Source organism: Artemia sp. Qi Xiang Cuo, unplaced genomic scaffold (assembly GCF_049724085.1).
Source record: "Artemia sp. Qi Xiang Cuo unplaced genomic scaffold, ASM4972408v1 HiC_scaffold_22, whole genome shotgun sequence".
Classification (NCBI taxonomy): Eukaryota; Metazoa; Arthropoda; class Branchiopoda; order Anostraca; family Artemiidae; genus Artemia; species Artemia sp. Qi Xiang Cuo.
Genome location: NW_028297431.1, coordinates 8074973 through 8147061, shown reverse-complemented (window position 1 = coordinate 8147061; position 72089 = coordinate 8074973). Strand labels below are relative to the sequence as shown.

The 72089-nt window shown below is 36.5% G+C and overlaps 2 protein-coding genes across 2 annotated transcripts; both read right to left on the bottom strand.

Annotated features, from left to right (window-relative positions):
• Positions 1–11621: 11621 nt before the first annotated feature.
• LOC148939114 (interferon-induced very large GTPase 1-like) lies at positions 11622–17390 on the bottom strand. The gene is made up of 2 exons (XM_089107284.1): positions 14882–17390; positions 11622–11781 (listed from the first exon to the last, which is right to left on the bottom strand). The coding sequence occupies exon 1, from the start codon at positions 17388–17390 to the stop codon at positions 16671–16673; it is 720 nt and encodes a 239-aa protein (XP_088963410.1). The 3' UTR covers positions 11622–11781; positions 14882–16670.
• A 429-nt stretch (positions 17391–17819) lies between these two features.
• Positions 17820–50805, bottom strand: LOC148939113 (uncharacterized). Its single transcript, XM_089107283.1, has 2 exons — positions 50692–50805; positions 17820–19558 (listed from the first exon to the last, which is right to left on the bottom strand). Exons 1-2 carry the CDS (start codon positions 50785–50787, stop codon positions 17822–17824), a joined length of 1833 nt encoding a protein of 610 aa, XP_088963409.1. The 5' UTR covers positions 50788–50805; the 3' UTR covers positions 17820–17821.
• Between the last annotated feature and the right edge of the window lie 21284 nt (positions 50806–72089).

Here is a 72089-nt window from a genome sequence, read left to right as displayed (position 1 = left end):
AAATGAATATTAATAAACGGTGCATAACCATATTAAAACATCTTTCTTACTATCAAATATATTGGAAAATGAATAAAATGTAGACAGACTGTCTTACTAAATGGTCTTTTTCAGCAGCTGACAATAGATTTCAAAGTTATGTATACCAAAACTTATTTAACATGGGCAGATTTCTCTTACTAGACATATGTGGAGGTTTCAGACACACATAATTATTTTATATCTGTGCCAGAAACATTTCTTTTGTTGCAATAGTTGAAAGTGTTTTAGCATTGAATATTTCAAACAATTCACTTGCTTATCTACTTTTTCAAATTAAGGGGGAAATTGCAGCGTAAGATCAGTGTGCGGATAATTCATTCCTATAAACAACTAAATCTTAATATTACAGATTTACCCCAGCAATTCAGCTCGTTACAACTGTCCTCTGGGCAAAAATTTACACATGATAATTGGAGCAACGGGCTGAGAGTGCTTCCAGCACTCCTTATTTCAACTCGTGTTCTGAATGTTCTGGAATGATTGGCTTAAGATTCCATTATTATGAAGTGCAACAAACAGTTAAAACTGTTCTTTTCAACTTAGCTTGATATCTTATGATAAAAAAATGGGCTGATTAGCCACCCCCACCCTGAATGAGAGATTTTGACAAATCACATAAAAACATGTATTTTTCGGATATTTAAACTAACTAATTGTCATCGTTTTTCGTTAAAGTACAAGATCAGGACAAGTACTATAGGACAAAACGAAAGATAGTAAATTATACTCTTTTTAAGGAAAAAGACGGATCAGAGGGAGCCTAACCACTCATTACGTACCCTTTGTGCTCCTGTAATGTCACATGTCATCAGTTGTACGTGTGCATTGGATTAACAACGGTTCTTGGCTACTATGGTTCTTGCGTCGGCGTTAAGTGTTTTGCTGCGGCTGAATTTGAACTCTGAGTTCAGTATTACCATCTGAAATCAAACCCACTGCGCCACTAAAGGACCAAGCCCTCACTTAAAATTCCCAATTGACCTAATTTAATTAAAGCAGCCGAAAAACCTATAAAAATGCTTCTCCTAAACGATCTGCTAAGTTCGGCCTAGGGGCAAGGGATCAAATTATGCAAATGGCTCATTTCAAAACTGATTTATAGTTCCATCTTAGAAGAAAGGTCTACATGTTAGATCTTCTTTAGACCAGACTCATACAAGGATGTTCAGTTTCTACAGTGCTACTACTGCTCCTCCTGAAGGTGGTAATACTCCGGCCAGGACTACTTCTAGTCCTGGTAGTTCTACTAGCGGTAGTAATTTACTCTTTTTTTATCACATTCATTGGTTCGTCTTTGTTTGGCCTGCTACCGCCGAGTGAAGTAATTTTTGTTTATACTTCTATATATTTTGTCCCCCGGGTCATTTTGGGAAAAGATGGGGAGTCCTTCAGTGGCAAGATTTTGTTAAAATCCTACGGAAGGGGCAAAATCGGAGCCAATTTTTCCAAATCAAGTGAAAATGACAGTGGAAACGGGAAAATGATACATATATTACAATAAAGGCAAAGATATACTAAAGAAAACTGACCTTGTTTCTCCGGATCCTCGAATTAGGCAGGCTGATCTTAGTTTTGACAAGATTTTTTTTGCAGAAACTTAATTTCAGCTGGGAAAAGGGGAGCAAACTTGGGAGGGGGTCAGTTGCCCCCCCCCATGCCGTATAGCAAATTACGCCCCTGGAGTCCTTCTGAAGGAAAAAAAATATAATTGAACTTTCTTCATCTGAATGTCAGTGTATTACAATTACGGATATATTACATATACGGATACTACGGTAATAACCCAGTGCATAACAATTTACCCATGGTAGTAGTATTTTCCAGTTTAAGGAAAACAAGGTTTTTACATTGGAGTTAAAGTAGAGTATTTCCGTTGGCATAACAGCTACTCGGATTCATCTACATATGTATGCCCTCTACTCCAACATTACCACCAACGCCATTGCGTCTACCACTACTTCTACGAAAACCATAACAAATGATATTACTACTATAAAATTACTACAAATAATATTATCACTGCTAAAACTGGATTTACGCTATCGCAGCGGGGGGTATACAATGTAATATTTTTGAATGCTTGCAAGATAAAGAAAAAATCATACAAATTGGCATTTTAATACGAATAATGCTATTAAAATTTTGCACATATTAACGCTGAGCAGGCGTAAAAATACGTTTATCCAAAAAAAAAAAATTCCCACCGTGACTGTTAGCATCACTACGTGTGCTAAGCCTCGTGGGGTTTAGCAGATGTACAACTATACACAAACTGAACCTAGTCATAAGAGTATTCTTAGTCGCAATACTCCTGCCGCAAAACCTCCTACCATGATTATTTATCTTTTAGCCTTACATTATTTGAAGTAAATGCCCTTCCATCCCCTCCCTTCATACTGCAGATAGAGGCGTACCTGTATCCAATAATGACTTGGGGCCGATGGAAATTCTTATCTTTTAGCCTTAAATTATTTGAGGTAAATGTCCTTCCGTCCCCTCCCTTCATACTGCAGACACAGGCATACCTCAATCCAAAAATAACATGGGTCCGATGTAAATTATTATCTTTTAGCCTTAAATTATTTGAGGTAAATGTCTTTCCATCCCCTCCCTTCATACTGCAGAAAGAGGCGTACCTGCATCCAATAATAACCTGGGTGCGATGAAAAGTATAATCTTCTAGACTTAAATTAATTGAGTTATATGTCTGTCACTCCCCTCTCTTCATAATTAAGAAAGAGGCGTAGCTGAGTACAAAAATGATCCATGAAAGATAAAAATTCTTCCATCTGATACTAAAATTTTTTTATGTGATTTCCCTGCCGTCCGCGCCCATCTCACAGCCTACCGAGGCGCAACTGCCAACAAAATTTCTACAGGCTGATATAACTTCGTCTAATCTATCTTTTAGGAAAGATTTGAACATAACCATCGGAATCCACCTTACATACTTCAGAAAGAGAGGAACTGGTATCCAAACCTGATTCGGGGCTAATGGACATACTTCTAAGTAAGCCTAAAAATATTGGTTGAACATGATATTTCATCCCCACAGTTCGTCGATCAGAAAGAGGCGTATCTGTGTCCAATAATGAATCTGAGCCGATTGACGTTCTTATCTGTAAGGATTTATTTATTGTTTGAAACTGTACGTCCATATCTTCCCTTCATTCTCAAGAAAGATTCGTATTTGAATCCAAAAATAAATTTAAGCCGATGGAAATTCTTATCTTTTAGCCTTAAATTATTTGAGGTAAATGTCCTTTCATCCCCTCCCTTCATACTGCAGAAAGAGGCGTACCTGTATCCAATAATGACTTGGGGCCGATGGAAATTCTTTTCTTTTAGCCTTACATTATTTGAGGTAAATGCCCTTCCATCCCCTCCCTTCATACTGCAGAAATAGTCGAAACGGGATCAAAAAAGAACTTGTAGCCGTTGGTTATTCTTATCTGTAAGCCGTACATTATTTGAAGTAAATTTCGTTCCCTACCGTCCCGTAAGCCTACAGAAAGGGGCGAACATGTATAGAAACATGAACTATGGGCGAGGGAACGACTCCTATTTTGACTAAACTTATAAGACGACAAAGCACTAATATCCCCACCCATCATAATGCAGAGATGCGAAACTGCATCAAATACTGACTTCTCGCCGAGAAAAAGTCTCCTCATTTTGACTTCCATTATAAGAGGTAAATGCACTTCGATCACATTCCTTCAAACAGCATAAACAGACGTTCCTGTATCCAATAATGACTTGGAGCCGATGGAAATTCTTATATTTGAGCCTTACAGTATTTGAGATAAAGGTCTTTCCATTCCCTCCCGTAATACTGCAGAAAGAAGCGTAACTTCATCCTATACGATCTTGAAGGCGCTTACATTTCTAATATCTGATCCTTCATTTATTTGAGGGAAGTGAGCTTCGACTCCCTCTCGGCAAGCTACATACCTTGGCTTCACTGCCTCCCATAATATCTAGGTGACGATGAAAAGTATAAAAGTTTATCCTTTATATAATTTATGTAAGTGCACTTCCTGCACCTCCCATCATGCTACAGAAAGAGGCGTACATGAATACAATAATGAATTGGGGCCGATGAAAATTCTTATAATTTAGACTTAAATTATTTGAGGTAAATGAGCATCCCTCCCCTCCCTTCAAGCTACAGAAATAGACGTACCTGTATCCAAAAATCAACTGTGGACTATTAAAATTCTTATCAGTTAGCATTAAATTATTTGAGGAAAATTTTCTTCTAGCCCGTCCCTTCAACCTTCAGAGAAGCGTATCTGTGTCCAAATGTGAATCTGAACCAATAGAAATACTTCTCTGTTCTCATAAAATTATTGTATAACAATTATATTTCCTCTCCTCCCTTCTTTGTAAAGAATGGAGCGCACCTGAATCCACTCGCGACTTGGAGATGATGGTAATTCTTATCTCTTTGCCTTACTTTATTTATGGTAAATTATCTTTCCTCTCCTACCTTCCTTCTGCAGAAAGGGACGAACCGGTGTCCATAAATGTTTTGTGGTCGATGAAATGTTTTATCAGTTATAATTAAATTATTTTAGAAAGATTTTATTTTAGCTAATCCCTTCGTAGGTAAGACATTTGCGCATCTGTCCCCTATAATAAACTAAGACTGATGTACATTCGCAACACAGATCTTATATTGATATGATGAATCGGTAAGGTTGCACCCGACCTCCATTATTCAGACAGATTAGCAACTGCATAAAATAGTGACGAGGTGATGATGGACATTCGAATTATAAATCATACCAATATTTTAATATAATTTTACGCCATCCCCTCCCGTCTTACTGCAGAGAGGCGTACCTGACCCCAAAAATTACTACACGTCGATAGGAAGTCGTATATTTTAGCCTAAATTAATTTAGGGACATGAGTTTCCACTCGCTCTCTTCTTGCTGCAGAAAGAGTCGGAACTGCCCCCTAATGTTAACTGTCGTCGATGAAAATTCTTATCTTTTTGCATTACATTCTTTGAGTTAAATGTTTTTTCATCCCCTTCCGTCTTACAGCCGAAAGAAGCGTATAGGCATCAAATCTTGACGAGTATGTGATAAATAGTATTATCTTTTAGCCTATATTATTTTTGGGATATGCCCTTCCACTTCAAGTCGACATGCTACAGAAAGAGTAGAACCAGCCTCAAAAAATTTCTTGTGGTCTATAAACCGTATGAAAATATATCCTAACTTTATTTTAAGTACATGTTCTATCAGCCCTATAATTCCAACATCAGAAAGGGGCGTACTTGTATCCAATAATGAATCTTGGTAGATGGAAATTCTTATAAGTTATCCTTAAATTATGGGAGAACAATGACCTTTCATCTCCTCCCTTCATAGTGCAGAGAGGCTTACAGGTGTCGAATATTCAATTGTGGCCTATTGAAATTATTATTAGTAAGCCTTAAATTATTAGGTGAAAATTATCGTCCTTCCCTGTCTTCATACAACAGAAAGAAGCGCATCTTCAACAAATACGGTCATGGGACTTAAAGCAATACTAATCTAATTGACTTAAGTTATTTGAGGTAAATTCGTGTCGGTCCCCCTCCGTCGGACTGCAGAAAGTGGGGAAGATGTATCCAAAAATGATTCGGTGAAGATTTTTATTCGGATCCTTGTGCCTGAAATATTTTTTGGTACATTCCTTACCCTCTACTCACTTACTACAGCAGCCACAGAAGTACCTTAATCCACAACCGACTCTTGGCCAAGGGACAAAATTGTCAGTTTGACTTAATTACTTGGTGAAACATGTCATTTCCTCCCGTCTATAAGGACTTCAGAAAGAGACGTACCTGTGTCCATAAATGAATTTGAGCCAATAGAAATTCTTATCTGCTAGCCTTAATTATTGGAGGACCATGATAGTCCCTCCCCTGTCTTTGTTGTGCAGAATGTGAAGTACCTGTGACCAAAAAAGACGATGAGTCAATTAACCGTCTCATCCTTTAGCCTAAAGTTTTATTAGGAACATCATGACCATCTCCGAACCTCATTATGCAGAAAGAGTAGGACCTGTATCCAATAACGACTTGGGACTGATAGAAATTATTATCTATTAGTCTTACTATATTTAAGGGAAATGTTCTTCACTCCCCTTCCTTCATACTGCCGAAAGAGACGTATCTGAACCCATTAATGATTTTGGGCCGTTGAATATTCTTCCATTAGAGTCTGTCGTTATTTGATGTACATGCCCGTCCGTCTGCCCCATACATACGGATGAAACGGGGGGACCTAAAACCAATAATGACTTGGGTCTTATTGGAATACGTATATTTTATCCGGACTGAATTTATGTTAATAGTTCTTCGATTCCCACCATGCAAACTGCAGAAAGAGACGAACCTGAATCCATTAATGATTTGGGACCGATAGAAATTCGTATCTTATAGCATTACATTATTTTAGGTAAATGACCTTCGATCCCCTCCCTTCATACTGCAGAGAGGCGTACCTGCATCCAATAGTGACTTGAGGCCGATGGAAATTCGACTCTTATTTCCTTAAGTTATTTGATGTAAATGACCTTCGATCCCCTGCCTTCCTACGGCAGAAAGGGGCGTACCTGAATCCAATAATGTTATGGGACAGATTAAAATTCTTCTTTTTTATCATAAATTTAATGTAGGTAAAGGCCATTTCACATCTTACCTTCATGCATCAGAAAGATGCGATACTGCCTCAAATAGTGACTAGGTGCCGTTTAAAATTATAAATATATTTACTGACAGTATATTTGAAACTTTATCTTGTCTCCCCTCCCTACCTACTACAGAGAATCGTATCTGCATCAAATAGTGACTAGGGTGCGATAAACATTCTTATTTGTTATCCTTACATTATTCGATAGAATTTTTCTGCAATCCCCTTCTTTCATACTGCAGAGTGGGGCATCAGCCCCCAATAAGTACGGCAGTATGTAGGGAAGAAGTCTCATTGTTCTTAACGTTCTGTTTGGGAAATGCACTGAGATCTACTACCGTCTCGAAGCAGAAAGAGGCTTAACTTCCTCCAATAGTTGCTATTCTTCGATGGTCAGAAAACTCTGTTATAATTACAATATTTTAGTTAAATTTTTTACCCTCCCTTTCCATAGTACCTAAGAAAGGGACGTCTATGTATCCAAATATGAATTTTTGCAAATGGAAATTCTTATCTGCTTACCTTAATTTATTTGAAGAAAATGTCCTTTCCTCTCCTCCCTTCGTTGTTCAGAAAGAAACGTACTTGTATCCAAACATAACTTTTGACCGATTGAACGTCTCATAAGAAATAATTAAATTATTTTAGAACCATTTCCTTTCATCTACTCCCTACAATATTAATAAAGAGGCGTACATGGGCAAAATAATGACCTTAGTCTGATGGAAATTCTTATCTCATATCTTTACTTTATTCGAGTTGAATTTCCTGTCGTCCCCTACCTTCTCGCTGGCGAAAGAGGCGTACCTGAACACACTCATGACTAGGGACCGATGGAAATTCGTATCTTTTATTATGACGTTTTTTAAGTTACTTGCAAATCCATCTCTTTCCTTCATACTGCAGAAAGGGAGGTCTCGGACTACAAAAATGACGTGGGGCCGATGGAAAGTCTACTAAGATTGACATAAAGTATTTGAGGTAACTGTTCTTTAATCCCCGCTCTTTGTACTGCAGAGGGGCGATCTTGAGTCAAAATATAACTTGGAGTCAATAGAAATTATTCTTTGATAGAATTATATTTTGGGAGGAACATTATCTTATATCCACTCTCTTCGTACTTCCGAATGAGGCGCCAAGGAATCAAAAAACAACCAGGGACTTTTGGACATTCTTATCTTATAGCTTTACTTTATTTAAGGTAAATTTTCTTCCATTCCCTACCTTCATACTGAAGAAATAGACGAACATGACAACATTAAGGACTTGGGGCCTATATAAATTAGTATCAAAGTTTCTTACGTTATGTTAGGAACATGCACTTCGATCCCACTCCCTCAAACGGAAGAAAGGGACGTATCTGTAAACTATACTGATTTGGGACAGATGTGAATGCGTCTTATAGATCCTGTCATTATTAGAGGTATCCGCCCTACGATCCCCCCCTAATCGATGCAGAAAGAGTCGGCACTTTACCCAATAAAGAACTGGGACTGATGTATAGTCGTATATTTGATCTTTACTTTATTTGAGGTACATGCCCTGCTCTCCCCGACCTTCATGCTGCCGAAAGTGGCGTACCTGTACCCAAAAATGACTTGTGGACGATTTACCTTCGTATCTTTTTGCCTGAAATTTTTTGTAGTACATTCATTTCTACCTCCTTCTTACATACTGCAAAAAGAAGAGGACATGAATCAAAATACTAATTTGGGCCTAGGTACAATCTTGTCTATTAGCTATAATTTAATCAAGGTACTTTTCCGGCTCTCCCCTACCTTCTTGCTGCCGACAGAGGCGTACATGAATCCAATAATGAATTGGGACCTATGTAAATTCGTATATGTTATTCTTACGTTATTTAAGTTACCTGCCTTTCCGTCTCCTTCCTTAATGCGGAAGAATCAAACGTATTTATATACAAAAATTACTTGTGTTCACTGTAAGTTCTTATCTGAATAACTTCAAGTCTTGTATAAAAATGTTCGTCTATCTCGTCTCGTTGTTATGCAGAGAGACGCACTGGTGTCGAAAATTAAATTTGGGCTAAAGGAAGTTCTTCACAGTTATAATTAATTTATTTGTGGAACATTTTATTTCATCCCCTACCTTCATACTGCAGAAAGAGGCTTACCTGAATCCAAAACCGAAGCGAGGCTTTTTGAAATTCGTATCATTGAGACTTACTGTCTTTAAAGAGCATTTTCGTCCATCCCCCACCGGCGTACAGCAGAAAGTGACGAACATGTCCCCTTAAAGGACTGTGGGGCATTGATATTTAAGATCTTTTAGCCCTAAAAATTGATCAATAAAATAACTTATATATCAACCCTGCAAAATTTAGAAAGAAGGGGCCATGTATCCAATTACGATTATGGAACGAGGGAAATACTTGTCAAATATCCTTTCTTAATTTAAGGGTATTGTCCTTCCATGCCCTCACTTCAAGATGCAGACAGAGACGTACCTGTACCCAATAATGACTTGAGGCTAATGGACATTCTTATCTTTTAGCCTTTAATTATTTGAGATAAATGCTCTGCCATCACCTCCATATATACTGCAGAAACAGCCGCACCTGCCTCCAAAGTGGCTTCATGCTGTAGAGAATAAGTCGAATAGATACGTGAGGGATTAGTGGGAAATGCCCAAACATCTCCTCCCAGCTCGCTGCCGAAAGATGAGAAATTTCCTACAATAGTTACTTGACGCTGATTAGCATTCTGCTCTTTTATACTTACAATAGTTGAGGTAAATTTCCTTCCATCCCCTCCCTTCATACTGCAGAAAGAGGCGTACCTGAATCCAATAATGACTTGGGACCGATAAAAATTCTTACATTATTTGAGCTAAATGCCATTCCATCACCTCCCTTCATTCTGCAGAAAGAGGCGTAACTGCATCCAAAGATGAATTGTGGCAGAGTGAAAGTCTTATTTTTTAGCCTTAAATTATGTGAGGTAACTGATCTTTCATCACCTTCCTTAATCCTGCAGAGAGACGTACTTGTGTCCAATAATTAATCTTGACCAATAAATAATATTATCAGTTAGCCTTACTTTATTTTAGGAAAATTTACTTCTGTCCCCTTCCTTCGTTCTTCAGAGATGCGCACCTGTGTACAATAATTAATTGGGGCCAATGGAAGTTCTCATCAGTTAGCCTGACATTATTTGAGAAACATTTCACTCTATCACCTCCCGTCTTGCTGCAGAGAGTCGTAACTGTCTCCAAACCTGATGAGGTGACGAAGGTTATTCTGCTATTTGATCATAAAATGTAGTGAGGTTATGACCAGGCAAGCCCCTTACGTCTCGCTGCAGAAAGTTGCGCAATAGCCTCATATAGATAATAGTCGCTTAATGGCATACGAATCAATTATACTAAAATACATATAGGGAAATACCAAACCATCCCCTTACTTCATACTGCAGATAGAGGCGTAACTGCATCAAATACTGACTATAAGGCGATGAAAATTGTTATCTTTCAGCCTTACATTATTAGAGGTAAATGCCCTTACAGTCCCTCCCTTCATCCTGCAGAAAGAGGCGTACATGCATACAATAATGACTTGAAGCCGATATAAAGTCTGATCATTGAGTATTCAAGTATTTTTTGTAATTGCTCTTCCATCCCCTCCCTTCAGACTGCAGAAAGAGGCGTACCTGTTTACAATAATGACTTGTGGCCGATGTAAATTCTAATCTTTTAGACTTAAAGTATATGATGGAAATTTCATTCCTTCCCTCACATCAATCTGCAGAAAGAGGCGTACCTGGCCCCAATAATAGTTTGGAACCGAAGAAAAGACGCCTTAGTTTACCTTACATATATAGAAATAACTGTCCATCTACCCCTTTCATTTGTGGTGCAGAAAGAAGCGTACCTGACTCCTATAATGTCTTTTGGCCAAAAAACCTACATGTCTTATAGCAAACCCTAATGTTATGTAATTTCAATTCCGTCCCCTCTCTTCATCCTGCAGAAAAAGGCGTAACTGAATCCAACAATGACTTGAGGCCGATGAAAATTCTTATCTTTTAGCCTTAAATTATTTGAGGTAAATGCCCTTCCATCCCCTTCCTTCATACTGCAGAAAGAGGCGTACCTGTATCCAATAATGACTTAGGATCGATGAAAATTCTTATCTTCTAGCCTTACAGTATTTGAGGTAAATGTCCTTCCATCCCCTCCCTTCTAGCTGCAGAAAGAGGCGTACCTGCCTACAAAATGGCTTGAGGCCGAAGCAAATTCTTATCTTATAGCCTTACATTATTTGAGGTAAATGCCCTTCCATCCCCTTCCTTCCTGCACCAGAAAAAGGCGTACCTACATCCAACCATGACTTAGAAGAGATAAAAATTCTCATCTTTTAGCCTTACAGTAAGTGAGTGACATGCCCTTCTATCCACTCCATTCATACTGCAGAAAAGTGCTGTCCCAGCAACCAAAATTTCCTGAGGTCGATGGATAGACGTATCTTTTAGCCTTAAAGTTAGTGAGATAAATGCTTTGCCATTTCCTCTCTTCTCACTGCCGAAAGAGGCGCAACTGACCCAAAAAGTGACTTTAGACCGAAGAACATACGTATTTTTTAGCCTTACATAATTTGAGATAAATGCTCATACATCCCCTCCCTTCTTTCAGCAGAAAGAGGCTTAACTGCCTAAACTCATGACTGAGGACCGATAAAAATTCTTATCTTTTAGGCTTACATTATTTAAGGTAAATTTCCTTCCATCCCCTCCCTTCATACTGCAGAAAGAGACGGACCTGTATCCAATAATGACTTGGGACCGATAAAAATTCTTACCTTTTAGCCTTACGTTATTTGAGGTAAATGCCCTTCCCTCCCCCTTCAAACTGCAGAAAGAGACGTACCTGTATCCAATAATGACTTGGGGCCGATAAAAATTGGTGGAGTGCTCATCATGTTGGCTTGAGCTTAGGCTGCACGGTGCTCCACAAAAAGGACAGCAGGTGCCACAACCGATGAGGGACTCTATAAGGTACAAAACTGCACGGTCGATCCATTTTTTCTTTTCTAAAATAAAAAAATTATTCTTAAAAAACGAGTTAAAGGAATATTAGATTATGTCCTATTATCATGAATGTATCTTTATAAATGTGGAGCAATTTTTTGTCTTTGCAAACATGACAGACATACAAATGCAGCTAGTATTGTCATCGTCATTTATAAGCCAAAAGGATGTATCTAACACTATTATGACTCCAGAAGCTATTGAAAATAACAATTGAAGCTTATGTTTTCAAAAATTATGAACTTTTTCATTTTTCAAATATTGAGACAGAAATTTTTAAATTACAATAGGCGACTGAAAAACTTAATTATTGTATAAAACAAAATTACATCTGGGACTATCGGAGCTAAACCTATCGTCACAGGTTTTGTCCCAGTCTTGGCTGGTCTCTAAGAAAATTGAATAAAGAAAACAGTTTTTTTTAACTGAAAGTAAGGAGGGACATTAAACTTCAAACGAACAGAAATTATTCCGTATATGAAAGGGGCTGTCCCCTCCGAAAAAGGGCTGTCACCTGTCTAACAACTTTATTTTTTGAAACAATAAAAAACTTTAGCGTAAAGAGTGTGGCGTTTCGGAGGGGACAGCCCCTTTCGTATACAGAATAATTTCTGTTCGTTTTAAGTTTTATTGTCGCTCCTTACTTTCAGTTAAAAAAATTGTTTTTTTATTTAATTTGTGAATTTTTTTTAAATAATGATGGGAAATCCTGCGGCCCCCGTCATAGAAATATCCCTTCCCCCATGACAATATCCTCCATGGAAAGATCCTCCCGAGTAGCACCCTCCTGACCCCCCTCCCACCCAGAAGGAAGCTCGCCTGAAAACGTCTGCATACTTCCAAGTAACAAATACTAGATGTAAACAATTGGCAAAGTTCATAACTTGAAGCCCTTCCCTCGCGGATGTGGGGGATTATGTCATCCTCAAAGACATATTTATTAGGTTTTCGATTATACTGAACAAAATGGCTATCTCAAAATTTTGATCAGGTGACTTTGGGAAAAAATGAGCGTGGGATGGGGCTAGTTGCCCTCCAATTTTTTGGTCACTTAAAAGGGCACTAGAACGTTAAATTTCGGTTTGAATGAACCCTCTCGCGAAATTTTATGACCACCTGATCGATATGATCACCCCTGAAAAAAAAAAAAAAAAAAAACACCCATAAGTGTTATTTATTATGGCAAGAAGTGCAAAATTCCATATTTTTGCAGGTAGGAGCTTGAAACCTCTACAGTAAGGTTCTCTTATAAGAGGAATATGATTGTTTGATTTTATTTAAGATTCTATCATTTTTAGGGGGAGTTTCCCACTTTTTTCGAAAATAAGGCAAATTTTTTCAGGCTCGTAGTTTTGATGGGTAATAATAAACTTCATGGAACTTCATCATCAGCATAAAAATCCGATTCTTTTGATTTATCTACTGGTATAAAAATTCTGTTTTTTAGAGTTTTGGTTACTATTAAGACGGGTCGCTCATTATTTACAGTTCGTTAAGATGAACTGTTTTATAAATATTAATTAACAATTGAATTTAGTGAAAAATGGCCAAGATGAAAAAAGACAAACGGATTAAAAGAGAAAATAAAAGAAAAAAGAGACATAAAATATTAACAAAGATTAAGCAAAATAAAATGCTGCACACAAATGATCCAAAAAATGCCGAAGAAAACGTAAGTAATTGAGCAGAATGATTACTTGGACGAAATGCTGCTCAAAAACAGTATTGTTCTCACAGGAGGCGCAACTATTGAACATAACTTTTTCAATTATGATCTTTAATTTCTTCGTCATTTACAGCTGCAGAGGTAATAATAATAATATGCCTTCATATCGGTTGTGTGTTCCGAGTCCAAAGAGAGAGATGGAGTATATTTGGCGCATTAAAAAAACAAGGACCAAATTTTATTTTTAAACCGTTTTTGAAAATCGAAATTGCCAAAATGGCTAGCAACACAGAATTAGACATATAGTAACTGAGTTATTTATTAAAGCGAGTGTATTTCTAATGAAAGAATGTTTAGCTGGATTTAGTAAGCGTGGTGTGTACCATAGAGTATGGGTAACTTATAAGAGTGGAAACTGGTGCTGATAAACAAAACATAAATAATGCCAACCATCGCTTGGTTTATCTTGTATCTTTTTTTTTTTTTTGTTTCTTATTTTTTTTTTCATTTTTTTATAGTAGATTTGTATTTTTTTTTTTTTTTTTTTTTTAGATAATTATATCAAACTAAATAAACCATTAATAAACCATTATTGCCAATTAAAATAATAAAAAAAATTCATCCATATTATTATATAGCGTTGGTTTTTTTTTTTTAAGCCCTATCCACGGTATGCAAAACTATAGCAAAAGATATAGCATGTGTTTGAAATCTGAACTAACAAATAAAGATTCTCTTGCAGAATTTGCGGGTGAGCAGATTGACATTTCTTCCTTTTATGACAAATCGTCTTATTGGGCGCCTATAAAAGGTCTTATAGGTTTCTTTAGCGGCAGACAACAACTTTCAGTAGATCATTATGAAACCACTAGACGACAAGCTGCCAATCTCATCAAAAGATTTGAAAATGATATAGAAAGAGCACTTGGAAACAAAAATGTTTGTGTTTTACAATGCAGATAATGTGTTGAATATTTTCTGTTAGAAATTGATGTGTGCGCTTGAGGGGCGCACCAGGAGCCCGATGTAAGTTATATAATTAACGATATTTACTGACAAATTTGCTAGGGATAGACAGATTCAAATGGCAAAATTGGATATACTTCACTAGAATATCGTTGGGTAGTCAAACCCTACCCAACCATTTTAGAGTCAAGACCCATAAAAAAATAGATAAAGCTTTAACAGTATCCCAATATTCACTTACAAAGAGGTCAAGGGATTAAAAAATCAAGAAATGCTGTTTACTTAATATATCCCCTTTTTTATATAAGTCCTTTTCAAGGGGTTGAAAATTATGTTTACTTTATGCATTCTTCTATAGCACTAGAAAAGACAGCTTACACAACTTTTGACATGTTTTTGACAACATTTTAGCTTTGGACATTTACATAATTTGGACTGGGTTGTCTCTAAAAAACGAGAGAATGTCTTACCAGAGAGATTATCATCCTGGAATCTTTTCAACTCTTTCATCAGAATCACCGCAAATTCATTTCCAGTAGTCAACTTCAAATATGGTTTCATCGTCTCCATTTTAAGAATCACGTTCTGCTTGGACGCATCAGAAATTTTTTGTAAGACTTCTAGAACGCTGATGTCAGATGAAGCCAATCTTCTAAATGCTTCTTATACTGATGAATAAGCTTCAAGTAGAAATTAAAATCACCAGTATCATGCGTATCTCGCAGCAGAGCAATTTCGCATGTTTTCCTATTTGTAAATTCTGAATTGGGACTCTTGAACTGGGCAGCAAGAACACGATCAATACTGATTTCAATTGTTTCCGTGATTCCAGGAATATAGCAGTCCTCAATAAACCCGCCAGCCGCGGTTGAAGCTAAACTACGACTGGCACAAAGGCCTAAAAAAAAATTCCTAAAATGATCTTTTCTTCTAATTATCTTACGCACAGGATCATTATTTTCCAAAAAATTCTCTCGAAATTTATCTAAATGCTGAACAAAAGCTCCAAATATACGCAGAGTAATCTTCGCACGGATTCTCATGTTGTTATTAAAACAGTGATACATAGGGTTGTCAAAAGAAGTATTCAAATCATGATGCAGTTGAACCATAACTCTGTACCAGTGTTCAAAGTGTAGATTTTTGTTTCCCAGTGCTCTTTCTATATCATTTTCAAAACTTTTGATGAGATTGACAGCTTGTCGTCTAGTGGTTTCATAATGATCTACTGGAAGTTGTTGTCTGCCCCTAAAGAAACCTACAAGACCTTTTATAGGCGCCCAATGACGAGTCGTCATAGAAGGAAGAAATATCAATCTGCTTACCCGCAAATTCTGCAAGAGAATCTTTATTTTTTAGTTCAGATTTCAAACATGCTATATCTTCTGCTATAGTTTTGCATGAGATATTCTCGCACATGCTCCTCAAAATTAGTTCGCTCTATCCTTCTGAACGAATAGTCTCCTATTTCGCTTAGTAGATGATTCCAAAGCTGATCAAATTCAGCCGTCGCTTCTTTTTCGTATAATCTTTTCCCATCCGACCTAAATAGCTCAACAACCGACGTAATTATCTCTTGAAAGAACATTTCTAAACCTAATTCCTTTGAAGCAACTGCCCGCTTGCTCTTTTCCCTTTCTATAGAATCTTTCAGAGATTCTAATAATTCAGTTTTGGTTTTTATCACAAGATGATCCACAGAACATTTAACTTCTTCGAAAAACAGGCGTTTCGATACTGGGTCATCTTTCAGGTACTCTTCCATTTTCCGAAGCATTCTTTCGGGAATATCATCAAATACTACTTCAATTCTTTGCATGTAAAGCTGCAGAGAGAACAGTTCTTTACTGTTTGAAATTTCAGTTTGGTAAATTTCAAGATGCTTCTTATATTCCTGTAGAAATTCCCATTCAAGCCCGGCAAATTTATCATCCAAAGCACCCCTTTTAAAGGCTATGAAAGAATTTTTGAAGCTGTATAAAAAGTCCTCTGATAATACGGCGTCCCAAATTTGAAGTACTTTTTTAAAAAAGCTTGATGGGGTTTGTCTCTGATTTTTGCTCAACGATAAAAGAATTGACTCCTTTACACTCGTAACCTTTTCAGCATATCCTTGATTTATTGCAGCCATCGGTGGCGTGCCATCATACAGACAAGGGAAATATTCATGACTTGTCTCTTCATCGTAATCTAATATATCTTTGAAGCAAACTTGAGAAGTACCAATTTCAGACTTTGCAGCTATTTCAGTTTGCTCCTTCAGAGTTTTTCAAAAAGCTTTCGTTCATTTGATAATTTCTGATAATTGGACGGATCACCAGTGTTTTGGTGAACAAAAAGGCATTTGGTTTTTTGATAATTAACATCCTTCATTCGAAGAAACGCGTGAATTGTAATTTGGATGATATCTTTTAAGGCATCCATACTTTCAGAAGCAACATTCAAAACAACAATGTCACTAAGTCCAACAACAAATGTGGCAAGTTCAGAATCATGTTCATCATTACCCATCAAATCTTGTCGTTCAGGAGATTTCAAGCCTTCGGTATCTAAAACAAGAATGTAGTCGATGTTGAACTTCGCAGCATATTGTTTTTGGACGGTGATTAGCTGCATGTTAACACCCTTTGTGCAACGGCCAGATGAAACAGTAAATTTACAACCAAACATTGCATTCAGTAATGTTGACTTACCACTACTTTGAACACCCAAAACACTTACCACCCCTATAGAATTTCTTTTTCCCATTCGGTCTTCCAAAGCACGCATAAAATCAACAAAAAATAAATCTGGAATCCCTTGAGCATCCCCATCAAAAAGTTCAATGGGATGTCCAGCAAAAAGAACGTCAATCATTGTATGTTGAAAGGATACTTCAACATTTGCATCGTATCGCTTTAGAATCCTAGCCAAACTGGATTTATTGGACGGACTACCGTTTGATATATGAAGCATATAAATCTGACAAAGTTCTCTCATCAGGTGTTCTATGCCAATATCCTTGCTACTTGTAGAATCTCTTGAAAACCTTTCAAGGTATTGAGACAACCAGAATAAAAAATACCTTCTTTCTTCCTGATTCAGGATCAACCTCTCAGCAAAACACTCAAAAAATTTTCCGGCATCAAGGTAGCCTGCTGTGTTCGGATTATTCTCTTATTTTCTTCTAATAATTCAGTGTGTTTTTTTACTGATATGTCAGTTGGCTTTTCAGTTATACGCTTTTGTCTCTTATGAATAGCATTGTAGTCCTTCCACAACTTTCCAGATAGAGGCAGACTAGTAAGTTTATTTCTTCCTATTTCCTTCGCTAGACTTAGAGCAACTTCTTTAGCAACTTGCAGACGTTCATTTGAATCTTCCAATAGAAATTCCAAAGCTTTTGCGCCTTCTTCCCATTCTGAAAAGTTCTATTTCTTAAATTTTTTATTTAAAACTAGAGGCTTCAACTTTTGGATTATACGAGACTCTGTGTCTCTTATATATTCGAATTTGCTCTTTTTCGGAAGCCCTTTGATTACACCATCAGCATTTAGCCTCTTGTCAGAGATAACAATTATGTTCGGACAAGCTTTAGCTAAAGATATTAGAAGACGCTCGGATTGAACTGAAGTATTACCAATAAATACACACAGAACACTTGATTGTTTAGCGACGTACATTGCCAGATCAATATTTTTCTTAGCGTCTCCACGTAGATTAACAATGGCTAAGGGTTCAAAATTTTCATCCCTGACAGGAAGTAGCCAAGACAGCTCCAAGGATCCACTAGAAAAAGTTCTCGGAACATCGTCTTCATCATGGTTTTGGAAAGGCTCAATGCCTTTTGGGAACAATTTATTGATAACCTTCGACTTTGAGAACGAAAGTTCTCCAATTCTTATGAACGAGCAATAGACAAAATTTCCTGAATGGACATCACTTTCAATAAAGGATTTGCCGTTCAACGTTTTCCAACGTTTGGTGATATTCACTAAGGACCAATTTAACAAAAAGTATTTTGCAGATGAAACTTTAATGCAAAACGGAATTGAATACTGTAAAACTGCCATCCGTGAAAATATTTCTTGCCTTAGGAAATCGTCAGCAATTAGAAGGAAACAATAAATCAAGTCCATTGAGTTATGCTCCATATTTGACTTTTCAAACATAATCTCGTTTCTGGCTTCTACGGAGTTGTGCATTAGTTTATGGAAGAACTTTGACACAGCTTCCGCGGACCAATTTGCACCACAGGGTTTGCACATGCTAAACTCCTTTACTTTCTCAAGGGTTAACTTGTGTTTCATGTATTTGGACAATTGGAGCTTGTCAAGAAGGGAACATATTTCTTTTTCTGCGGGCCAAGAAGTTTCGTATGGATCTTCATTTTCAGCTAAAATAGTGACAGGTGTTTTGTCTGTCTTGTCGTTAATATTAACAGAAGAAGGAGAAAGTCCAGAATTCAAGTCTCTACCTGTCCCGTTAGTATTAACAGCGTCTTTATACGCAGGTATGTTGCTCACAAAATTCTGCATACGCACTGAAAAACTTGTCTCATTTATAGCTGCAATTGCTTCCCTATATAGCTTCCCTATTGAATCCGTTTCTACGAAAGAAGTGACCACGGATGCAGGCAGTGTGTTAATTTTGGGAGAGATATTTTCAGCTTTATCTGAAGGCGCTGAAGGTGCGACGTCTTTTGGACTAATCGGTTGAGTTGGAACTGATGTAATATTTTTTTCGGTAGATATATTTCTGTCCGAATTTTGCTCATTTGGCATGCCTTCTTTGAAGCTCTCTTCGATTATTTCATTTTTCTCCAAACTTCTCACGGAGGCGACGAAGGCTGAAACAGATGAAGTGTCAATTTTGGCAGATTTATTTTCGCTTTTGTAAACAAATTTATCAGAATCATTTGAACTGATCTGTCTCGGGAGCGCTGATGAAATATTTTTCTGGGTAAGTGTACCATAGTTGGAAGTTGATCCAACTATTTTATCTTCGTTGCTGTTCTCTGTGGTTAATCCTTTATTCTCCAAACTTCTCACGGAAGTGACAAATGCAGCTGCTGACGAAGAGTCAATTTTGGTAAATTTGTTTTCGGTTTTGTCTACATGCGTCGACAGACCTTTCTCACAGACTGCTGCATAAGTAGGCCAAGGATCCTAAAACAGAAACAAATGGCTACAAAATAAGCAATGAAACTTTAACAACACAAATTAGAAAAGTAAATAGTAAAAGGGAAACCAAAAGCAAAAAAAAAAATTAACAGCAACCTTAGGCCATAAAAAAAAAACATTGATTAAAATGATTTCAACAAGCCTTTGTATTACTGCAGTTTTGTTTAAATGGAGAAATAATTATTTTAGACAAGAGAAAGCATTTAGGCTACGTAACTGACTTCAACAGTTGCGCCATTCAAGACAAATTTATTGAATTAATAGCTTCAAACTATAGAAGATATAACTCCAAGATTGCCTGTTGATACAAAAAAACTCCAGTGAAAAACCGCGGACAGGAATTATCTATCCCAGCTACAACGTGGTCCCTGATATACAAACCAATCAGAAATGATATCAAAAGACGATGTTGCAGATGAATTATAAGGGATTTGTGTAAGATTAGGAAGGCTGTAAAGCTAACACTCGGTTCCATTTTAATTCCATAGTGTTTTGCATGAAGGTGTTTAGTCCACCTTTTGGAGAAAATGAGGAGCATATGCTTTATGAGTCATACTCGTAACATTTTCAGAGATGCATCCTTTGAGAAAACGTACTTACTGTTGCGTCTATAACTTAAAGACCACCTAACAGAACTTCAGGAAGCATAAAATGGCTAACAATAAGTTCGAGGACTCATTTTGCTGTGATCACCATTGTACAACAGGTAGTTCGGTAACAGTGAAGTATTGTTTATTTACATTTCACAACGGGCATTCCATAGTCAGCCTTTCAACAGCACCGCGATCTTGCTGTTGTGATCAGCACCGTGATCGTGAAAAATTAGGCACCCAGCCTAGTTTTTTGTACATGTGAACTTCCATATTGTGGTGTCGATAACCATTCGTTATTTCAAAGAGCAGCGAGCTATGATTTGTTTTTTTTGTTACACCCTGGAAAATAAAATTGAAAGGAGATTAGCAGTACTTAATTCATATAATTTATCCCGCGCAAAATAACCATAAATAGTCACGAATCAATAAATCAGTCTAAAACAAACAGACATTACTGCACATAACAGAGTCGAACCCAAAACATGCAGAAACTGCCACAAAGAGGAGTAGATGTAATAGCCCCATTCCTTCTAAAGACCAGAGGCATAATTTACTCTGGGGCAGGGGGAGGGGGCAATTGTCCCCTTCAGACCCGAGTTTGTACCCACAGACCTTAGTTTGCCCCTCCCCCAGCTGAAGTTTAGTTTCTGCAAAAAATCATGTCAAAACTAAGAAAAGCCTGCATAATTCAAGTATCCAGAGAAACAGGTCGGTTTTCTTTAATTTATCTTTGCCGTTATGGTAATACAAGAATCATTTTTCAGTTTTCACTGTCATTTTACTTTATTTGGGAAAATTGGCTCCAACTTTGCCCCCCTCCCCCCAGGATCTTAACAAAAATACTCCAATGCTAAAGACCAGAGTATAATTTGCACTATACTGAAAACAAACTTTATTTGAAAAAATCCATATATATATAAAAAAAATAAATACCATCATAACCAAGATTACAGAAAAAACAAATGATAATGGATTGACAGCTTAATGTATGTACTGAAATTAATTCCACAAAGTCATGATAGTTTTAGATTAATTAAAGTAAAAAAAAAGAAAACATTTCAAATGTGCTTGTTTTCAGTAAAGTGCAAATTATGTTCTGGTCTTTAGAAGAGATTAATTAAAAAAACTTTTTCCACAAAATAAGTTTTTCAAAGAAAAGCAAATAACTCCATTAAACAAAAAATGAGGAAAAATAAAATCAAATAATCTACCAAACGTGAAACTACCACAAATCAGCATCGATAAATAAATGAAATCCAAAACGAAGAGAAATTACAATAAATAACCGAGTCAAACTCAATCCGAGCAGAAATTAACACAAGTTGGGCTCAAAACCCTTATGCCTTCTCAAGGCCAGAATATAATTTGCACTTTATTGAAAAAATATAAATGTTTTTACTTCTATAACTTTAATAAATCAAATAATACTAAAATTTTGATTACTAAATATCAGTATATGTATATTAAACTGACAATGCACATTCATTTGTATTTTGTTCAGTAAAGTTAGTTAAAAAGGGCACAAGACCTTTTAATTTCCAATCGAATGAGCCCTTTTTAAAGTTTATACAACAAAGATTGCAATAAAAACTTATATACACCCAGGGCATAACTTAAAACCCTTGATCTGACGACTGTGGGGGAGGGTCTTAATCAATGGAATAATTTCCTGAAGTTTAACTTAGTGGAACAAATTGGCTATCTCAATATGCTGAGTAGATGTGTTCGGGGAAATGGTGGGCGAGGAAGGGGTGTTAGTTGCCTTCCAATTACTTTCGACTATTAAAAAGGGCACAAGCCATTTCAATTTCTAATCGAGTGAGCCCTTTTTGAAGTTTCTACGACAACGCGTTTTATAAAAACTTGATATGCCCCCAGGGCATAACTTACAACCCTTGTCCTGAGGGCTGTGAGGGGGTCTTCATCCTCAAAGACCTAATTTCCAGAACTTAATACTACGCTGAATAAAATGGCTATCTCAAAAATTTTGATTGGATGTGTTTCGGGGACTGATGGGAGTGGGGGGGGGCGAGTTGACCTCCAATCAGTTTCGACTATTAAAAACAGCACTAGCCCATTGAATTTCCAATTGAATCAGCCTTTTTTTGAAGTTTCTACGACAACGCCTTCTATAAAAAACTTATATGCCCCCAAGGCATAACTTAAAACCCTTGCCCCGAGGGTTGTAGGGGAGTGTCCTCCTCAAAAACATATTTTCTATCTGGAAATCAACTACGCTGAACAACATTCCTATCTCAAAATTTTGATTGGATGTGTTTGGGGGAATGATGGGCGTGGGGGGGGGCTTTGAGCCCTCCAATCACTTTCGACTATTAAAAAGGGCACTAGCCCTTTGGATTTTCAATCGAATGAGCCTTTTTTGAAATTTCTACGACAACGACTTCTATAAAAACCTTATATGCCCCCAGGGCATAACTTAAAACCCTTGCCCTGAGGGTTGTGGAGGAAGGTCCTCCTCAAAAAGATATTTTCTATCTGAAAATCAACTACCCCCAACAAACGGGCTATCTAAACTATGTTATGGGTTGTATTGGGGGGAATGATGGGCGTGGGGGGGGCTAGGTGCCCTCCTATCCGTTTCGACTATTAAAAAGGGCACTAGCACTTTGAATTTCAATCTAGTGAGCCTTTTCTGAAGTTTCTACGACAACACCTTCTATAAAAACCTTATATTCCCCCAAGGCATAACTTAAAACCCTTGCCCCGAGGGTTGTAGGGGAGTGTCCTCCTCAAAAACATTTTTTCTATGTTTAATTCAACTACGATAAACAACATGTGTATCTCAAAATTGTGATTGGTTGTGTTTTGGGGAATGATGGGGTGGGGGGTAGTTGCCCTCCAATCACTTTCGACTATTGAAAAATGGCACTAGCCCTTTGAATTTTAAATATAATGAGCTTTTTTTAAAATTTCTACGACAACGCGTTATATGAAAAGATTATATGACCCCAGGGCATAACTTCAAATCTTTGCCCGAAGGGTTGTGGGGGAGTGTCCTCCTCAAAAAGATATTTTCTATCTGGAAATCAACTACGCCGAACAAAATGGCTATCTCAAAATTTTGATTGGATGTGTTTGGGGGACTGATGGGCGTGGGGGGTGGGGGGGCGAGTTGCCCTCCAATCCGTTTCGACTATTAAAAAGGGCACTAGCACTTTGAATTTCAATCGAATGAGCCTTTTCTGAAGTTTCTACGACAAAGCCTTCTATAAAAACCTTATATGCCCCCAGGGCATAACTCAAAACCCTTGCCCCAAGGGTTGTAGGGGAGTGTCCTCCTCAAAAATATTTTTTCTATGTGGAATTCAACTACGTTAAGCATAATGGTTATCTCAAAATTTTTATTTGAGGTGTGTTGGGGAGTGATGGGGTGGGGGGGGGGGTAGTTGCCCTCCAGTAACTTAAGACAATAAAAAAGGGCCTTGGTCCTGTTTATTTCCAATCGAAAGAGTTTTTTTGTATTGTCTTCGACAACGTCTTCTATAAAATCCTTATATGCCCCCAGGGCATAACTTAAACCCTTTTCCCCGAGGGTTGTGGGGGAGTGTCCTCCCCACAAAGATATTTTCTATGTGAAAATCAACTACGCCGAACAAAATGTCTATCTCACACTTTTGATGGGATGGGTTTGGGCGAGTGATGTGCGTGGGGGGGACTAGTTGCCCTCCAATCACTTTCGACTATTAAAAAGAGCACTAGCCACTCCAAATTCCAATCGAATGATCTCTTTTCGAAGTTTCTACGACAACTCCTTCGATACGAAGTGCCCGGGTATGGAGAAGAAGAAACAATACATTGTGCCCACATCGTTCTTTACTTAGGCAGCGCTATTGCGCTGCCTATGATAGGGGGCTGTTAGTATCTTATGATTTTGTTCAAATCTCAATATTCCCTGACATTTTCACATTCATATTGTTAGCTCTAGTGGTAGTAGGCGTCACAATAGTTTTAGTAGGATATATCAAGTTGTAACTTTCAGGGGTTGTTGATGAGGATGTTAAACTAACCAAAAGGCAATATGTATATGTTATGAATGTTGCTATTGGTATTACTGCTACTGCTATCGAGGCTAAGGGTATTAAGGTGAAACTTTCAGGCAATATTTAGGGTGAGGTTAAACTAAATCACTATACACAATGTGTATTAAGGTTACTAAAAGGATGTATGAGAAATTCCTAAATAGCAGCTTAGTATATTAAATTAATACTTTCACGGCATGTTGAACGAACCAAAAGGCACTACGTGCATGTTACCACTATTCCTATTATTTCTGCTCCTATGACTACTAACTCTGCTGAAGCTAAGGGTATTGAAGTGAAGCTTTCAGGGATTATTTAGGGTGATGTTGAACTAAATCCAAACAAAACATGTGGATGAAGGTTACTAGAAGGATGTATGAGCAATTTCTTAGGAAAAACGGAAGAGTATAAAGTTGAAACTTTCAGTGTATGTCGAGGGTGATGTTGAACTAACCAAAAGGACCTCCGTGTATACTACTACTGCTGCTACTTCTACTACTACTTTTCACCAACTACTACTATAATTACTACCAGTAGTACCGCTGAAGCTAAGGGTATGCAAAACTTTCAGTGCATGTTGAGGAGGATATTGAATAAAATCGAAATACAGCGAAATACAGTTTATTAAATGGGCGTAACAGTTATACCCCAGGAATAGCTTAGACTATAAACTTCAAACTTTTAGTGCATGTTGAGGGGGACGTTAAATCAACAAAAAGGTATTCTACTCATACTACTACTACTACGTATTAAGGAGAAATTTCCAGGGACCGTTGAGGGGATTGCTGAATAAAATTGAGACACACAACGTGTATGTAGGCTATCAAAAGGGCGTATCAGCAGTATCTCAATAACGGCTTAGAATATGGGGCCGAAGCTTTCATGGCATGTTGAAAGGTATGTTGAACTAATGAATGTGCACTATGTGCATACTACTACAATAATTAGTAGTAGATCTACTTCTGCTACTCCCTATTAGTACTACTATTACTAAGGCTAGTGATATTAATGTGGAACTTACAGGACTGTTGAGGGGGGGGGGGGGTAAAACAAAGCACACCATGTGTATGCAGGTTATCAAAAGGACGTATCAGCAATGCCTCGGAAATGGATTTAAGCATTGGGTTGAAACTATAACGGCGTTAGGAGTGGATGGTGATCTAGATCAAAAAGGTGCAATATGAATACAATGTCTGCAAATATTAATAACGCTAATACTGTTATCACTAATACTATTCCCGATGCTCCTGCTATTGCTTCGTTACTATACTTACTACTACTACTAATGCTAAGAGTAATAATTAAGCTTTCCGAGAATCGTGAGTGTGAGGATGAACTGATGAATTGTGTCAAGACACACTATGTACAGAGGGGGGTATCAAATTTATGTATTAGTAATATCCAAGCAACACCTTAGGGTATTGGGCTAATACTTCCAGGGCTAACACTTCCAGGGCTACCAGTATTACTACTACTTCTACTACTGCTATTATTACAGCTGTTATTCAACTACTGCTATTACTGCTTCTGTTACACTAAATCAAAATAGTTTCAGTGCATCCAGGTTGTCAAAATCGACCAAGTTGTTCAAGAAATTTAGGCGGGATATCGTAAGAATCAGATAGTGTATGAAGCAGATATTTTAAGGGAAATTTTTCTTTGCTTTAAAACTAAATGAAAAGACACTATGTGCATGCTTTTTGTCAATAGGATGTCTCAGCAATATCTCAAGAACGACCTGGGGTATTAAGTTGAAACTTTCAGGACTATTACAATTACTACTTCTACTTTAACTATTGAACTAAATCAAAAAGATGCAAGTGCATTAAAAATATCAAAATATCGCAGATGAAATGCTTTAGGGACAGAATAGGGTATTAAGTTATATTTTTTTAGGGAAAGTTGAGATGTAAAACTCAATCAGAATATACTATGTGTATCTAGATTTTATAAAGGTCGTAAATTATTATACGTAAATTATCAAGCGTGCTCAAATCATCATATTATATAAGAGGGGGACACGAAAAGATCCACCCAACTATCGGCCAATTTCTTTGTTGTCCGTGTTAAGCAAAATATTTGAGAAGGCGATGCTTTCTCGTCTTAATAATTTTCTAACTTCTAAAGATTTTTTTCGCGATTTTTAATTTGGTTTTCAAACAAATCATTCAACTGAGCATGCTTGTGCAGTTTTATTGAATTATCTTCACTCTGCCCTAGACTCCCTATTTGATTCCTGCTGCTTTGTTTCTGGATATTCGTAAAGCCTTTGATTCTTTAACCCACAGTGCTGTGTAATTATTTACTGGTATATTGAAAATAAAACTATCCATCTATCTATCAATCCCCGAAAGTTATCACTTTATTACACTTTATATGTTTTAATTTTAATGATATGTTTAAATGTTAATAGTTTAATGTGATCTTTTCATAATCCTCCTCCTACAGCCCATGGAGCCTTTGTGGGGATTGGTAGATTGCTGTGTAATTATTTACTGGTATATTGAAAATAAATCTATCCATCTATCTATCAATCCCCGAAAGTTATCACTTTATTACCATTAACCTCAGTAATAGTGGTCGCTGTAGCAGCAGAAGTAATAGTTATACTACTACTATTAGTAGTAGTCACACTCTTAGTATAGGCCTCCCCCAAGCCCCCTAGCGCGCACCCAGGTGCCAGATTTGGGAACGTCTAGAGATATTTTGGGTAACTCTAAAGGAGGCGCGGACCAAGGGTGGACCTGGTCCCTGGGGGGTTCATAATAGAAACTGGGGTACCCTTGCCCAGGGGCCATAAATACAGGCGGAGGAAGAAGAATGCCCCTCGAATGTACATTCAGCAGGGCCTACCGGCGTGTGGATACGTCTCATGACTTATAAACCTTCTCCCAGCAATGGGTTAAAATACACGGTGACGCAGAACACCATCGTGGGAATCCTCTACAGGGCGACAACTGCGACAGGGCGTAAGATCCAGATCTATGGACCAAAGACCTCTGCAAAACTCGGACTCGACCCTGTCAGATTAACCGCAAGATTTGAGACCTTGTGGTCAACTATTCCCAAAAAAACATCAATGGTCCTCAGACCAAGAAAAGTTATGAATACGACTACGGCATTCCCGGCAAGCGACGCGACCCCCTCGGCGTAGGTGTCAAGAGGTATGCAAGCCAACCATGGTACAGCGTTCTCAGCAAGTGACACGGCTTCAAATATGGCGACCAAGTCACAAAATCAACAAGCCATACCTTTAGGAAAACCAACAGCAGTCATAAAACAAGCAAAAGGAGTTGGAATGTTCGAACTCACTATTATTTGTTTGAACGACTTATCCGTTAAAAAAGAAGCTACACAAGCTCTCCTTGTCCATAAGATGGATAAGTACGGGATTGACATATTATGCGTTTCTGGGATCAGAATCTGCGGTTCTGGCACCATAGTAATTGCAGCGCCCGAATCGCTACAACAGTTCAACTTTTTTCTACTCTGGTGTAAACAATAACTCGGGACTCCACGGCGTCTGTTTCATTACAAACCAAAGAACCAGAAACGCACTTCTTGGGTGGGATCCTGTTTCTCCCCGACTGACCAGGATCAGACTTAAAGGATATGTGTCCATTCTCTCCAGATACGCCACTACTCGTGATGCCACTGTTACCGCTAAGGGTGAATTTTATGCGGAATTGCAACAAAGGTCTTCCTTAGCTGCTGAACTGACTACCTGGTTGCTGCTGAGGACTTCAGCACGAGATTTTGTCTGTCTGATACTCCCACCTTAGTCCTTGGAAAAATCGGACTGGGGCAAAGATGTGGTCATGGACAAAGACAGTAGTAAGGCAATAGGCACCGCGAAACTTACATGGAAACTTACGCCCGAGGCATGAATATACAGTGCAGTTTGAGGAGCACATTGCAAAAAGCGACCAATCTCTTTTTATTATAGATCTATAAAGTGATCAAACATGTTTTGAAACTATGGACGAGATTGTATAATGCAATCAGACTGGTTTAGACGATACATGCTTTACCAAGTTCGTTCATCCATCATCATAACGTGTTTATTTTCTTTCCTGGTTCAATATTCAAAATTCCTTATATTGCGTATTCAAAGGATGGTCTCATTCTAGAAATAGTGGTTGACAGCTGGAGGGCTTATACTCGTGTTTTTCCTGCTATGAATATGGAGCAAATTGGTCTTTCTGGATCAGTTGATTAATAGAACTTATATTAAGCCTATTAGAATCAAATTTATTCATTTTTTCTAATGGAGAACAAAAGAATAGCGATGGTAAGTAAATATGCATTATTCTTGAAGTATCATAAGAACATAATGGTTTTTTTCCCTATAGTTACCAATTAACAATCTATCACCTGAGTTTCGCACAGAAAGCGAACTCCTGTAATTACATGATGTAATCCCTCGAATTAAACAAACATAATTACATATCTACGATACAATTCTCATGCTGTATCACAGCTGTTTAGATATTTTGATTAAAAGGGTACTTTGTCGCTTCTCGTGAAATTGCATCCATATTTCACTGCAGTCTTAATTCGGCAAACTCGATGAAAGGAATATCGCCTACTCGGCTAATAATCAGGGTAATTTTTGTAGAGAACAAAGAGGAGTTGGGGAAGGGGGGGGCGCCCCATTAATAATCTGAATAAATGAGATATGAAGTAAATAATCAAAGATGGAATTTTTTTCATGTATCGTATTTAAAATGTGTTTTATTGCATTCCATATAGGTAAAGGCTATTTGGCTCTAAATGTTTCTTATGTACCTTACAGAAATATCTCGTTTTTAAGACTATAATTGAACAATAAGTCTCCTTTAAATACAAACAATTTATTTATTGTTTTTGGATAGGGATTTGGAGAGGTAGGTGGGGTGCCATCCCCACCTTGAATATTCTGAATAACTTTCAAACGTAGATAATAGTTGAAATTTTTTCTTTTTTTCTTTTATCATATGTTGAAGTGGTATTCTGTTTTTTCTATTTGTTTTGGTAGGATTTAAACATATAAGGCTACATGTTACCTAGTTGAAAACCGAAAATTAATTTACACTCAAGGGAATTGATGGTCAAAGTCTTCCTGAACAAAAGCGACCAAAACTCGATGGGGATTCTGGCACCAATGAAACGGACATAATCAGAGGTATGAACTTGAGGAGAAATAGCGGTATCCATTTCACACTTCGTAGAGTTTATACCGAGCTACCTGTAACTTCCACGGTAAGCACCATTTATCAGATAGCTTTCAACTTTATAGCGCACTCACAATTTCGATTTGCAAATTCCTTTTTTAAACAAGTTGCTTATCGTTTAACTTTTACATTCGGCTCAGAGATGGCATCCATGTAGCAAAGTTAAAAAAATGATATTTTCCATATCAAACTCTAATCTAATCTAGTGTATTTTCGGTTCAAATTCACAGGAAGTAATTAACTTACACCTCGGAGATCAGCGCACCACCTAGCGGGTTGTCCAAATTAGATACGAATACTCGCTCTTGATTGTGCATTGTTGTAAACGAAAGGTTTATTTTTCAATGAATTTTAAAAATAGATATTTTTCATTGGTGCATTTACAAAAAAACTAAGCTCTAGTTTTACAATTACGAGACAAGAAGGGGTAGATATTCTGAAAACTATTATAATAATTTCGTAAATCATTTCTTTCAATGATTGTGGTCAATATACTCTTTCGAGATTCTTATCATTCTAATTGAATATTGTAGAGGGGGTGAACAGCGCCCCTCGTTAATATCCTGAATAAATAACAAAAACAGGACTAAATGATTATTTACTCAATATAAAGCTAGGAGGGGGAATTAAGTTTTGAGGGTGGGGTGAAAAATTGACATAGTCTTTTAACTTTATAAAAAATGGTTATTTCACATGGTACACCTCGGAGATCAGCGCGCCTCCTAGCGGGTTGTCCAAATTAGATACGAATACTCGCTCTTGATTGTGTATTGTTGTAAACGAAAGGTGTATTTTTCAATCAATTTTAAAAATAGATATTTTTCATTGGTGCATTTTAAAAAAACTAAGCTCTAGTTTTACAATTACGAGACAAGAAGGGGTAGATATTCTGAAAACTATTATAATAATTTCGTAAATCATTTCTTTCTATGATTGTGGTCAATAGACTCTTTCGAGGTTCTTATCATTCTAATTGACTATTGTAGAGGGGGTGAACAGCGCCCCTCGTTAATATTCTGGATAAATAACAAAAAACGGACTAAATAATTATTTACTCAATATAATGCTAGGAGGGGGAATTAAGTTTTGAGGGAGGGGTGAAATATTGACACGTCTTTTAACTTTATAAAATAATCGTTATTTCACATGGAAAATAAACCCTTTTTCTATAGATTAATGAATTAGCTCCATCATCACCATCAAGTCATGAAGAACCTATTTTTAGTGGACCTGAACCAATCATCACACCACCACCAATGGAGTTTAGGGATGAGGCTACAATAGTTTTTGATAAAATAGACTGGCATAGGGGTTTTCTAAATGATTGTTTTAGGGGCATGGCCAGCCTAGATGATCTAACTTGTGACATAGACATGGTGGAGGACCCGGAATGGACAGATAGATTTATGAGAGAGCATTTACGTAATGTTGATAGTACTAGTGCATCTAAACTGGGTCCTCATAAAGAAATTCCTTCACAAGACAATACAGGCTGGGTTGATCCGCTATCCCCAAACACCCTGGAAGACATATTAAGTAACCTGGAGGATTTCATGCCACGTCCAACCAATGCAATTGTACAGACTGGGGGTGGTGCTATTGACGATTCTATGCCACCCCCCACCATTCTGGTTAATGATACCAGTAGTAGTACAAGTAATGATACAACATCACCACAAGTATCCCCACTTCCATATTTTTTTCTTTCCAACTCTGCCTTGCACCATACAAGTCTACAGCGCCTAATTCGGTGACCCCTTTAACTCTTTGGTGTTAGGGGATATATTAACACATCCCATTTAAATTACCAATTCTTATTTAAAAAAGTTTCGCGCCCTTCTTGAACAACAGTGGGGGGGGTGGGGGTGGGGGTCAGTTTAAAAGCATCAAAGGCACTAAAAATATTTTTTTAAATGAAAATGCGAGCGAGCTGTATTCAAAATACTTGTACATAGAGATGTTGGCAATTTGCCCGCATTCATCAAATTATTTGGGTTTTTTTCAATTGGTTTAATAGAAATCAAAAAAAAGAGGATATATATCACGCGGGGGGGAGCGGGTCGGTGGTTTTATTTATTTAGAGTTTAAACGTTAATATTTGTAGATGTAAAAAGGATTTTATTTTTAGTGGGTGTGGGGCTGGGGAGAGGGCTATAGTTTTAAAATATTATTCAGATTTAGAGGGGTGTCAGGGGGTACTACGAATCTGTTTCGATGCTATGCTACAGTGTTTCAAGTATACATTTTTGATTGGAGCCTACAGACACCTTCAAAAAGATGCTTCTAAGAAAAAAATGGACGAATTAGCAGTTAATGGTAGGGAGGGTTCAAAGTTTCCAATAGTAGATTTTAATTGTTTAAATGGTCAATTTCCCGTGACATTAAAAGGAAGATATTTTCGAGCGAACTAATGCACATTTAAAGATTGGTGTCACGGTGTTGCAGTATGAAACAGAATTTGAGGAGGGTCAGCGTTCAAACAAGAAGGGTGTATTATTTCCAGTGAGGGCTCCGTCAATTGAATCAGTGGAGCATTGGGTGTGGCTTCTATACACGCCACCCACAGAGCCTGATACAATTGGACATTTTAATCCAATTACAGATATTAGTAGGGTTTTGGGGGAGGGTAAAAAGCGGGGTGGTGTATGTTATTACTGTCCGACATGCCTCTCAAGATTTCGCTCTGATTTAAAGTTAAACCATCACATGAAACACTGTAGACGTCAGGGATACCAGGCTGTGGAAACGGTAAGCGGTGATAGAGCGATCTTGTGTTTTAAGAATTTCCAGAACAAGCTCCTATAGAGCAATAATATCGCTTTAGACTACGAAGCGAGACTCACAGACGTGTACGATTCGTCAAATCCAAATCGTGTTAAAATACATGAAGTCATAGGGGTCTCTTACGATCATGCGCAAAGAGACTACAGTAATACCATGCAAGTACGGGATACATCAAGTCGTTGGGCGGCGAAAACGGCATGTACTCGGAATTTCTCAGTCTAATCAGAAAAGCAAATGGTGCAATTTCACAATCTTTTTGAACAAGCTTGCTTATGCCCCTATCACTTGATAACATATCGGCAATAAAAATTGTAAAATTTGTTGGGTTTGCAAGGCAGAATTTGATGATGGTGTAGGGAATGGGGAGAGGAGGAAGGCGATCGACCATGATCATTTGTGGTAGGAAATTAAATCGGGAGGGAGTAACTTTAGAGGGGTTGCACATCAGTTGTGCAATTTAAACGTTATACAGCAATATTTCGTACCAGTTTTTATACACAATTCCAATTACGCCTTTAAGTTTGTTTTACCGTCGTTGGCCCGCATTGCCAAGGATGGAGTTGTAGATAACGCATGGATAGATGGTTCTTTTTCATATAATATCATACCCAAATCATCGGAGAAGCTACTGCTGCTGGAATTCTTGTGCAAAACAGTTGACAAGGGTAATAATTGCCTGATTAAAATCCATTTTTTAGAATCTTTCAGCTTTTTCCCCAAATCCTTAAGTCAATTGATTCAGGTACAGAAAAGTGACAATTTTGATAGCTTCCCGCTCCTTAAACAGCGCTTCCCCGATGATGAAATGTATGATTTATTAACGTGTAAGGGCATATATGCATATGATTATTACAACTCTGCCTCGAGGCTAGATGAGGTGTCACTACCGCCCATTGAAGCTTTTTACAATTCTCTTACTGAGAATAAGTACACCACTAGCGACTATGAATTTGCTAAGAGGGTTTGGGCAAAGGGCGGGATTATTGTAAACTATACTTGGCCAGTGATTTACTTACTCTTCTGGACATTGTGTGCAAAAATACGAATAAAATCTAAGGGGAATTTGGGTGGGATCTAGGGTTTGATTTTTCCACTGCTCATCTGGTCAGTGTCTTATTACTGAAAATCAGAAGAGAAGAAATTGGTCTCATCACCGACATTGATCCACATTTGTTTTTACGGATATCACTGCGGGGTGTGTATTTTGTTCAAGGATACCGTATAATGAAAGCTAGTCCGACCAGACAGCACACCGATGAAAAGTTAGACGCAGTTTTTTGGATATGAATTCCCTTTACCCATCGGCAATGTCTCACTACTGTTTGCCATATGGCAATTATAAATGGCTTAACAATCCATGTGCTAAGAATTTCCCCGACATTGCTAGCGTTGAGGAGAATGGGGCACAGGGATGGTTTTTTGAAATTGACGGTGAATACCCATGGAAATCCATGACTCGTTAAAAGACTTTGTTTTTCCGTGCATAAATAGACCGGTGGGTAGGCACTCTCTGAGTCCCTACAATTTATCTTTAATAGAGGATGGGAGAAAGCACTGGGTACTTTCAAAACAAAAACTAATTGCCGACCTCAACCCGAAACAGAATATTGTTGTGCATCACGTGCTATTGAAATGGATGGTGTCCAATGGTTTCAAAGTCACAAAGATTTATAGAGCCCTCCAATTCGATCAAAAGCCTTACATGAAAACGTTTATTTACACCTTGGTCAGTAAGCGTTCACAAGCGAAAACGAAGGTTGAAAAAGAAGTCTATAAACTCATTTTGAACTCAACCTTCGGTAAAATGTGCGAAAGCTTAAGAAACAGAAATAGATGTGACATTGTAACCAATCCCAAAGATTAGTCGAATCATTGTGGATCAAAACTTCACATCGTTCACAATCATAGACTCTGATATGGTGCTCCTACATCGAAAGAAAAGAAACAGTGTTTTAAATAAAAATATTGCAGGCGGGAGTACAATAACTGAAATATCTCAGAAACTCATGTTGTCATTTTATTATAATGTATGCAAGGTACAATGGCCGATTGAGGGACAAGTTCAAGTGTATTACGGGGATACTGATTCACTCCTGTTAAAAGTTAAAACTGAAAATTTATTGACAACAGGAAACACACAGTGGTGTGTTTCCTGGGCCGAAGGTATACTGTGTGGAAACGCACAACAAGGATATCAAACAAGTTTGCAAGGGGGTACCTACACACTTTGTAAAAAATAATTTCGATATGAGTGTTAGAAACTGTGTGGATCGTAGTTTAGTCCCAAGAGCGAAAGTCATGGCGATTCGCTCTTTACAATTTAAAAACTACACAGTTAGAGTTGAGAAAAATGCATTGTCGGCAATATCTGAAAAAGTATATTTACTTGTGGTTGTTCTGAGGGTACTACCACCCGTTAATTATTTAATCTCAGCCCATGTTTATTTTTTCGACTACAGAAAACAACTCGGTATACATAAAATTAACTTAAATTCTTTAATAGTACAAGGCGGGTGGGTGGGTGGTTGGTGATTGGTGTTTTAAGTTCTATTTTCTCTTTTTATCACAATCAATTTTCAATGTGTGTGTGTGTGTGTGTGTGTGCAAGGCAGAGCAATTTCATCATAAATTCCACTATTTAAAGTTATTTAAAGCCCCCCACCGCCTCGGCCCACCACAACGGGCCCCGCGGCGCTTCCTGTCCGCCACAGCGGCCGCCATCGGCCTTTTGCCGCCGTAGCGGCCAACCCCGGGGGACCCCATTTCAAATTTAAAATGTTGTAAATAAAAATGTGTTATTATTTTAAGTGTTTGTATATTTTAATAAATGTTGCATTTTTGTAAATAAAAAAAAGTGAATTTATTAAAGTGTTTTTTTTAGTGTATATGTAAAATAAATGTTGTATTTTTTATTATAAATAAGTTTAAAAAAGTGTATTTCCCTTGTTTAATGTGCTTTTTTCATGTTCAATGTATTATTTATAAAGTGTTATTACTTTTATGTATAATAAAAGAAAATATGATTCTTTATTGATTTTGTTCTTCTCATTATTCTTGAACGGACTAGTACTAGCAGTGAAATTACTTAGTCCTTAGACATCTATATTCTACTGTTAGTTGTAAGTGAACTGTTGAAGGGAACATGTATCAATTTAAAACACCATTTAGATCGTTTCTGTGTGGACCATCAATGTCAGGCAAAACGAAAACACTAAAATAATCAAAAATTGCGATAAAATGTTTGTGGAAAAGCCGAAAAAAAATCTACTATTGTTACAGTATTTTGCAGGAGTCATACGATAAAATAAAAGCAATTGGCATATCGGGGTTGGTCCAGATATAATTCATGCAAGGACTTGATGTTTTCAGCATTATTGAGCCAAACTCTTGGCTGATTATTGACGATTTAGCCAAATCTATTGAACAATGGTCCCAGGAAATACTACAACTGTTCACTGTTCGCTCTCGTCATGAACAGATTTCCGTTACTTTAATTCTCCACAATCTCTTTCATCAGAGCAAATGTATGCGAACACTTGCATTGAACTGCACCTACTATATCATCTACAGAGTTGTTCGTCATTTTTGCTTGCTGATAACTCTCAATAAACAAATATAATCCAGCACCCCCAAATTTCTGCTCTCAGCATACAATAAGACAACTAATTATCCCAGCGGCTATATCCTATTTGATCTTAATCAAAATACACCCGAGGATCTGCGTGTAGTCATAGATATTTTCGACAATGAAATTACAGTATATCTCTCCGTGAACAGTAAAAAAGGCTATTAGTTTCCATCATGAAACTGAAGAAACTACATGAAAATAGACATTTACTTTCCGTTCTAAGCACTTCAAAACCCCCACTTAGGAAAGCCATACTCAAACATGGTATTGATAATGATTTCATTAATCCAATATCTGAACTTTGTTTATATTTAACCGAGGGCAATGTTTAACTGCCAGAAGTAGTTAAGCAACAGGCAAAGCAACATCGTTCCATTATACGTTCAGTGGCCTGTAAAAAGAAAGGAAACGAATTTTAAAAGGAAGCGTCTTCTTCAGGCGGGCGGTAGCTTTTCACACTTTTACTGCCGATAATTGCAGGACGCGTAAACAGTTTTTTCTAGATGGCTAAACCCTATAAATTGACTCCGATAGAACTCGCTATCTCAACCGTGGAACACTTTGAGAACAATCTGAGCAAATTTATTGACAACGAGATGATTGAGGATGATAAAAAACTGCTTTTACTTCAAGATGCACTTCGCCGAGTGGACAAACATAAGCCCTATCGTGCGAAGGCCAGTGGTATTAATCACAAAAAAGAATCATCTCAGGATTCTTTATCTGCTATCGCTGCTGCTGGAACACATTTAAAGAAGGAGGAACTGGATTCAATAGTGTCGAGCATTGGAAATCTAATGCCGCACTGATATCTTGAACAAAGGTAACGACTCATAAAATATCTCATGGAAAGTGGTCAAGATCATATTCAAGTTGATAGCAATGGGAAAGGGATTATAATTCAAAGCAAGAGCTATTCTTCTTCTTCTTCTTCTATTTAACAGCAGGCGGGCTTTTCAGTAGTATTACTTAGCCCTTGCTAAATAGTACTATTGTGCTAAATAGCTATAATCTACTTGATTTAATATACGATCTGGTTACAAATCGTAAAGGACTATTATCATTTGACGCTCATCTATACAGCTTTCTAAATATATTAAACTTCCCCAAAAGCCTTATTAGCAATAGGCAGATTCTAAAAAAAATTAAATGAACATGCACCATCGTCCTAAACATCATTAAAATATGAACCTGAAGAAGAAGATTTTAAATCAATCTTGAAAAATACTAGCACACCTACTAGAAACATTGAGTTGACAATGAGCAGGAGGAGCACACTACTGATAGCTAGACAAAAGCGAAGACGTATCATGTATACGTCACTACCACCACCGCCAACCACTAGTATACAAAAGGGTAGCGGACGTTACACTACGTGTTTACGTTCAAAATGGTTAAAGTTCTGAAACGTGTTTATGAAAATATTGATGAAGCGGGAAGTTTAAGTTCCCCCAATACTCTTTCCAAAGTCACTGGTGTTCACACTAAAAAGGTACAAGACTATCTACAAAATGAAACAAGTTACACTCTGAATAACAATCATAGACTTCGTGCTAATCATTATCGAAAAACTACAGCCTTTTCCCCCCTGCATATAAAGCAAGCAGATCTCCTAACTCTAGATGAGATTCAAAGACGTCACCATACACCATACAAGCACATTCTACTTGCAATCAAGTGTTTATAGTCGTTATGCATATGCAATTCCATTGCGGTCAAAGAGAGGCGTTGAAGTTGCTCAGGCCATTGAAAGTATTCTCGAACAGGATTCATATAAAAAAAATTCAAACGGATGGCGGTAGTGAATTTGTTAATCCCCATGTTGAAAAAGTACTAATGAAATATAATACACTGCTCTATCATCGTCATAGTCCTATAAAGGCTGCATTGGCCGAACGATTGATAGGAACTATTCGACTTTTAATTTCAAGATATTGTACATTGAAAAATACATTTGCTTTTATTCATGATTTAGATAAAATCATTTTGATTTATAATCATCGACCTCATCGATCATTGTCCAACTCAACCCCAACGGAAGCTCATCATTCTGATCATGTATACAATTGATACTTTTCTTGAACAATATTCCAATAAAACGATTATCAAGAACAAGAAAAAATTCAATGCTGGTGATACTGTTCGAATTAATAGAACAACTAATGTTTTTGAAAAGGGCAATTACTTGTGGTCCACAGAACTTTTTAAAGTGGCAAAAATCCTAGAAATTAAAACCATAACTTTTCGTCTGCGCGAAACCAAGGATAAAGCGATTCTTGGCGACTTTTATGACTATGAACTACAAAAAGTTAAAAATAATAGTGAAATCTATCAAATTGAAAAGATATTAAAGACTCGTACTCGCAGGGGTTAGAAAAATTACTTGTTTGGTGGCTAGGATACAACTCTGATTTTGATTCTTGGATCGGTGTTGAAGATATTGACAATGCCCAATGATTTCTATATAACATTTATGTCCAACGTTTCCGATCCTCTCCACAATGACTTGAATAAAACAAGTGATTTCCGGACGAAACTCTCCCCCGCCATTAAATTCGATGACGGAAAGTATGAAGTAACTCTTGTCGACTGTATTCTCAAAAATACCTATGACATCCTGAGAAAGGATCGTGTGTGTGATGTAAAAGTTATACCATTCGATAGGTCACTCTTTGTCGACTATGAATGGGTTGAAGCGCTTAAATCTAGTGAATATCCACATGTTAAATTGAAATATATAGACTATGATAGATAGACAGAATTGTGTCGTACAATCAATAGGAAAATCTCATATCGTAGGAATGGTACATTCCATTTTAATTATTCAATGGAACACGATAGGATTTACATTACCTCACCTGTTGACACTGAAATAATTCATCTCAATGATAATCTGAGAGACGTTCTTGGCTTTAAACATAATATGATCAATGGGAAAAACGCAGGCACTGTTAACGGGATGGATCAAGTTATTTTTGCTGATTATCCACCTGGTTTTGCCTCGGACTCTTGCATATTTCTATATGTATCCTTTGTGAAAACATCGAGAGTTGGTAATTCAAATGTCCCCTCCGACGTGTTCTTGAACAAAAAACAACCCATGAACTTGTTCGTCACTATAATATAAAGCATCTTCAGTATGTTCCTGTAAGCACTTCATATTTGGAACTCTGTCAGTTAACAGTAAGAAGTGAATTGGATGATCCTCTAGCAATAACAAAAGGTTTAGCAGTGATTACATGTCATTTTCGACCCATTGTCGGCGACAGCAGCACCTAAAATGAACAATAGAAGAATTCCATTTGTCTGTCCTGATAACAATTGCTATGTTGGTGCTCTGAGTCCTCATCAAATAGGTCATGGATTGGACTACTACAAGGGGCGTACTACAATGTCTGGCTATGGTCTTGGTAGCTGATTTACTAGGCTATTTCGTTCTGCACTACCCCTTGCCAGAAAATATCTTGTACCTGCTGCATCAAATTTTGCTGCCTCGACACTACAAGACTGGGGGTCGGGTAAAAATTTTAAGGACAGTGTTAAGGAAAATATTAGATCTTCAGCAAGAGCCGTTGGTGAGCAATTAAAATCTCAGCAAAATGGAAAGAGATTGAAAAGGATGCGTGCGCGTCAGTCACTCATCAGTCTCCACTCAGGCGGGAAGCGAAGGACATCAACTATGATTTTGAGGAATAAAACAACGAAGACCAATAAGAAGAAAAAGAAAAAGATTGTTAGATCAAAGAAGGATTTCTTCTCTTAAGATGGCTTGCCTCCCCCACAAGGAATCACATCCATCATTCAGTTCCTCATTGAATCTGTTCAATGCTGAAAATGTTGATGTCAAGTATGGCTACTATGAACAACTTCACCCCCAGCAACCCCTCTCGGAAAATATACACTTTCAAATATTTTCCAATGAAGACTATTTCATTAATTTGTCATCAAAATTTATTGATTTAAATGTTGCAGTGAAGAAAAAGTCAGATAATACAACTCCAACTGCTGCCGATGGTTTCTTCTACGAAAACTGTATTCTACACAACCTGTTCAAACAAATTAATGTATTTATTAATGGAACATTGGTGAGCACTAGCAATAATTTATCCAACTAGTCAAGTTACATACAATTTATGATGATGACATAAAAGGCATATAAGGAGCTGAGAGGACAGTCATTGGGTTATGAATATCGATCAGGTGTTGATACTGACGGTGAGTTGACTAATGCAGTGACCAAGGAGTACCATTTAGTTGGAAAATTAAATCATGAGATATTCAATATATCCCAATGGTTACCCTCCAATGTCAAGATTGTCATAAAGTTGCAACTAGTCCCATCGAATTTTATTTTGAGAATAGGACTTCCCGCAGTAACCAGTGCAAATTACATTATCAAATCAACAATCATTAATGTTCAAAAACGAGAACCTATGTGGACCGCTGTACTAACATTGGAAAAGTTAAAAGCCATTGGCAACAACATTAAACTTCTTCTCCCCCATAAGATCACCAATCAACGTCATATTGCCACCGGCTCTCGTAGTTATACCGATTCATCATTTATCAATGGGGAAATCCCATCAAAACTCGCACTGGCCTTTGTGAAGAGTGGCAGTGCCGTTGGAACCTGGACTGCATCCCCCCATGATTTGAATTTTTCGGTCTATCTAGCCTTGTGTGCAAAGTGAATGGTATTCCACTGTACACTCTTTCATTTAACAAAAAATCCTATAGAACTCTGTATGAGTTGACCATGCAATCCCTAGATCATGACTCCCAACTATTTGAAAATGGAACAACCGATTCGATGTTTTCAAAAAATCATGGTGTAATTGTTTTGGACCTGTCGGGGACCTAGGATATGGGCATAGTACTAACAGGGAATGTACGTTTAGAGTGCAGATTTGCCGATGCTTTGACTGAGAGTATCACACTAATATCATTGAGTCAATTTGAAACCTATTGGGAAATCACACCCGACGGCAGTGTTATACTAGACCTAGAACCATGAACACACACGAAATAATCAGCGTATTTAGTGTGAATCCATACATTTGCCAGTACAGGTCCTACTGCATACCATCGGACTTCATTGAAAAAATTCCAAGTGTTAACAGTACCCTTATCATTGTTAATAGTAGTCCATCAACTTTGAAGACAGGCCATTGGCTATGCATCTTTCAAACGGCGAAGAATATTGAATTTTTTTATCCTCTTGGCCTATCATATAAATTCTACACTCCACACATCAGCAACCTTATTGAGAGCAGTGGGAAAACTATTATTCAATATCCAAGGAGAGTACAGGATTTAACGACTAAGACATGCGGATTTCATGCACTACTCTTTTTCATGTTCAGATGTCGTGGCTAAACCTACAAGCAGTTTATCAACGTTTACGTCGACTTTCCTCGATTGAACGACTTTCTAGCGGAAAATATACTTACAAGCGTGTTTAATATTGATTTTAGTGCCCTACGAATAAAATGTTCTTAATTAATAAAAATTGTTTATTAATAAAAATAATTTATATACATGATAAAAACATCTTTTCTACTCTTTAGATTTCATCTTCTACTAGGTATAGGTATTTGTCGAGAACAGCTAATGCAGGTAGATTATCTGAATTCACAGTATACTGATCCTGATGTGCTGCAGTGTCAGGGTCACATTTTCTACAGTAGAGTGTAACTTCACTCTTGTCATATCTCTTTGTATACTCAATGATACTATTCTCAATCATTTTGTAGAATTCGCATGTTTCAATTTGCTTATTTGAAGCAATTTCACAAACTGTCTTCTCAAGCGAAAAATCACATTCCGTCACGGCCAAATAAAAATCAGTAAGCTTATGATCATAGTAGTCATTGTCTTCACAACGATGACGTAGAAACCAAATTCTTTTGTTGCTCCAACAGTTGAATCGCTGACCTGGCTCCTCCCAGAACAATCTAAAGCCATGACGATACCAATTTCTTAGCAATAAACTAAAATTACGCTTAGGATTCTTTCAAATCATACCAGGATATGTATTCTCCCACTGATTTCATTTATCATAGTGGCAATTCGAGAATAGGTGCCCTCTAGGATGAGAGTCACATGCCCCTTCAAGACAGGAATTACAACCTTTAATTTGTACAGCATATCCTCTATGCAATTTACACGGGTTGCATAATCTGCACTTTTCATCACACTCGTCAATCATTGTACAATTCTCACATGATGATCAGCTGTCCAGTGTGTACATGCATAGTGGACATGTATGGAACATTTTTTCATGTGTTGACACCGTCAGTAACAAAATGAAACTGACCTACCAACAAAAAAATGAGCGGGATAGAGAGAGGAGCAAATCATTCTTGAACTGCGTCTTTCTCGTGAAAAAAGTCCTAAATATCTAAGCTAGTACGTGTTTGAAAGCATATCCACAATATCATTTTGCTGTGTCGTGATTAATGTCAATAAATTGTGTAAATGCCGTTGGACCACGACTTAAAAGCTTCATGCAATAGTCTAATGATGGAGAATCAGTTTTCATTACATCAACAAGCATTCCCTGAGAAAATATCTTCCTTAGAATAGACAGCTCTAGAAAATCATCATCTAGAATCAAACGTTTTTCAATAAACACAAGATTCCCCATGATTCGCTTTTTCTCAAATCTATCCATTTTTTAGGTCCTAACACTCTAACAACCAACTTCAGACTAATCTGGATTCTTTCTTTTTTTTCTACTCTAAAAAATTATACGCTAACCTACTATAGAAAGAAAATATCTTCGATTTAGAAAGAGTTTTATTGAGCATAATTACAAGAATAATAATCACTGATTCAATTTGTTTTCATCAATATATTTCACTAGTGCATTTAATGCTGCCTGAAGTCTATTTATATGCACAATGTTCAGTTTCGCAGCAAAACACAATTGTTCCTCTATTTTAAACTTTCTCAATGATATCACGTATCTACAATACATATCTTCCCATGCAAGGCTTAGTCTACATCCTCGTGTCATTTCCAGATTCACGTTTGGTACTCTTGTATCATTTTTGCTGTTACCTGCTCCACCATCAGGCTCCAATAGTGTAAATGTTCCACTCATTTTCTCTACTAATATCATCTCAAATAAACTATTCTCTCTGAATTCAATTCTCCTACTAATATGAACTACAGTGAAATCACTCCTTGTATTTGAATCCAATTACTAATCAAGTTATCGTATATGGAGTAACGTTAGTAGAAACAGCTCTGATTGGCCCCCAAAAAAGTGGATGTTACCTTAGAAACCCGTCTGGTAACTCATGTATCGGTCGTAGTAACAGGTGACTGTCCTTGGTAAGTTAATGTACCGGTTAGAGTGCACTGTATATTCATGCCTCAGGCGTAAGTTTCCTTGTAAGTTTCGCGGTGCCTATTGCCTTACTACTAAAAGCTGGTAAACTGCTTTGATGAATCATCTTGTTGTCACCAACACCATATTTTCAGCTCAAACCAAGCCATCTACTGACCTGGCACGCGAATGACAGTATTTATTAAGGCCCAAATTGACTTCATTCTTGTCCACCAACGCTGAGGAATTTCAGTAATAGACTTGCGCTCTTATAACGGTAAGGACACAGGTTCAAAATTGGGGTCCGATGACAAGCTAGTCCTTCAAAAATCCTACTTCGTCTAGCATGTCGGAGAAAGAATAAACTAAAAGCCCAAAACGACATTGGTAAGTTGCAAGATAAAGAAGTTCGGAAAAATCTAAACATGGAGCTAACGAACCGCTTTGACGCCCTAAAGTTGAATGAGGAAGAAAACCGCGACCCTGAGCACCCCTTTTTTTCTTTTTCTTTTTTGGCCACGTCTATGGCTTCAAGTAGTCTGAAGCCAGTAAATACATCTTTGATGTTAAGTAAATCATTGACGAGTAATGTATTTTAAAGTTGAGTAAATCAATGAACACTCACTGTCAATTCCTTTCCTCTTTCGGATAAATAACGACAACCATAGAAAAGGATTACAGAAATAACTGATTCAATTATTTCTCAGTTTTAAGCAACTGTCCTTCAATAAGAATTTTCTAGTTGTATGTCTGATGGAACAATTTTTAGCAATGTTTTACTGGCAGCTGGTAGCTGCTGCTGCACCAAAAATTTCAAAATTCCTTTCAGCTACAGGCGATTTTTTGGATTTACGGCTGAAAATTATTTTTGCCCAGTTTAGATTGTGAAAATGATTATAATATTATTTAGTGAACATGGCCTAATTGTCGAAATATCTAGTGTAAATTGTGCTGAGAAGCCATAATATCTAGTGGAAGTTGGACCGAGAAGTCACAATATCTAGTGTAAGTTATATTTTCAAGGGGGAGGTCGGCCCCCCCCCGTACGTCCCTGTCAACGTCACCATCAAGATTTCATGAAAATTTCTCCTTAATACCCTTAGCCTTAGCAACAGTATTAGTAAAAAGATATAAGAAGTAGTAACAGTAGCAGTATGCATATAGCACCTTTTGGTCGTTTGAACATCCCCTCAACACACAATAAAGTTTCAACTTGGTATTTTAAGCTCTTTTTGGGATATAGGTGTTACGCCCTTTTGATAAACTGCTTAGGTATATTCTGTTTTTATTTAGTTCAACATTCCCTGAAAGTTTCACCTTCATACCCTTAGCTTTAAGAGTAGTAGTAGGAGTCGTAATAGTAGTAACAGTTGCAAAAGTAGTTGTAGCACCAGTTTTAGTAGTAAGATAAGATAAGATAAGTTTTATTCTTCATTATGTATACACATACAATATTACATGCTATTATTCCCCCAAAGGCTAATTGGCCTGTACAAAGGGGGAAGACATGAAATGCTTACTCAAAAATGAAAAACAAAACACTTACTCACATACAAAGGAGAAGAAAAAAAAATATAGATACAATGAAAACTATAGAAAAAATAGAATAAATAAGCTAAATTAATTAATTAGATTAAACAGACTAAAAAAAAAAAAAAAAAAAATAAAAAAAAAAAAAAAAAAAAAAAATGAAATAAAAACATAAATAAAAATAACATCTACGAAGCCAAAAATTTTTAACAATTTTTTTTTTTTTCCTTTTTTTTCCTAAAAAAACCGAATGAGTGGCACCCTCGAGCTGATTCAGGCAACTTATTCCAAACAATATGACACGCCATTAGAGGATTAAAATCTGACCATATACAAGGAGTAAAGAAGGACACTAAGCCCCAAGACCTTTTTTGTATTTATTCCTTAGGAGCATTACGGAGCATACACACATGCACCCATAAATACGCACAAAGTTCTGAAACTCTTTTCGAAAAGATAATTGGTGGAGTTAAATTAAAACGTAGATTGTTATTCATTATCACTATTCTCTGTTGTTTTCTGGTGTTGGTAATGAAATTATAAATATACTTAAGATCAAATGACTGTTTACTATACTTAAGATCATAGATGGACATGCTAATTGTCAAAAGTTTTACTCGTTTTTATACTTTCTTGTCATTTTAAATATAGCTGGAAATGCAATGTAGTCAAAGAAATTATTTACGATGTACAAATGGACCACTGAAATTTTTGGCCACAAATGCATAAATATCTTGCATACATATTGTGTATGGTTACATCGATAAATGAAGATTCTTTACCTGGCTAGACACTTTTTTAACTGAATTCACTGCATATAAAAAATTGATAAGAATCATGAAAACTCGGCACTTGTCAATTCAAAGAAACACACCCAAAAAATAGAACTTACGTTAATCCCAATGATGTATACCAAAACATGGTGATAATATAATACTTTCGAAACAAAATTATGAAAATTACGACAAAGAATTATGGAAAGCAGGCCACGCACAACGCATTATATTAAATACCTGACCCAACTTAACCTAGCCCCTAACCATCTCTGTATATTAAAAAATTAATTAAAAACGTCTCACATAAACCCACAACATCAGGCTGTCCATCAGAAACAATTTGTCTTAAATTATCAATTAACGAGGAGAGACCCTGAATGTTAAACTTAAATGCTGTCAAAGAATAATTTCCTTTGATTTATACAATCGTCCCCAGGGGAAGACCAGATTACAGCCGAAATTAAATGCTCTATAGCCGAATTAAACATATAGTCGAAATACAGCCGAAATATAGCCAAAATACAGCCGAATTAAATGCTCTATAGCTGCACGTAAAACTGTATGAACAATCTTATTTGCGCTAATTTTGGATAACGAAAGAGGTTCCTAAGACTGAACGAAAGGTACCATCGTAAACCCCTACTGTTACAACTAACAACTCACCGCAGACCAAGCCGCCAGAGGCCAATATAGCTACGCATGCTCCTCCCCCATCCCAATCTATCATATACCACCCATCCCATAACAGAGTAAAACTATTCAGACAAGGCAATGCTGCAAATTTCGAGAACAGAAAAGCTATCAGTCTTGTCTCAATTAAATAAAAAAAACAAGTTTTTTAAACTGAAAGTAAGGAGCGACATTAAAACTTAAAACGAACAGAAATTATTCAGTATATGAAAGGGGCTGTCCCCGCCGCACCGCCGCGCGCGTTACGCTAAAGTTTTTTTATTGTTTTAAAAAATAAATTTTTGAGACAGAGTAAAAATTTAGCGTAAAGAGCGAGGCGTGGTGGAGGGGACATCCCCTTTCATATACGGAATAATTTATGTTCGTTTTAAGTTTTAATGTCGCTCCTTACTTTCAGTTTAAAAAACTTGTTTTTTATTATTTAAGTTCTGGTCGTTTTTTAGTTAATTCAGCTTTGATTTTTGCTCGCCGTCATTGAATAAATAAACAAAATGTTCATAAAAATTTTACTTTTCTTTTGCTAAATGCTTTCTCTAAATTTAGTTCTGACGTAATTTACAAATTAACTTACGTAACGAACTTCTATATTCGTATATTTTTCTTCTGGCAAAAAATACAAAGTTGCAGATTTTTGCAGATATGAGCTTGAAACCTATGTACTAGGGTTTTTTGATACGCTGAATCTGACGGTGTGATTTTCATCAAAATTTTTTCACTTGTAGGGGATGTTTCCCCCCTCTTTAAAAAATCAGGTAAATTTTCTCAGGCTCGAAGCCTTTGATGAGTAATACTAAACTTAATTAAATTTATATATTTAGAATCAGCATTATAAGCTCATTCTTTTGATATATTTATTGACATCAAAATTCCGTTTTTAAAAGTTTCGATTACTTTTGAGCCGTATCGCTTGTTTTTTTTATTACTGTTTTTTTTATTACGTATATGTTATTACGTATATAAGAGGGTTCTCCCCTTAGTCAATACCACGCTCTTTACGTTAAAAGTTAAAAAAAAATTTAATTCACAAGCCCCTGAATCACAAAGGCCGTTTAAATAGAATAGATAGCTCTTTTGAAAGCACTAAAAAAAAGTGTAGCGTAAAGAGCGAGGTATTGACTTGGGGGAAAACCCCCTCATATACGTAATAATTTCCGTTCGTTTTAAGTTCTAATGTTGCTTCTTACTTTCAGTTGAAAAAACTTGTTTTTTTTTAATTTAATTTCTGATCGTTAATTAAATAATGCTTGGAAATCCGGCACCCCCTTCATAGAAATGTCCCTTACCCCAAAGAAACATCCTCCACGGAAAGATTCTCCCGAGTAAGTATTTTTTGAAATCAGAATTAAAATCTGATTCTTTTGATGTATCTATTGGTATCAAAATTCCGTTTTTTAGAGTTTCGGTTACCACTGAGCCGGGTCACTCCTTACTAACAGTTCGTTACCACGAACTGTTTGATACCTTGCAAACTATTAGCGAATATCCTCTTTAACCGGGTCTAACCAGTACTGAACGACTAACTCTGGGAAGAGCAGCATGGATTCCAGACGAACCGATCGTGAACTGATCTTTGTTCACTCTTAGAATACTCTTAGAAGAAGCAAATGAATGGCAAAATAAGCTATAATTGGTCTTGATATACTTTGAGAAAGCTTTTAATTTCGTAGATTGCCAAACAGTTCGGAGGGTCTTCCGATACTATGTCATTCTCGATAAGCTCGTCCGAAATGGTCAAGCGCTGTACGGAGACACAGAATGGTGCGTGAAGACAAATAACGGAGATATCTAATACTTCCGCATCAAGACAGAGGTGAAGCAAGGTTGCGTGTTATCATTATTTTTATTGATTCTCATCATTGACAATATTCTCCGCGCCTGTGAGGGCATGGAATCCAGTAAAACAGTAAGAGAAACTGAGATGTTCATTTTGCATACGATATCAGTCCTAAGAGTTCTGCAAGCAAAAGTTCCAACGATACAACGAACACAGAGACGCTGCTGAGCCTTTTGGTCTAAAAACAAACTCCAAAAAAACAAAAGTATGACCAACATTTTATCTCCCCTCTACCTAAGATACGGCAACCAGACGATAGAGCAAACCATGGAGTTCAAATATTTAGGAAGAACAATCCAAAATAATGGATCGTGAAACTGTGAACTTTATGACACTGTCTTATACCTGGCAAAGCCAGTAGTACTCTCCCCGGCTCAGGCTGTTCGACAGCAACATCCTCTCGACGCTTTACTATGGTTCCAAAACCTATCAGTTAAACCAAAAACCGAAAAGAAACTCCTCGCTTTTGCCAACATTCTAAATATCTACTGAACCCATAAAGTAACGAATTATTATGTACGATAGAAAGCGTATCAATCACTGACAACCGAAGTTATCAAATATAAGGAGTAAAGATGCCTCTGGCACGTGATTTGCATGCCCGAAACTCATTTACCAAGGGTGATCCTACAATGGCAGCCAAACAGTACCATAAGAAGAGGACGTCTGGGCGGCCTCAGCAACGACGAGAGATGAATGGTAACTCCTCCTGGATACAATAAGCGCCCCGGGAGGCACATGAGGATCTAAGGTTTAAGATAAGGAAAGGGCGTTAATTGCGAGCTGGCTACGGCGACCACCTTAGCTTTGCGACCAATATTCGCAACTAGAGGAAAGTTGTCAGACCGTTATTCGCAAGAACACAAGAATAGGCTAGACTTGCCAAGCAAATCAAGGCTGCTAATGAAAAGTATCCTCGGCAAGTGATTTTCAAACTAGTGCTAATTCAAACTAATACGCTCATGGTCTTTAAACAACAATCAAGTTTCATTTTTTTCTAAATTTAGCAAATTAAAAAATTTATAAAATGAAAATATTTTCAAAATCTTGCAAATTATAACAGATACCCAACTAGTGATGCACATTTGCTCAAATAAGTTGATTAGAATGATGGAAGCGTGGCCGATTATCAAATATCTTGCTTTTTCAGTCCGCATTTACGAGAATTTTCACTAACCGGTCCATGTCAGCTTTGCTTTCCATTAAATATTCACGACTGGCACTTTTCTTGCATCTGGAATTTTTTAGCCATAAAGAGCCGACTTGTCACTAAAAAAAACCTTGGTTATAACCAAGGCCGTATCCAGGGGGAAGGGGGTTAGGCAGTTTGAACCCTCCTAAATGTTTGTCCGACTCAAAGTGAATATAAACATTTTTTTGGCGTTTTTGAAGCTTTTTTGGTAAACCCTCCCCCTAGCGAAAAAATCCTGGTGTACCCGTCCTCCCTCCCCCAAAAAAATCCTGGATACGCCCTGGTTACATCTAGGAATAGCACTATACGACTATAATAAGCAATACCACTATACCACTATAATGAGGAATGCCATTTTTAACTAGCATTGAAGCCAAAGATTGGTGTCGAAAGCGGAAAAGGTGCGCATTATAATAAAATATACTATCGTTGAGGGGGGAAGTCGCATACGCCAACTGAAAGTTTTCCTGAGCATAGACTGCAGAAAATGCGAAAAGCAAGTGCATGTGGCAGCAATGTGCCGCTGGCTAATGTCATGTAGTGGGAAATCAGAGAAGACAGACATATATACAATTGTTTTTGTCAGCTAGCCAAATCAGAAGTATACAAGACCGAATTCAACAAGTTTAACGTTTCGAGCAAGCAGTGCGATCAGGGCCGTATACAGGATTTTAATTGGGAGGGGGAGTACAAAAACGCATCAAAATGTGTTTTTATGCATTTTCATTACGTTTGCAAGTCGGAAAAACATTTTAGGGGGGGGGGGTCAAACCCCATACCCCCTTCTATTAATTCGGCAGTGAGTGTGAGGCACAAAAATTAAAACGTAATAACGATTGGACCGGTCAGTGAAATGTGTGGCAAAGAAATTAATTTACGACTATATTATAATTTATTACCTACATTCAGCACACATTTCACAAGTTATAGTCGCCTTTTACCAACATCTCTTTGAGGAAGGGGCTAATATTGTCTTGTTTTTGTTTTTTTTAATAATAGCATATTTAAATCGGTAAATTAAAAGTATTAAGCAATAGCCTTTGCCAAAGCCTCATGAAATCTTACAGATACTATCGCATAGGTAATAAAATCAGAAGTTTTTTGGAAGCAAAGATATACAAGAAGCAGTCTTCCGAGCATTCATCTAATTGCTTATTTGTGCACATAAAACTGATTTCTAGGGTTTTTAATTTCACAGTAAAAAGCAAACATAAAACTGAATACTGGTCTTTTTAACGAGGCATTGCCACTAGGTTGCTTCGCCGCCACGTTGCATATATTTCATATGCTGCAACACTTCAAAGAGCTTTAGATTCGAAGATATACTCATTTTTAGTGTTGCGGAATGGTAAAAAGGTTGCCAAGCACTACTATGAAAACACAATTTCATAATAAATAAAACAAAGTGCTGTATAACGGAAAACACTAAAGCAGTGCTATTAAAAAGCAAAATAGTTAACTTTTCATAAGGGGCAAAGTGGATAGAATTAAGGAGACTTGAATACCTTCATCTCCATTACAGAAGTTGTGTCTTCATCCTCTGAGAGCATGCAATCTTGATCCCCAATGATCTTTTTCCTCTTTTCAGAATTTTCCTCCATCCTGGACTAGCGTTTAATCTAAAAACATGAAAGCCTTGTTTGAAGATGCTTGAAAGTAACTTAAATTCATGAGAATTATGCTCAACCTGTTCGTGGTAACGACTAATAAGTAAAGAGTGACTAGGCTCAATAGTAACCGAAACCCTAAAAAAGGGAGTTTTAATAACAATTAATACATAATTAAGTTTAATGTTAACCATCAAAAGCTACAAATCTGAGAAAATTGGCCTGATTTGTGACCAAAAAGACTGGAGGGCAACTGGCCTCATACGCTCATTTTCCCTCAAAGATATCCCATAAAATTTTGAGATAACCATTTGGTTTAGCCTAGTTGTAAGATCGAATAACTATGCCTCTGCGGATAGCCTGACCCCCATTGCCCCAGGAGAAAGGGCTGTAAGCTATGCCATTTTCCCAACGTTTAGCAGTTGTTATTGGGATATATACGCAATTTTTTGTGGGGGGGGGCGAGGTCCATGGAGAGGGGAGAAGAAATTCCCCGCATTATTTAAAAATAATCATAAATTGAAGAAAATGAACAAGTTTTTTTTTTCATCTGAACGTAAGGAGCAACGTTGAAACTTAAACGAACAGAAATTATTCCTTATGTATGGAAGGGCTGTCCCCTTCCCAATCCCTATCTTTACGCTAAAGTTTGACTTTTTGTCACAATTCTTTAAGAAAAGACTACTCTAACACAATTACCGTTGAACTTGAACCATAAGGAATTTTAAAGAACTTTTAATTTCTTTTCGTTTTTAGCTTTAACGTTGCTCCAATTGTACACTGACTGTTGTAGGCTTAGTACTAAATAAAATGCGTGTGTGCCTAAGTTTCACCCCTTCATCCCTGAATGTATTTTATCTCTTTTCTTTTGAATATGTCTATAAATTTTTTTCCAGCTTAACAGGCGCCTCCAACACAGAAAAAGCAGCTAAATCTGCAGCCAGGCACGAACGCCAGAAGGGAGAGGCGTACTCAGTACAAACAGAAGGCAGTTCTCCTCTTTCAAACAGTTCGTGGCAACGAACTGTAAGTAAGGAGTGACCCGGCTCAATAGTGACCGCAACTCAAAAAAAACAGAATTTTGATGCCAATAGATACATCGAAATAATCAGATTTTAAATCTGATTTCAAATATACAAGTTTCATCAAGTTTAATCTTACCTATCAAAAGCTACGCGCCTGAGAAAATTTGGCTGATTTTCGAAAAAAGGGGGAAAGACCCCCTAAATGTTATATGACCTTAATGAAAACCACACCATCATATTCAGCTTATCAGAGAACCCTACTGCAGAGGTTTCAAGCTCTTATCTACAAAAATGTAAAATATTGCATTTTTTGCCAGAAGAAAGATCACGGATGCGTGTTTATTTGTTTTTTTTGTTTTTTTCTTTTTCCCAGGGGTGATTGTATTGACCGAATAGTTCTATAATATCGTGGGAGGGCTCATTGGAACGGAAATTAAAAGTTCTAGTGCCCTTTTTAAGTGACAAAAAAATGGAGGGCAACTAGGTCCCCTCCCACGCTTATTGTTTTTCCAAAGTCACCTGATCAAAATTTTGAGATAGCCATTTTGTTCAGCATGGTCGAAAATATTTTAACTATGTCTTTTAGGATGACTTAATCCCTCGAAGCCCCCAGGGGAAGGGCTGAAAGTTATGAACTTGACCCACTGTTAACATAGAGGATTGGTTACTGAGACGCATACAGACGTGTTCAGGGGGACTTTTTCCGGGCCGTGGGGGGTGGGGGGCCCATCTTATGTGACCAAAATAAATGGAGGGCAACTAGGCCCCCTCCAGCGCTTATTTGTGTCCCAAATTCACACGATCAAAATTTTGAGATGGCCATTTTGTTCAACATGGTAGTAAATATGATAAATATGTCTTAGGATGACTTAATCCCCCGAAGTCCCCAGGGGGAGGGCTAAAAGTTATGAGCTTTACCCAATGTTAACATAAAGTATTGGGTATTGGTTAGTATACAGAAGCAACATTAGAACTTAAAACGAACAGAAATTATAACGTATGTGAGGGGGTTCTCCCACAAGTCAATACCTCGCTCTTTACGCTACAGTTTTTCTTAATGCTTTCAAAAGAGCTATCTATTCTAATTAAACGGCCTTTGTGATTCAGGGGTTTGTTAATAAAAATTTTTTTTTAAATTTTAACTTAAAGAGCGTGTTATTTAATAAGGGTAGAACCCCCTCATATACGTAATAACATATACGTAATAAAAAAAAAACAAAAAAAAAAACAAGCGATACGGCTCAATAGTAATCGAAACTTTTAAAAACGGAATTTGATGTCAATAAATGTATCAAAAGAATGTGTTTATAATGCTGATTCTAAATATATAAATTTTATTAAGTTTAGTATTACTCATCAAAGGCTACGAGCCTGAGAATATTTACCTGATTTTTTAAAGAGGGGGGAAACATCCACTACAAGTGAAAGAATTTTAATGAAAATCACACCTTCAGATTCAGCGTAACAGAAAACCCTATTACATAGGTTTCATGCTCATATCTGCAAAAATCTGAAATTTTGTATTTTTTGCCAGAAGAAAAATATACGAATATAGAAGTTAGTTACGTAAGTTAATTAGTAAATTACGTCATAACCAAATTTAGAGACATCTATTTAGCAAAAGAAAAGTAAAATTTTTACGCAAATTTTGTTTACTGACGGTGAGCCAATATAAAAGCTGCATTAACTAAAAAACGATCAGAAATTAAATAAAAAAAAAAAACAAGTTTTTTAAACTGTAAGTAAGGAGCGACATTAAAACTTAAAACAAACGGAAATTATTCCGTATATGAAATGGGCTGTCCCCTCCTCAACGCCTCGCTCTTTACGCTAAAGTTTGACTCTGTCTCACAACTTTATTTTTTTAAATAATAAAAAACTTTAACGTAAAGAGCGAGGCGTTGAGGAGGGGACAGCCCCTTTCATATACAGAATAATTTCTGTTCGTTTTAAGTTTTAATGTCGCTCCTTACTTACAGTTTAAAAAACTTGTTTTTTTTATTTAATCATTTTAATGCACGAATGGAATTGATCTCTCATCTCACTTAATTTAGACGAAGCCTGTAAGGGTGCTGCGGGGTGATACCTCCCTAATTCCTTTTGATTCCCGAAAATTTTGGTCCACCCCTTTATTTTTGGCGCTGGTGGAGGGGGTGGTGGTATTGTGCCCCTCCCACAGTGACAATCTTTTTGTAGGCAGCATAAAATACAACATTCAAGTGGCGCGCGGCACAGAGTTGGAAAAGGGGACGTGGGGAACCTTGAATCTCACCAGGATACTTCCAATACACCAGGATATTTGGGGAGGGGGGTGTTGGCAAGTGCTACCAAAAGTTTTGTTTCCAGCAATTTGAAATGGTAACTTTTGTCTTTTCCTATTTTTATACAATATTTCAATGCATTGAAACATTTGTCCACAATGTATTTGAACATCAGGAAACGCTGTTTTCGGGGGTTGTGATGGTTCAAATCGCGTAGAATGTCAGAAGTCACGCAGGATTTGCATACACATGAACAATAATCCGCCTTTCCGTCCATCTGAAATTCTGTAGTAAAAATATTATGAAGGACTTTTTCAAAAAATTAGGGTTCTTTAAAATTAAAAATTAGGGGCTGCCCCCTCCTCAACCCCTCGCACTTTACGCTAAAGTTTGACTCTGTCTCACAACTTTGTTTTTTAAAACAATAAAAATCTTTAGCGTAAAGAGCGAGGGGTTGAGGAGGGAGCAGCCCCTTTCATATACGGAATAATTTCTGTTCGTTTTAAGTTTTAATGTCACTCCTTACAATCAGTTAAAAATACTTGTTTTTTTATTTATAGCAATAGTATATATATATTATAATGTAAAAAATCCGTATTTTCATTATTATTATTATTTTCTCTAAGGTTATATGAGCCCATTAGAGGGGGATATCGATGAATTGTCAAAAACACGAACCAAACAATGGAAATAAGCATAAAATTAGCAATATAAAATGTGTTTCTTTTTTGTTCGAGCATGTCTCCTTCTGAAGAGGTCCAATTTAGAACTTTTACCCCATGCGCGGAAGAAAACGTGCACAACCACCAAAGTTAACTTTTTTAAATTTAAGTTATTTATTTCTGGTCAACCGCTGATGCATAATACCAAACACTTATTAGAAAAAAATTAGAGTATAGACTAGCGCTATATCTCGGAATTAGTGGGGGAGGGGAATTATATTGGATGCAAGTCTGAACACCCAATAAGACAAAAAAAAATTTAATATAGTGTTTAGTTCGGATAAGAAATTGGTATGGTACTTCCGTATTAGCCAGTACACACTCGAGAAGTGAGGTTAGGTTAATCCTAATGAAATGTACCAAAATACGACGAAAATATAATACTTTAGTTTATATAATAACATAATTTGGGCTATTTATTTGCACATCATGGGGGGAGGGCTGTTGGTAATGTACTCTAACCTTACCCCCACCACCCCACCCATAATGTGCAAATATATAGCCTTAAAAGACTTATGATTGATTAAGGCCCGCCGTGCAAAAAGTGGGGTAGCAAAGTAGCAATGCTCCTTGGCAGTTTTCAAATTTGTTGGCCGATTTTGTCTAAAAATAACATTTTCATATATAAAAATAATTTTTGCTCAAAGAATAGCTGTCAGAACACAAGTTGTGCTCCGCCGTGCAAAAAGTGGGGTAGCATAGTAGCAATGACAAGTGGCGCCCCTCGAGGAAATTATAGCCTAGTAAACGATACAGCGTTCGCACGGGATTCTGATTAATGGATATTTCTTCTGGGCTTCGTCTGTTTTGACGGGCGTTTTCAGGCTGACAAACCTCTTCTTAGCTAATTTATCTACTATGGGTTACCTCCCCGTAGTAGCATAATATTTGTAAGCATGAATATATAATGAGTCAGAGGTAATAGGCTTAGGACTGTCTGTGCATGACATTTTGACTGACGAATTCAGACGATTCAGACTGGACTTATTAGGAGTTACAGAAACTCATATCCAAGGGTAGGAAGCATGAAATTATGTGATATAAAATTTGTTTGCTCAGGCAGGAAGGATGGGATACATAGGCAGGGAGTAGGACTCTTGATGAATAAGGAAGCTGCTAAGTATTGTTTAGGCTGGGAAGGTATTAATAATAGAATACTAATTGCTCATTTTATGACTAAAAAGTTCAGGGTATCAGTTATAGTAGTATATGCCCCTGTTGAACCGACTGACGGAGATACTGGTGACTCAAATGAATTTTACTTACAGTTACAGGAGTAAATAGATAGGATCCCAGGTTGAAATATGGTGTATTTCCTAGATTTTAACCACCAGGTCGATAGAAATAGGGATATATGGTATCCTAGCCTACGTAAATTTGGTTTAGGAAAAGAAAACAGTAATGGATACAGACTTTTGCAATTTTGTAGGTATAACAATCTAGTTACAACCAATACGGTGTTTGGTAATAAAATGGCCAATAGGTTGACATAGTATCCAGGTGATGGTAAGACAGCAAATTTTATTGATTATGCTATAGTAAACTGAAGACTGGCAGGATTAATACAAAATACAAGGGTTTATAGGAGTGCTGTTGTTGATTTTAAAGGCAAAGATCACCATCTAGTAGTCTCTAGGGTTAGGGTTATTGATGTTAAAAGTAAAGATCACTATCTAGTAGTGTCAAGGGTTAATTTAAAGCTGAAATTTCGGAAGGGTAACTACCTCTCGGGAAGTTATGATGTTAGTAGGCTCCAGGATGAGAATTTGAGAGAGACTTTCCAGGAACAGTTGAATGCTAAACTTGAGAGTTTAAAATTTGACAATGTGGAAGATGGTTGGAATAATTTTAGAAAATCAATATGTAAAGTTGTTGAGGATGTCTTGGGAAGAAAGTTAAGACTGCAGCTAGGAACATTAGTTAAAAAGACCTATGTTTATTAGAGAGGAGAAAGTAGTTGTACAAGTAATATCTGAGTCATAAATCATATAAAAACAAAATGACTATAAAGAAAGTGGAGAAAGCATTAAGATATGACCTAAGGAGGTGTGAAGTGGAGTCCATGGATAAAATTGCCGAGGCTCCGGAAGATGCAGCTATACAGCATAATAGTAAAATATTGTACTGGCATGTTAATAAATTGAGAGGGAATAGTCCATCCGGACTTGTCCTAGTTAATGATGGGAACTGGGACACAATTAGTGATAAGGAAAGAGTTAAACAGAGATGGGCAGAACATTTTGAAAATGTGCTAAACCGAGATCCAATTTCAGTAAAATATATAGATAAAATTAAATAGTTTGTGATATCTTGGATTTGAAGGAAGATTTGTTTTGTGAGGAAGAATTAGCGACAGTACTAAAAGGATTAAAAAATAATAATGCTCCAGGTGCTGTTAGTGTGGTAAATGAGTTTCTTAAATATGGTGGCTCTGAGGCACAGTTTATATAATTATCCAGTATGATCTTTCCCTATCTCACCCATTATAAAAACCCGGACCAAGGTGCGAGTGCTCCAGACGTTTTTGCAGATAGAAACATAGGCGGCATCAGATCTTTTCACGGGTAGACAAGTCAGACTGTGATCTAATCGGAAACAAGTGGAAACCCGCTATTACGAATAATGCACTTTGTTGGAAACAATCGGAAACAGATTAACCCGCTAATGCAGAAAGAAGTGGGAGGAGCTTTTTGTTCGTACCGAGAATGAAGACCAAAAATGATCTGCTATAAACTTACTTGATATTTCTATAAACTGTGCTCTGAGGTTAGAAATAAGTAACTGAATATTATGAATATAATTGTTTCAAAAAGGGTAAGTACATAAGTACTTTAAAAAAAAACTTAATTAAACCACTGTATAAGAAAGGTGATAAGAATGAGTGTCGTAATTATCGAGGGATTAGTCTGGTCTCTGTAGTAGCAAATTACTTAGTAATATGATACTTTTTAGACTGAGAGATGCCGTAGACAGTTTTAAGAGAAGAACAGTACGGTTTTAGAAAAGGTAGAGGTTGTGTCGACCAAATTTTCACTCTTAGGCTAATAATTGAGAAGTGACTGAGTTGTCAAACACCTTTGGTCCTCAGTTTTATAGATTATGAGCAAGCGTTCGATTCTGTCGATAGAAAAGCTTTAGCAAAGGTCTTATACTTGTATGGTATACCAGACAAATACATGAAAGTGATTAGTGCTATGTACGAGAATAACACTGCTGCGGTTAAGGTAGGACATGAGGTTAGCAGCTGGTTTTGTATTAAATCAAGAGTTAAGCAGGGTAGTGTTAAATCCCCCTTTATATGGATAATGTTCATGGATTTTGTATTAAGGAACACAGGAAAGGCAATGAGAGACAACGGAATCAAATGGGGAGGGAAAAGTCTCCTGTACTTTGATTATTCCGATGATTTAAGTATCATAGATGAAAGTGTGAGCAAAATGAATAAAGTTTTAGAGGTTTTGCGATTTCAGGGTGCTACTATAGTTTTGAAAATTAATGTTAGGAAGACTAAGTCACAAAGGCTAGGAATAAGTGAAGATGAAAAGGTGACGTTGGGTAATGAAAATATTGATCAGGTGGGCAGCTTCACTTACCTTGGTAGTATTATTAGTAAAGACGGTGGGAGCAGTGAACATCTTAAAAGTAGAATAGCCAAGTCCCAGGGTGTTTTTTCACAGTTAAAAAAAGTTTGGAATAATAGAAAGATAAGTCTGCAAACAGAGATTAGAATAATGGAAGGTACAGTGATAACAGGTCAAATATGGCTCTGAAGCATAGGTGCTCCGAAAAGCGGACGAAGATTCACTAGGTGTTTTCCAAAGAAATTGCCTATGGATTGCTCAGGGTACCCGGCTGACTGACAGTATTTCAATCTTTAGGCTGTACGAAAAATGTGGTTCAATCCCACTTTCTAGGGCTATAATCAATCAACCAATCAATCAATCATTTTATTAATACTAAACTGTATTACAAACGTAAAGAAAAATTATTTGGCCCAAGAAGCTTGACTTGTTGTGGGCCTTACAACACAATAATAAAGTACTAAAACAACCATAAATATTACTCTAAATCAAACAATATATATTAAATAAAGATTAAAGAGAATAAACACTACCATACAGAAAAAAAATAATAATAATAACGATATATAAGGGAAAAACACAAAAGGAGAAACACTAGGAAAAGAGAAAACAGGGAAAATAAACGAAGGAGAGAAATTACTAAACTGGAAATACACGACGAATAACTGCCTTTGCAGACAGAAATAACGGGACATCCGGTGAGATTGAATTCCATAATTGAATTGATTTATAAACAGGAGACCTCTGGGCTGCTGTAGATGAACGTTTGGGCAAAATAAATCTACGAGAAGAACTACGTAAAAAATTAGAGTACCTACCTGAGCCTGTCCGTGAAAAAAATTGCTGTAGAAGCGGTGGAAAAGTACCTAGAAAAGCAGAATGCGCTAAATAAAGATTACTTTTAATCACAATGCGATCCAGCGGAGCTATTCCAGTATCATTATAAAGATCAGAGGAAGGGTAAAGCCGAGGGAGAAGAAAAGTAGCCTTCACTGCCCTATTTTGGGCTCTTTGAAGTGAGCAGAGAAGAGATTTATTAGTATTACCCCAGACAGAGCAGCAATAAGAAAGGTAATGAAATATAAAAGCATAATAAAGAGAAAGCATAACATCTGGGGAAGAAATGAGTTAACCCGGTGCAACATTGAAGACTGGCGGAAGATGAGGGAACGGGTGTGAGTTATCTGAAGCTTAAAAGAGAGAAAACAGTCAAGATACACACCAAGAAATTTCACCATAGCAGCTTGCGGTATAACATCATTCCCATAAGTCAGGATGATTGGCTCCCTTACATCTCTCATACGATAAGGGGTACTGAAGTGTATAATGGCACTTTTTTGGCTGTTGAGAGTCATACCATTTGACCAGCACCAATCTTTTACTTTATCAAGAAGACCTTGAGCTAGGGAAGTGGCAGATGGTAAGTCTACTGCAGCAATGAAAAAGTTACTGTCATCAGCAAAAAGAATCGGGTGCACAAGGGGATGAAGACCATCAACGAGATCATTAATGTAAATTAAAAACGAAAGTGGTCCAAGCACAGAGCCCTGTGGGACACCCTTCAATATAGGCAAAGTAGTGGAAGAATTACCATTAACTGAAACATACTGAGATCTTCTCGACAGATAAGACCTTAACCATTCTAGTGGGACTCCATGTCCTCCAAATGAAGACAGTTTAGACAAAAGAACAGAGTGGTCAACCATATCAAAGGCCTTTGAAAAGTCAAGAAATAGACCCAAAACACACAAGCCCTTGTCCAGATTAACACGCACAAACTCTGTTGCATCTGAGAGTGCATATGAGGCAGAGAAAGTGGGACGAAAACCATACTGATGGTTAGTTATGAGAGAATTTCCTGCAGTCGCGTTAGTACTAAAAATAAATGAAAAGATTCTACAATACACTACTCCTTCAACAACCTTAGAGATGACATGAAGAAGAGAAATGGGTCTATAATTTGAAATTAGAGATTAATCACCTTTTTTATGTAAAGGTAAAACATTAGCAACTTTAAATAAATGAGAGAAAACACCAGAAGAAAGAGAGAGGTTAGTTATGTGTGAGATGGGGTTAGAAACAAACTGACCAATTTTTTTAAGAACATTATTGCTCAAGCCAAAACCATCAACTGAACGGCTACTTGGAAGCTGGGAGATAATACTATAAATCTCAATATCACTGCATGGGGAAAGGAAAAATGACTTTTCTGCTATGGGAAAACTACTTACTCTATTCTTGGGTTGAATGGGAACTGAAGGAAGAGTGGTGAAATACGAATTGAAGGCGTTTCCAGAAGAATTTTTATCCACAATAGATCCATCAGAATTCCTGTAATGACATGGGGGGACTGTTTGAGTGTCGTGCAAGAAATAGCTTCATTAACTACATTCCAAACCTTTCGCAAGTACCCTTACACTCATCAATTCGACGCGAAAAATAGAGCTTTTTGGCTGCACGTACTGAAGTCGTAAGTACATTTTTATAATGTTTATAAAAATGTATATAATAATGAAAGAAAGGTTGAGATGGCTAGGGCACGTTCTGCGTTCGGGCGTAGCTGTGTTGGCCTCAGGTGGCTTGATGCTGCGGTGAGTTGTTAGTAGAAGTAGTAGTATAGTAGAAAGGCTACTTGGATGTGTGCATTAGCTAGTTAACTTTTGTGTTATATTTTATCTTAAAACATCATTGCGTCCACTATCACTAAATTCTTGGGAATCTCCTCCAAAGTCTGTATTCTCGGAAAAATATCCGTGCCCCGAACCTCCCCATCTATTGAAAACAGTGTAGCAAAAAGATAGATTTTGATGAGGCTATTTCTAAGTTTGCATAAAACAAAGTTAGAAAGAAGGGGTTTTTAATGAAAGCTTAATTTTTAAATGCAGTACATTTTGTTAGTTCGTGCAGATAAAAAAATACAGAACATGTAAAAAACAAAGTACAAAAAACATGGATAGGCCTATAGTAAACAACGAAAGCTAGAGCTATTCTTGTGTTTCTTCTTATAACGTTTATAATAAAGGCCCCTGTCCATTTTAGCCTTACTTAATGTAAACCACGAATTAAAATGGTGTTGTTTGATATTGTAATAATATTGTTAATACGTATAAAAGTTCTGTAATTTGCTTAAATTTATGTAAGTTTTTTATATTAAAATGTTTACATACCAATGTTATACAGCACGCAATTTACCTTTCCTTTCACTCCTTTATTTAAACACTTCAAATAGCTTTTTTTAATTGTACGTTTCCACCATAAACAAATATAACTCAACAATGTTAAATGTTTGTTGGGGAGGGGGGGGGGCAAGTGTAACGTAAGCCCCAGTTGCCCCAAAAAAATGCGATTCCACAGATTAAATAAAAAATTAAGCCAACGGCTCGAGTGTGTACTGGCTAATGCGGAAGTACCAAGAAATCTTCCAGCAAATAGCCAAATTTAGGGATAACAGCCACTGGCAAAAATAGAAGAGCAAAACAAGTACAGTAAACACGGCAAATCAAAGTTTGTCTCCACTTTATATACCTACGAAAAATTAATAGGGTATGTTTCCGGTAAATTTTCGGTGGTTCATATTATTGACCTACGAATAAAGTGAACATACTACTCGATGCCTTTTTTTATGCTCTTTACGAATATAATAATCATTTTTGTGTAAAATGTTTTTTACCCCCACCTGGCCACCCCTAAATCGTCAAATTCAGGGTAAATATTTTCCCCTTAGTGGTGGGGGGAGTAAAGTTTAAACTTACCTCTCATTTGCATAAGAAATAAACTTGAACCCCACCGCCCTCCTGTGCAAATGTATACCCTGAATTGGTATATATAGGGGTGGGGGTAAAACTCATTTCCGACAAAAATGATTTTTATATTTGAAAAGAGCATAAAAAGGCATCGAGTAGTATGTTTACTTTATCCGTAAGTCAATAATATGAACTGCCAAAAATTTACCATGCTTCCTTCTCTCCAATTAGTTCTCAGGGCAAATACCAAAAAAAGGAGTGCATCTGTTTCCGCATTCAGTACTCTTTCCAAATATGATTATTATTATTGCTTTTGCAATTTTTTCTCAACCGCCCCCTCCCCTGGTAGTACCAGTTATAGTCATAGGCTATATACGAAAGATTAGGCCTAGTGTTTTTTTGTTTAGCCCCTCCTTTTTTTGTACCTATGTCTCATAAACACTTGCCTCATATTGCCAAGTAAACCCAATCTAAGAAAAAAAAAGCAAAATTTGTCACAGGCATACTGTCTTTGCTAATATGGCCTAATTAGAACTAGACTTAAAATGAGCCTAGAGTATATACTGGCACATTAGGGGGGGGCAAAGGGGATGTCTTATTTACAGTGGAGGTACTTTTAAATAGGTCCCTCACCCCACCCCCTCCGTTGCAAAAATATAACCTTACGGGGTATCCATAGGGGGGTGGGGTAAAAAATAAAGTAAGAACAAAATTATTATTATATTTTGAAAAATCATAAAAAGTAGATAAATATTCACCAAATAATAGTATTGAATTAAAAATGAGGGGAATATACCACTCGATGACTTTTATGTGCTCTTTACGAATATAATAATAATTTTGGTCGGAAATTAATTTTAGCCCCCACCCCCCAATAGATATACCAATTCAGGGTATATATTTGTACATGAGGAGGGTGGTGGTAAACGTCATTTCTGATTTAAATCATAGGTAAGATAAAACTCCCCCCCTCCCTACTGTGCAAATATATACACTGACTTTGTATAAATAGGGGTGGGGGCTAAAATTCAATTCCGACCACAATGATTATTTTATTCGTAAAGAGCATAAAAAAGGCATCGAATGGTATGTTTACTTTATTCGTAAGTCAATAATATGAAGTGCGAAAAATTAACCCAGTTTCCTTCTGCCCCATATGAACTGTAGATCAATTTATGAAAGTTTCACCACGAAGATTTTCTAAGATCATCAAAGGTCAGTGTCATTTGGAGGGGGACAGGGTGGAAGCACAAAGGCTAATTGTGAAGAGCCCCTACTCTGCACCTTTACATATTAAAGCCCCAAATCTCCGACGTAGCCTACCAGCCTGTCTATTAGGCCGATTTATATAGCCTGGTTGCCACAAATGATTTTATAGATCTTATTACCTTTCACAACCTAGTTGGGATATCCTCTACCCCGTAATAAAGTTCTCACTAGCCTACTGTATATTACTGCACTTCATCTTTCAAATGTAAAAAACAAAAAGAGAAAAGAAAATGTAAATAATTTAAACTCACATACACTCCCAATATGTTCTTTCTCTTCGAAAGTTCTGAATCATACTGAAATTGAAAACGATTTGAAAATTTTAACTAAATATGAGCGATGAGCGAATGAAGTTGTTCATCTCGACAATCTCTCGTTAGACATCATGAAATGGTAAGAACGACGTTAAGTGTTTTGTTTGAGAGGGGAAAATGATAGATATCAATTTCCTTTGTCTCATTTTTGATGGGTAGTAACAAAACTATTATTAAGGAAAAGAATATGCTGATACTGGTGTGTGGAATCAGAGTCAAGATCAAGGTATCCCAGTTTGTAAATGTTTGAGGTTGGCATCAGAATTGGCATTTTCTGTCTGAATAAAAAAAGGGTGGGACTATTCTTACGATTATTATTTTTTTGTTTTTTAATCAAAGTAGAAAAAAAAGTATTTTTTTCCACTAATAGACATAAAAAGACATTTTTAAACATATAGGGTTAACTCTGGATGTGGGCAGGTGCTAATCACCCTTCACAATTATACGACACTGGTTTTAAAAAACAAGTTTTTAAAATTAACTATAGACAGAATTCACAAAAAAAAATATATTTATGTTGGGGCACAGCTTATAAGACAAGTAGGGGGCAACGAGATTGACAGACTAAAGGGGGGGGGGACAGGGGTATCTTGTACAAGGTAATCAGGTACAAAAACACAAAAATTTATTTTTAAATGAAAATAAAAGAAAAAAAATGTATTTTTCAGAATCTTTTAGCATGAGGTGTGGAAAATTTGTCACTTTTATTTTTTCTAATGAAAAGGCAAAACAAAACATTTTAAAATAAAAATAAGACCCACCAAGGTTATTTTTTAAAGCCAGGGGGAGATTACGCTCCCCTGTCTCTTCCAATGGACACCACTGTGCAGGTTGTCTTTTGCAAGATTAGACTAAATGTTTAGATAAAGTATTTCAATTGACAGTAAAGAACAAATTGAACTATTAAATTGAGCACAAATTAGGGTACTTATGCAATATAACTAAACCAGCGCTATACACGAAAGCAGTCAAGTTAGGTTAATGCTAATGAAATAAAATAACATAGGATGAATATATAACAGTTTAGAAACAAATTTGGGTACTGGTGCATTATGCGGGCCTGCCACTATATACTGTATTTAGGAAACCAGTCTCGAAACTCCTCAAACGGGCTATTTGCAAGAGACCGCTATAGATAAATGATTGCAAAGCCCTGGTTTCTCAATGAGTTACAATATTTAACCGATTGTTTTTTGGAGTTTAGGGGGAAAGGTACCGAGGTTAGGTTAGGTTATGTATTTAATATATGCTAAGCTTTACCCACCTCCCCCCCCCACCCCACCAAAAGTTCCAATATATAGCCCAAAGTTTTTCAAAAACTATTTAATATTCATTCTATTTTATTTTATTTCATTTGAATTAACCAACATGGACTTATTAGTGGGGCCCGCATACAGCACAATAATCAAAATTTGGGCTGTATTTTATCACATGTGGGAGGGGGGGGAAAGCAGAGCATATATTAAAGACGTAACCTAACCTAACCTAGATACCTACCCCCCCCTCCACCCACCCAAACACTCTGGGAAATGTTGTAAACTGAAGGAAAACCAACGCGGTGCCCACATATTATATAGAAAAAAAAAGGGTGTCTGGTTTCTTTGTGCAGTCTATAGCGCTGGTTTAGTTATAATGCATAAGTGCCGAAATTAGTTTTCATAATATCAAAAAGTTCGTGGTGACGAACTGTAAGTAAGGAGCGACTTAACCCAAAAGAAGCCGAAACTCAAAAAAGAAATGTTGATGACAATTAATATATCAAATGAATTGACTTTTTTATTCTGTGACCAAATATGTAAAATTAATTCAGTTTAATGTTACCTCTTAAAGGCTTCAAGCCGAGGAAATTTGCCTGATTTTTGATAAAGGGGTAAATATCCTCAAAAACTCAAGTTATTTTATTTAGAACTACACCGTCAGATTCAGCATATCAGAGAACCCTACTGTGGAGCTTTCAAAGCCCTATCAACAATAATGTGGAATCTGTATTTTTTGCCAGAAAAAAGATAATGCATGCGTGTTTCTTTGTTGTTTATTTTGTTGTTTTTTTTCCAGGGATAGTCATATCGAACCAATGGTCCCATAAGATCTGAAGATTGCTCATTCAAACTTCTACTATCCAACTCCTAATCTTCTTTTTGTCCAAACACATATCAAAATTTTTATATCTCCATTTGGTAAAATATAGTAAAAGGGTCAACTATGCCTCTGGTGATGACATATCTCTCCAGCCCTTGGAGAAAGGGCTGAAGTTATGGAATTTGCCCATAGTTTAGCTATAGTATTTGTTGTTGGGGAATATACAGACATTTATTGGGGCGAATGTTCCACGGAGAGAATTTTCTGTTGGGAGACAATTTTACGAGGAAAATTTATGTCTCAAAGTTTTCCACAAAGGGTGAAGGGGGATTTCTTAGCATGATTTGAAAAACAATCAGAAATCAAATATAAAATAAAATATTTTCAACTGAAAATAAACAGTAACATTAAAACTTTAAACCAACATAAATTATTCTGTTTATGAGGGGGACTGTCTCCTCCTAAAACCCTAGCTCGTTACACTGAAGTTTTTAAGGGCTTTAAACATGCTTCATGTTCCATTTTCAATGGCCTTTGTGTTTCAGCAGTTGTTCTTAAAAAAAAGGAAAAAAAGTCGAACTTTACAGTAAAAAGCCACGGATTGAGGTTGGGGCTATCCCCTCATATAGCGAAATAATTTTGTCGGTTTTAAGTTTCAATGTTGCTCCTTACTTTCAGCTGAAAAAAAACTTATTTGTTATATTTAATTTCTGATAGCTTTTCCAATCATACCCAGGGCTAACCAAAATAGGATGTGGGCTGCCAGCCCTATAGACCCCACCCCCAATTTCTTGCTGTGAAAGTTCATACATCTGTGCTTGGAAATTGATTTGTAGTATTATAAGAATTAAAATGTTTGAGTTTATAGAAATATTTATAAAAAATCTTAATATTTATTAAAAATTTTTAGACTAACCCTTTTTTTTTTAATACGTCCATAATAGTATATTCACTAAAGAATTTGGGGGGGGGGAGAAATGAGTATTTGTATTATTGTTCATATGGATGAAAATTCTGCGTCACACTTGACTTTCTATGCAGCTGAACCGATTACAACCAGTCTCAGGGGGGGGGTTGGAGTTGAAATGGTTAAATGTAAAATTACGCGACTGGGGACGTACCAACAAGATTTAAAAAAATGACAGAAATTTAATAAAAAAAGATTTTTCAACTGAAAGTAAGGAGCAATATCTAAACCTAAAGCAAACGGAAATTATTCCGTATATGAGGGGTTATTCCCTTTTCAATCCCTCGCTCTTTCCGCTAAAGGTTGACTTTTTGGTACCGATGCTTTAAGAACGACTGCTGAAATACATGGGCCATTGATTGAAAATATGAAGCTTTTTGAAGCACTAAAAAAATAAAGCATAGCGAACGAAGGGTTGAGGAACGGGCAGCCCCCCTTCGTATAGGGTAGTAATTATTGCTCTTTTTAAGGCTTAATGCCACTCTTCAGTTGAAACAACCTTTTTTTTTATTCAATACCAAACTTAACAAAATAATACAATACCATAAATTAAGAAATAAAAAGTAAACAAAAAATACTAAAATACAAAATAACTCGGAGGGGGGAAGCTGCCTGTGAAACCAAACAAAATAATACAGCGTAAAAGAGTTTTTATATGAAACAAAATGATTTTATTAATATTAAAGTGTACTGAGAATCGTTTTTTTATAGAAATTATAGTCTGAGTCGAAATTAATAACGATGAAAAAATGAAAGACGAACGAAATGAAGAGATTGAACAGAATCAAATAAGAGGACAAAACAATCCTCGCTTGGAGCTTTTTGGTTTCTCTATTTTTTCGTTCGTCGTTTCTTAAATAGTTTTTGCTATATGTTTTAAAGGAGTGGATGAAAAGGAAAGAACAGGGTGACAATTTCCTTTTTTTAGGAAAACTTCAAAATATCCATTTTAATCAGGACAGTGGAAAGATCGAAGAAGTGTGTCTCTAAGCATGGTACGATAAATGTATCTCAGGGTTTAGGAACCAAATTATAAAAACCAAACCCGTATAAGGCAAATCCAGTAGTGAGGTCATAATATATTCGACGACTTGCCCTCCCTTTTTCCATAGGATTCCCATGACAGCGCTCTAACGTCACGGCAGCCCAGGCAAGATTACTGTGACACCCCTAGGAAAATAGCATAGAATTTCTATGACATGCCCATTATTTTCCCATATTCTATGGGATGCCCTGGCAATTCTATGACATGCCCTGGCAAGATTCCCAAGTAATTTTGGTTGCTATATAATATGGATGATGCAATATTGTTTCACTATAATTGATTGGAGTGTGGACGAGATAATACACAAGTGGTAATAAATGATGTTACTAGCACCTCTGCAATGTGGTCGCGGCTTCTATTAAAGGGAACACGACACACCCTAGCGCTTTAGATACCATAGGATTTTAAAGTCATCCATAGGAAAAATAGCATAGGATTTTAAAGACATCCATAGGAAAAATAGCATAGAATTTAAAAACACTCCCAGGCGTTCCAGTATTTTCATTATTGGCAAGATTCCTACCCCTGGCAAGATTCCAAGCGGCTTATCCTCCCATATTGATGTCTAGATCTCTAATCTGGAAGATGCCCAGGATTCCAGTATTTCAACTTAGCAACCACCATTTTTGGCATATTTTCTTTCTATCCTCTCATATAGGTGTCTAGACCTCTATTTTGAAAGACGCCCAGGTGTTCCAATATTTTCCCTAGCAACCGCCATTAATCCCACGATTCGTAGCCATTTTTGGTACTTTATTTTCTGGAAGATTCTCAGGATTTCCGTGACGAAGTTTATTATGGATGACGCCATCTTATGTGACAAACTAGACTCCAGGAGCCCATGGGGAATTCCCGATTGTAACTGACCAAGGAACACACGTGGGTGCTAAGTAATAACGGAGCTCATCTTATATAATAACAGTGCACACTTCACTGTCACATAATATCTTTTTTGATTTTTTTTTAATTCGCCCGAAACGTTCAAAGCATCTTTTCTCTTTCTTTTAACTTAATGGCGGCGTGCACTTTATGTAAGGTCAGCAATTCTTACGCAATGACAGCGCACATCTTACTTAATAACAGAGCGCACATCACTGTCACATAATACTTTTTGACATTTTATTTTTAGCCGAAACGAACAGTGTTTTTCTTCCTTATTCTTTCCTTTTTTTTAAAATTATGTGTATCTAAGTTTAAGTTAAGTTCATGTAACTTAGGTTAACATTACTGCTCATGCTAATCTAAGTTAAATGAACATAATTTAAACATAGAGAAAATTGTTTCTTCTAAGAGAAATATCTCATCTTTGACGGATAACTTGCTGCTATTAAAAAAAATTGTTACTATCAAGAAAAAGCCTGTTACTTCTAAGAAATATTTGTTAGTATTAAGTAAATTTTTGTGAGTATTAAGGAAAAAGTTGTTACCTCGAAGAGAAAATTTGTTAGTGTTAAGAAAAACTTGCTACTTCTAACCAAAAACTTGTTATCATAGACAAAAAAATGTATTTTTAGGAGAAACATTTTATCTTTGACGGTAAACTTACTGTTTGTAGAAAATTTGTTTCTATTAAGAAAAACCTGTAACTTCCAAGAGAAATTTTTTAATATCAAGTAAAATTTTGTTAGTATTAAGGAAAAAGTTGATACTTTGAAGAGAAATTTGTTATTGTTAAGAAAAACTTGCTACATCTAATAGAAAACTTGTTATCATAAACAGAAAAATGTTAATTCTAAGAGAAATTTGTTATCTTTGACGGAAAACTTGCTGTTATTAAAAATAATTTGTTCCTATTACAAAAAATATGTCACTTCCAAGAGACATTTGATAGTGTTAAGTAAATGTTTGTTAATATTAAGGAAAAAGTTGTTGCTTCTAACGGAAAACTTGTTATCATAAACAAAAAAATTACTTCTAAGAAAAAAACTGTTAGCATAGACGAAAAAATTGTTATTTCTAAGAGAAATATCTTATCTTTTGCGGTTAACTTGCTGTTATTAAAAAAATTGTTACTATTGAGAAAAATCTGTTACTTACGAGAGAAATTTGATAATATTAAGTAAAAGTATCTTAGTGTTAAGGAGAAGTTGTTACTTGGAAGAAAAAATATGTTAGTGTTAAAAAAAACTTGTTATTTCTAACAAAAAACTTATTATCATAAACAAAAAATTTTTACTTCTAAGAGAAAATCGCTATCTTTGACGGGAAATTTGCTGATATTCGAAAAAAAGTACTAAGTAAATGTTTGTTAGTATAAAAAAAGTTGTTACTTCTAAAAGAAAATTTGTTATCATAAACAAAAATTCTTACTTCTAAGAGAAAACTTGTTTGTATAGACAAAAAGTTGTTATTTCTATGAGAAATGTGTTGTCTTTGACAGGAAACTTCGTAGAGAAAATTTGTTAGAGTTAAGAAAAACTGGCTACCTCTAACAGAAACAGACAATTGATAGTATTAAGTAAATATTTTTGTTAGTATTGAGGAAAAGTTATTACTTCTGTGGGAAAACTTGTTATCATAACAAAAAAATTGTTAGTTCTAAGAGAAATTTGTTATCTTTGACGAAATACTTGCTGCTATTTGAAAAAATTGTTACTATTAATAACAACCCTGTTACTTCCAAGAGAAATTTGACAGTGTTAAGTAATAGTTTGTTGGTATTTAGGAAAAAGTTGTTACTTCGAAAAGAAAACTTGTTAACATAGACAAAAAAAATTTTACTTATAAGATAAATTTGTTATCTTTGACGAAATACTTGCTGCTATTAGAAAAAATTGTTACTATTAAGAACAACCCTGTTACTTCCAAGAGAAATTTGACAGTATTAAGTAATAGTTTGTTGGTATTTAGGAAAAAGTTGTTACTTGGAAGAGAAAATTTGTTAGTGTTAAAAAAAACGTGCTACTTCTAACAGAAAACTTGTTATCATAAACAAAAAATTGTTACTTCTAAGACAAATTTGATATCCCTGACGGAAAACTTGCTGCTATTAGAAATTTTTTTTACTATTAAGATAAAACCTGTTACTTCCAAGAGAAAAATGATAGTAATAAGTAAATGTTTGTAAGTATTAATGAAAAAGTTGTTACTTCGAAGAGCAAATTTGTTGGTATTAAGAAATATTTGCTACTTCTAACTTAAAACTTGCTATCATTGACGAAAAAATTGTTACTTCTAAGAGAAATATCTCATCTGCGACGGTAAACTTGCTGTTGTTAGAAAAAAATTGTTACTATTAAGAAAAACCTGTTACTTCTGAGTGGAATTTGATAATATTACTTCAAAATTCGTTAGTATTAAAGAAAAAGTTCTTCGAAGAGAAGTTTTAAGAAAAACTTGCTACTTCTAACAGAAAACTTGTTATTATAAACATAAAATTGTTTAATTATAAGATACATTTCTTATATTTGATTTAAAACTTGATGCTATTAGAAAAAAATTTACTTTTAAGAAAAAACCTGTTACTTCCAAGAGAAATTTGATAGTATTAAGTAAATTTTTGTAAGTATTAAGGAAAAAGTTGTTACTTCGAAGAGGATATTTGTTAGTGTTAAGAAAATCTTGCTAATTCTAACATAAAGCTTGCTAGTATTGACGAAGAAATTGTTACTTCTAAGAGAAATATCTTATTTGGGAAGGTAAACTTGCTGTTGCTAGAAAAAATTGTTACTATTACGAAAAACTCGTTACTTCTGAGAGGAATTTGATAACATTGGTAGGGCCCCTGAGGTTCTGACGGGAGCCCGACGCCCTCGAAATCCCATCTGGACACTTTTTTTTAATTTGTAGCATAGGGAAATTAACATATGTTTCTTGGTTATGTTTGATGATTATTTGATTTGATGTTTGCTCGTTGTGTTGATGCTGTATGATGATTATGTAACAGTGGCCGCGCCGGCAACCGGTGACAAGAAAAAATAAACACTTGAAAATTACCACTTTGCGCAATGATATTTAATAAATTTAAATGACTATATAAAATTAGACACTGCCTAGCTTGTGACGGAAAAATTATAAACACAAATGAGTAGATATTAAAGAAAGCGTTGAGCTTTTGACGGAGAAAACGGCCCCCCTCTCCCCTCCCACAGCTATAGAGCTGTCTCCAGACTGAGTTGCTTTCTATAATTTACACATTCAACTCGATCTGAAGTAAGATAATGGCCATATGGTAGTACTTATCAACACCCTTGATTACAAAGACTTTTTCCCATATGGTGGACATGGATTTATTTTTGACTCGAACTGTATATTTTTATATATTTTAAAGAGCGAATGGCCATGATACTC

What these genes read in the sequence shown, in the direction of transcription:
- LOC148939114 (XM_089107284.1), bottom strand. Translation starts at nt 17,390, where the DNA reads ATGAGAGAACTTTGTCAGATTTATATGCTTCATATATCAAACGGTAGT.
- LOC148939113 (XM_089107283.1), bottom strand. Translation starts at nt 50,787, where the DNA reads ATGGAGGAAAATTCTGAAAAGAGGAAAAAGATCATTGGGGATCAAGAT. An exon ending in CTTCTGTAATGGAGATGAAG is followed by an intron (nt 19,559 to 50,691) that starts GTATTCAAGTCT and finishes TTTCTGTTTTAG; the next exon opens with GATCCTTGGCCTACTTATGC.